The following is a 61,299-nucleotide window of genomic DNA, read 5'->3' on the forward strand; positions in this document are numbered from 1 at the left end:
AGAGATACAAAAGGATCCAGAAAGGCAATTTTTTCACAGAGGATGGTGAGTGTCTGGAACAAGCTGCCAGAGGTAGTAGTAGAGGCGGGGACAATTTTGTCTTTTAAAAAGCATGTTGACAGTTACATGGTTAAGATGGGTATACAGGGATATGGGCCAAATGCGGGCAATTGGGACTAGCTTAATGGTAAAAACTGAGCGGCATGGACAAGTTGGGTCGAAGGGCCTATTTCCATGATGTAAACCTCTATGACTCTATGACTCATTCAGCTCATCACGTGGCTGTGGCAGCATCTTTGAAAAGGCCATCCAGATCCCTGCAAACATTTCCCTCAAACATGGACCCAATTTCCTCTTGGGAAAGCACATATTAAAGATCTCAGCATATCCCTCCCGAGTTTAATTGCTGTTTATCTCTGCTGAGTCCAAATAAGCTAATTGGATCAGTGTGTGCCGAGGCAAACAGGACTAATTCCAGCTCTGAAACAGCAGACAATGCTTCTTAAATGTTGTGAGGGTTCCTACATCCACCACTCTTTCAAGTCCCAGATTCCCACCACCCTCTAAGTGAAAAAATGTTTCCTCAAATCCTCTCTAAATCTCCTGCCCCTTACGTTAAGTCTCTCTGCCTGGTTATTGACCTCTCCACTAAGGGGAATGTTTTTATTCCTATCTACCCTATCTAAGTCCCTCATGATCTTACACACATCAATCATGTCCCCCCTCAGCCTTCTCTGCTCTGAGGAAAACAGCCCCAGCCTAACCAGCCTCTCTTCATAGCTGGAACGCTCCAGCCCAGGCAACATCCTGGTGAATCTCCTCTGCTCCCTCTCCAGTGCAATCACATCCTTCCTATAGTGTGGTGACCAGAACTGCACACAGTACTCCAGCTGTGGCCTAAGCAGCGTTTTATACAGCTCCATCTTAACCTCCCTGCGCTTATATTCTAAACCTTGATTAATAAAAGCCAGTATCCCATATGCCTTCCGAACCACCTTATCTACCTGCCCTGCTGCCTTCAGGGCCTGTGATCCTCTGTACTTCCCAGCATCCTACAATTCATGGTGTATTCCCTTGCCTTGTTAGTCCTCCTGAAATGCATCGCCTCACGCTTTTCAGGGTGCAATTCCATTTGCCACTATCCTACCCATCTGAGCAGCCCATCTATATCGTCCTGTAAAACTGACATTCTAAATTGTGAAGGTCTGGATTGAGAGGGGGAGATGATCCATCAGGGCTGAGAGAAAATGAACAAATGGTCCTGGGGAACTGAGGTCTGTTTGTGATTGTGCTGCCTGGACACCCTCCCCACCCCTGAGGGAAGGGGTTAGGAACACCACCCTTATTCTCCACTCTTGCTCTGTTCCCATCCTCCCTGGCAGCGCCCAGCCAGCCTGTCATGGAGCACGTTTTCCACTGGCTGCCTAGGTCGGGAAGTGGGGGTGCGGTGGGGCGGGGTGGGGGGGAGGGCGGGATGTTGGGAAAGAGGGCAGAAGAGTGGAATTGCGAGTTGAGCGAGGATTCAATCAGGCTTTATAGTGATTGGACAAGTTGAGTGAGTGGGCAACCACATGGCTGATTCAGTACAACGAAGATCCAAGAAGATCACGCATATCGAAAAGACTCGCATTCCAACCATTATCTTGCAATTGAGTCTGTGTCTATATATGCCGTATTTGTGGAAGCTACCTCTCCACTCACCTGATGAAGCAGCAGCGCTCCGAAAGCTCATGATTCCAAATAAACCTGTTGGACTTTAACCTGGTGTTGTGAGACTTCTTACTCAGTACAACATGGCTATGTTTGAACTTATCCACTTTGGTGTGAAAAAACAGAAAGGAAGAGGTATCATTTAAATGGGGATATATTGGGAAGTGTGGATGTACAAAGGGCTCTGGATGTCCTTGTAAACCAATCAATGAAAGTGGAGAGGGTGATCCAGCAAGCAATTAGGAAAGCAAATGGTAGCTTGGCCTTCATTGCAAGAGAATTTGAGTTCAGAAGTAGGGATGTCTTGCTGCAGTTACACGGGGCCTTGGTGAGACCACACCTGGAGTATTCCATGCAGTTTTGGTCCCCCTACCTAAGAAAGGATATACTTGTCATTGAGGGAGTGCAGCAGAGGTTCACTAGGCTGATACTGGGGTTGGCGGCACTGTCCTATGAGGAGAGATTGGTTTAACCGGGCCTGTATTCACTAGAATTCAGAAGGATGAGAGGAGATCTGATTGAAACGTAGAAATTTCTAACAGGGCTGGACACACTAGATGCTGGAAGGATGTTTTCCCTGGTTGGGGAATCTAGAACCTGGGGTCACAGTCTCAGGATACGTGGTAGACCATTTAGGATTGAGATAAGGAGAAATGTCTTCACTCAGAGGACAGTGAACCTGTGGAATTCTCTGCCACGGAAGGCTGCGGAGGCCAAGTCACTGAATGTATTCAAGAAAGAGATAGATAATTTTTAGATTTTAATGGCATCAAGGGATATGGGCAAAATATGGCATTGAGACTGAGGATCAGCCATGATCATACTGAAAGGTGGAGCAGGCTCAAAGGGCCGAATGGTCTTCTCCTGCCCCTAGTTTCTATGTTCACATGACAGGAAAGAGCCGTCAGAGTGAGAAAGAGTCAGCAAGGAGATTCCACAAGTGGGGGATTACGGACAAAGCACTTTCCCCTGAGAGAGCGAAGAGCATGTGGAAGCCGTAACCACAGGGTGTGTCTGAAGCGGGCAGCTGAGACGTTTAATCAAAAGCAGAAGTGCGGATCCGCAGACAGCAGGGAAAACAACCGGTGCCGCCATGGACTTTGCCAGAAGGCTGACCATAATTGGACTGATTAGGCATCCAGAGCCATTTTGGATGGTGTCGGGGAGGGGAGGGAGTTTGGTGACGGATTGGGGAGCCATAACAAGATGCAAAAACATTGCTTCCTGGAGGAAGGGAGTTGCAAAGTAGAGAAACTCCACACGCTATGTGATTCACTGGATCAGCAAGTTTGCAAATAGGGCCCTGTGCCAATTGTTTAACTTTAATTTTGTTTGTGGCTGAGGGCAGCTGAGAGTCAACAACGCACCACAGCGAAGAACCGCACCGACCTCCTGAGAAGACAAACACGGGACACGGCGGACAGAGTTAGAACCATAGAAAATTACAGCTCAGAAACAGGCCTTTTGGCCCTTCTTGTCTGTGCCGAACCATTTTATGCCTAGTCCCACTGACCTGCACTTGGACCATATCCCTCCACACCCCTCTCATCCATGAACCCGTCCAAGTTTTTCTTAAATGTTAAAAGTGACCCCGCATTTACCACTTTATCCGGCAGCTCATTCCACACTCCCGCCACTCTCTGCGTGAAGAAGCCCCCCCTAATATTCCCTTTAAACTTTTCTCCTTTCACCTTTAACCCATGCCCTCTGGTTTTTTTCTCCCCTAGCCTCAGCGGAAAAAGCCTGCTTGCATTCACTCTATCTATACCAATCAAAATCTTATACACCTCTATCAAATCTCCCCTCAATCTTCTACGCTCCAGGGAATAAAGTCCCAACCTATTCAATCTCTCTCTGTAACTCAGCTTCTCAAGTCCCGGCAACATCCTTGTGAACCTTCTCTGCACTCTTTCAACCTTATTTACATCCTTCCTGTAACTAGGTGACCAAAACTGTACACAATACTCCAAATTCGGCCTCACCAATGCCTTATATAACCTTACCATAACACTCCAACTTTTATACTCGATACTCCGATTTATAAAGGCCAATGTACCAAAGGCACTCTTTACGACCCTATCCACCTGTGACGTCACTTTTAGGGAATTCTGTACCTGTATTCCCAGATCCCTCTGTTCAACTGCACTCTTCAGAGTCCCACCATTTACCCTGTACGTTCTACTTTGGTTTGTCCTTCCAATGTGCAATATCTCACACTTGTCTGCGTTAAATTCCATTTGCCATTTTTGAGCCCATTTTTCTAGTTGGTCCAAATCCCTCTGCAAGCTTTGAAAACCTTCCTCACTGTCCACTACACTTCCAATCTTTGTGTCATCAGCAAACTTGCTGATCCAATTTACTGCATTATCATCCAGATCATTGATATAGATGACAAACAACAATGGACCCAACACCGATCCCTGCAGCACATCACTAGTCACAGGCCTCCACTCAGAGAAGCAATCCTCCACAACCACTCTCTGGCTTCTTCCATTGAGCCAGTGTCTAATCCAATTTACTACCTCCCCATGTATACCTAGCAACTGAACCTTCCTAACTAACCTCCCATGAGGGACCTTGTCAAAGGCCTTGCTGAAATCCAGGTAGACAACATCCACCGCCTTCCCTTCATCCACTTTCCTGGTAACCTCCTCGAAAAACTCTAATAGATTGTTCAAACATGACCTACCACGCACAAAGCCACGTTGACTCTCCCTAATAAGTCCCTGTCTATCCAAATAGACAAAGTTCTGTGCTCAGTTCTGGTTGCCTCATTACAGGAAGGATGTGGAAAAGATTGAAAGGGTGCAGAGGAGATTTACAAGGATGTTGCCTGGATTGAGTGGCATGCCTTATGAGGATAGGCTGAGGGAGCTCGGTCTTTTCTCCTTGGAGAAACGTAGGATGAAAGGAGACCTAACAGAGGTGTATAAGATGTTGAGAGGCATAGATCGGGTGGACTCTCAGAGGCTTTTTCCCAGGGTGGAAATGGCTGCTACGAGAGGACACAGGTTTAAGGTGCTGGGGGGTAGGTACAGGGGAAATGTTAGGGGGAAGTTTTTCACACTGAGGGTGGTGGGCGAGTGGAATCGGCTGCCGTCAGTGGTGGTGGAGGCAAACTCAATAGGGTCTTTTAAGAGACTCCTGGATAAGTACATGGGACTTAATAGGATGGATGGTTATAGGTAGGTCTAGAAGATAGGGATATGTTCGGCACAACTTGTGGGGCCGAAAGACCTGTTTTGTGCTGTAGTTTTTCTATGTTTCTATGTTTCTAAGTGCCCTTCGTCGTCCAGTACTTCCCTGGAGCGGAGAAGCTACGACATCTTCTCCGGAGCCTTCAACGTGTCATTGATGAAGACGAACATCTCGTCAAGGCCATCCCCACACCCCCACTTCTTGCCTTCAAACAACTGCACAACCTCAAACAGGCCATTGTCCGCAGCAAACTACCAGCCTTCAGGAGAACAGTGACCACGACACCACACAACCCTGCCACAGCAATCTCTGCAAGACGTGCCGGATCATCACTATTAGTCTCGTGAACCTTCTCTGAACTGCTTCCAACACATTTACAGATTTCCTTAAATAAGGAGACCAATACTGTGCACAATATTCCAGATGTGGTCTCACCAATAATATCGCGATATGAGCAAGAAGCGGAAGTGACCCTGCTCCGCTATTTAATAAGTCCACAGCTATCATTAATCTCCAGAAAGCTATCAATTTCTTTCTTGAACATACCCAGTGATTGACCTTCTACAGCCCTCTGGACTAGAAGATTCTGAGAATTCACCACCCTCTGAGTGTGAGCTAATGCATTTTGGGAGGACTAACAAGGCTGGGGAATACACAATGAATGGTGGGAGCCTTGGAAGTACAGAGGACCAGAGGGACCTTGGGATGCATGTTCATAGATCACTGAAGGCAGCAGGACAGGTAGATAAGGTGGTTAAGGAGGCATGTGGGATGCTTGCCTTTAAAGTCGAGGCATAGTGGGATGACAGTAGTTATGATATAAATAGTATTATTTTTTATCTGTTTCAGTAAACTGCTTTAAAATTTTGTTTTTTTTCTACAGGTAGTCGGTATGTTGGAAAGAATACAGCTCAGATGCTGAGAAAGCAGGATAATTACTCATTTTATCCATGCAGTGTTTACTGAGGATTGAGATAATGGATTTTTGTTTACAAAAAGAAAAGTTCCCCTGGGGTTTTTGATTAAAGGAGTGGAATGTAGTTTTAGATTGGCAGGGTCACATGATGATGTGGTTAATGGCGAGGCTAGGTCTAGAAGAGAGAAATAATTTTCTGGGAATTGTTGAAAGATAGAGGTCTGCAAGCTGCTCTGAAAATCAAAACCTCTCTGAAAGCTTCAAGACTGTCTACACTGAGTAAAGCAAGTATATTTATAGTTGCTAACTGTATTTAAAATGGTTTTTTAGTCTGGAAGAAGAATGTTACTTATTTGGAACTGAAACAGTGATAAGTTAGAAATTAAAGTTGTTCCTTTTCACTTTTGAATATTGTTCAATTGTTAATAGTTGTATCATTTGTTGGAATTATATTTGAACTGTTATTAAATAAAGTTTGTTTTACTATAAATAATCTCTATCTTGTCTGTGGAATTACTCCTGGAGAAAAGCATTCTACCCTCACAATTATGCCAAAATAAAAAAATTATTGGGGTCGAATCCAGCTTCTAAATGTAATTTTGGGTTTTGTCCAGGGCCCCAACAATCGAATATCAGAGCAGGGAGGTCATGATGGAGATGTATAAAACACTGGTTAGGCCACAGCTAGAGTACTGTGTGCAGTTCTGGCCGCAACACTATAGGAAGGATGTGGTTGCACTGGAGACGGTGCTGAGGAGATTCACCAGGATGTTGCCTGGGCTGAAGAGTTTCAGCTATGAAGAGAAGCTGCTTAGGCTGGGGATGTTTTCCTCAGAGCAGAGAAAGCTGAGGGGGAACCTCACTGAAATGCACAAAATTATGTGGCACAGAGATAGGGTAGATAGGGAGAAAGTCTTCCCCTTAGTAGAGGGGTCAATAATCAGGGGGTGTAGATTTAAGGTCAGGGGCGGGAGATTTAGAGGGGATTTGGAGAAAAGCCTTTTCATTCAGAGGGTGGTCTGAAAGGGTGGTAGAGGCGGGAATACCTACAGCATTTAAGAAACATTTAGATGGGCACTTGAAACGCTATAGCACACAGCGATATGGACAAAGTGCTGGAAAATGGGATTACAATAGATAGGTGCTTAATGGTGCTTTGTGTTTGACCTGATGAGTGCAAGATGAAAAGATTCAGCAAAATATCTCTGCCTTCAAAAGTACCGCAAATCGATGTTCAATTGCTTCAAAACTTGTTCAGACCACATTTGGATCACTGTGTACAGTTTTAATCAGCGCACTGTCAGAGGGTCAGTACTGAGGGAGTGTTGCACTGTCAGAGGGTCAGTACTGAGGGAGCGCTGCACTGTCAGAGGGTCAGTACTGAGGGAGTGTTGCACTGTCAGAGGGTCAGTACTGAGGGAGTGCTGCACTGTCAGAGGGTCAGTACTGAGGGAGCGCTGCATTGTCAGAGGGTCAGTACTGAGGGAATGTTGCACTCACAGAGAGTCAGTACTGAGGGAGTGCTGCACTGTCAGAAGGTCAGTACTGAGGGAGTGCTACACTGTCAGAGGATCAGTATTGAGGGAGCGCTGCACTGTCAGAAGGTCAGTATTGAGGGAGTGCTGCACTGTCAGAGGGTCAGTACTGAGGGAGTGCAGCACTGTCAGAGGGTCAGTACTGAGGGACCGCTGCACTGTCAGAGGGTCAGTGCTGAGGGAGTGCTGCACTGTCAGAGGATCAGTACTGAGGGAGTGCTGCACTGTCAGAGGGTCAGTACTGAGGGACCGCTGCACTGTCAGAGGGTCAGTGCTGAGGGAGTGCTGCACTGTCAGAGGATCAGTACTGAGGGAGTGCTGCACTGTCAGAGGGTTAGTACTGAGGGAGTGATGCACTGTCAGAGGGTCAGTACTGAGGGACCGCTGCACTGTCAGAGGGTCAGTACTGAGGGAGCGCTGCTCTGTCAGAGGGTCAGTACTGAGGGAGTGATGCACTGTCAGATGGTCAGTACTGAGGGAGCGCTGCACTGTCAGAGGGTCAGTACTGAGGGAGCGCTGCACTGTCAGAGGGTCAGTACTGAGGGAGTGATGCACTGTCAGAGGGTCAGTACTGAGGGACCGCTGCACTGTCAGAGGGTCAGTACTGAGGGAGCGCTGCACTGTCAGATGGTCAGTACTGAGGGAGTGCTGCACTGTCAGAGGTAAAGCGATGGTGGGACTCTGCGGAGTTGTTTTAAGTAGAGCAAGGAGGGATATGGACTGGCAGACAGACCCATTGTGATGAATGTTCTCCTGCCTCTATAGCATTGGGGTGGGGGGAGGGCATTGATGTCTGAGGGGTGGCATCTCAGTTAGGCATTGTTTATTTTTTTCAAGATGGACTAAACGTCTCCCGAAACATTCCGGAATGAGAGATCTCTCTGGATCGCCCATCAGTCATTCCCAGATCCTAGGACAGCAATGGGCAGCGGCGGACCAGTCTTGGCTCGAGCACAGTTTGGGAATTGCCATTTTCAAGGAGGTCATTAACAAAAGTGAATATTTTCCATAATGGCATAGAATTTAGTGTCAGAAAATAGATTTAACACACAACCAGAAAATGCAAATTGTTATACTTGACACGAGATCCTCGCATAGCTCATCAGCTCACTCACTCTCCACATTGAGAAGACGTGAGTAAAACTTTTCTGACCCTCTGACAGTGCAGCACTCCCTCAGCACTGACCCTCTGACAGTGCAGCACTCCCTCAGTACTGACCCTCTGACAGTGCAGCACTCCCTCAGTACTGACCCTCTGACAGTGCAGCACTCTCTCAGTACTGACCCTCTGACAGTGCAGCACTCCCTCAGCACTGACCCTCTGACAGTGCAGCACTCCCTCAGCACTGACCTTCTGACAGTGCAGCGCTCCCTCAGCACTGACCCTCTGACAGTGCAGCACTCCCTCAGTACTGACCCTCTGACAGTGCAGCGCTCCCTCAGTACTGACCCTCTGACAGTGCAGCACTCCCTCAGCACTGACCTTCTGACAGTGCAGCGCTCCCTCAGCACTGACCCTCTGACAGTACAGCACTCCCTCAGTACTGACCCTCTGACAGTGCAGCACAACCTCAGCACTGACCCTCTGACAGTGCAGCACTCCCTCAGTACTGACCCTGACAGTGCAGCATTCCCTCAGTACTGACCCTCTGACAGTGCAGCACTCCCTCAGTACTGACCCTCTGACAGTGCAGCACTCCCTCAGTACTGACCCTCTGACAGTGCAGCACTCCCTCAGTACTGACCCTCTGACAGTGCAGCACTCCCTCAGTACTGACCCTCTGACAGTGCAGCACTCCCTCAGTACTGACCCTCTGACAGTGCAGCACTCCCTCAGTACTGACCCTCTGACAGTGCAGCACTCCCTCAGTACTGACCCTCTGACAGTGCAGCGCTCCCTCAGTACTGACCCTCTGACAGTGCAGCGCTCCCTCAGTACTGACCCTCTGACAGTGCAGCGCTCCCTCAGTACTGACCCTCTGACAGTGCAGCACTCCCTCAGTACTGACCCTCTGACAGTGCAGCGCTCCCTCAGTACTGACCCTCTGACAGTGCAGCACTCCCTCAGTACTGACCCTCTGACAGTGCAGCGCTCCCTCAGTACTGACCCTCTGACAGTGCAGCACCCCCTCAGTACTGACCCTCTGACAGTGCAGCACTCCCTCGGTACTGACCCTCTGACAGTGCAGCGCTCCCTCAGTACTGACCCTCTGACAGTGCAGCACTCCCTCAGTACTGACCCTCTGACAGTGCCGCACTCCCTCGGTACTGACCCTCTGACAGTGCAGCACTCCCTCAGTACTGACCCTCTGACAGTGCAGCACTCCCTCAGTACTGACCCTCTGACAGTGCCGCACTCCCTCGGTACTGACCCTCTGACAGTGCAGCGCTCCCTCAGTACTGACCCTCTGATAGTGCAGCACTCCCTCAGTACTGACCCTCTGACAGTGCAGCACTCCCTCAGTACTGACCCTCTGACAGTGCAGCGCTCCCTCAGTACTGACCCTCTGACAGTGCAGCACTCCCTCAGTACTGACCCTCTGACAGTGCAGCACTCCCTCAGTACTGACCCTCTGACAGTGCAGCACTCCCTCAGTACTGACCCTCTGACAGTGCAGCGCTCCCTCAGTACTGACCCTCTGACAGTGCAGCACTCCCTCAGTACTGACCCTCTGACAGTGCAGCACTCCCTCAGTACTGACCCTCTGACAGTGCAGCACTCCCTCAGTACTGACCCTCTGACAACGCAGCGCTCCCTCAGTACTGACCCTCTGACAGTGCAGCACTCCCTCAGTACTGACCCTCTGACAGTGCAGCACTCCCTCAGTACTGACCCTCTGACAGTGCAGCACTCCCTCAGTACTGACCCTCTGACAGTGCAGCACTCCCTCAGTACTGACCCTCTGACAGTGCAGCACTCCCTCAGTACTGACCCTCTGACAGTGCGGCACTCCCTCAGTACTGACCCTCTGACAGTGCAGCACTCCCTCAGTACTGACCCTCTGACAGTGCAGCACTCCCTCAGTACTGACCCTCTGACAGTGCAGCACTCCCTCAGTACTGACCCTCTGACAGTGCAGCACTCCCTCAGTACTGACCTTCTGACAGTGCAGCACTCCCTCAGTACTGACCCTCTGACAGTGCAGCACTCCCTCAGTACTGACCCTCTGACAGTGCAGCACTCCCTCAGTACTGACCCTCTGACAGTGCGGCACTCCCTCAGTACTGACCCTCTGACAGTGCAGCACTCCCTCAGTACTGACCCTCTGACAGTGCAGCACTCCCTCAGTACTGACCCTCTGACAGTGCAGCACTCCCTCAGTACTGACCCTCTGACAGTGCAGCACTCCCTCAGTACTGACCCTCTGACAGTGCAGCACTCCCTCAGTACTGACCCTCTGACAGTGCAGCACTCCCTCAGTACTGACCCTCTGACAGTGCGGCACTCCCTCAGTACTGACCCTCTGACAGTGCAGCACTCCCTCAGTACTGACCCTCTGACAGTGCAGCACTCCCTCAGTACTGACCCTCTGACAGTGCAGCACTCCCTCAGTACTGACCCTCTGACAGTGCGGCACTCCCTCAGTACTGACCCTCTGACAGTGCAGCACTCCCTCAGTACTGACCCTCTGACAGTGCAGCACTCCCTCAGTACTGACCCTCTGACAGTGCAGCACTCCCTCAGTACTGACCCTCTGACAGTGCAGCACTCCCTCAGTACTGACCCTCTGACAGTGCAGCACTCCCTCAGTACTGACCCTCTGACAGTGCAGCACTCCCTCAGTACTGACCCTCTGACAGTGCAGCACTCCCTCAGTACTGACCCTCTGACAGTGCGGCACTCCCTCAGTACTGACCCTCTGACAGTGCAGCACTCCCTCAGTACTGACCCTCTGACAGTGCAGCACTCCCTCAGTACTGACCCTCTGACAGTGCGGCACTCCCTCAGTACTGACCCTCTGACAGTGCAGCACTCCCTCAGTACTGACCCTCTGACAGTGCAGCACTCCCTCAGTACTGACCCTCTGACAGTGCAGCACTCCCTCAGTACTGACCCTCTGACAGTGCGGCACTCCCTCAGTACTGACCCTCTGACAGTGCAGCACTCCCTCAGTACTGACCCTCTGACAGTGCAGCACTCCCTCAGTACTGACCCTCTGACAGTGCAGCACTCCCTCAGTACTGACCCTCTGACAGTGCAGCACTCCCTCAGTATTGACCCTCTGACAGTGCAGCACTCCCTCAGTACTGACCCTCTGACAGTGCAGCACTCCCTCAGTACTGACCCTCTGACAGTGCAGCACTCCCTCAGTACTGACCCTCTGACAGTGCGGCACTCCCTCAGTACTGACCCTCTGACAGTGCAGCACTCCCTCAGTACTGACCCTCTGACAGTGCAGCACTCCCTCAGTACTGACCCTCTGACAGTGCAGCACTCCCTCAGTACTGACCCTCTGACAGTGCAGCACTCCCTCAGTACTGACCCTCTGACAGTGCAGCACTCCCTCAGTACTGACCCTCTGACAGTGCGGCACTCCCTCAGTACTGACCCTCTGACAGTGCAGCACTCCCTCAGTACTGACCCTCTGACAGTGCAGCACTCCCTCAGTACTGACCCTCTGACAGTGCAGCACTCCCTCAGTACTGACCCTCTGACAGTGCAGCACTCCCTCAGTACTGACCCTCTGACAGTGCAGCACTCCCTCAGTACTGACCCTCTGACAGTGCAGCACTCCCTCAGTACTGACCCTCTGACAGTGCAGCACTCCCTCAGTACTGACCCTCTGACAGTGCAGCACATCTCGCCAGACCACACCGAAACCCATGTGATTTTAGTTTTTGTACCAGTCTGCCATGTGGGACCTTTTCAAACACCTTACTAAAGTCCATATAAACTACACCCACAGCCCTTCCCTCATCAATTATATCTGGCACCTCTTCAAAAAACTCAATCAAGTTGGTGAGACGTGACCTTCCCTCTACAAAACCATGCTGCTTGTCACTAACTAGTCCATTTTCCTCCAAATGTGTATATATCCTGTCCCTCAGTATTTTCGCCAAAAGCTTCCCCACCACTGATGTCAGACTCCCCGGCCTATAATTTCCTGGATTATCCCAGCTTCCTTTCTTAAACAAGGGAACAACATTGGCTATTCTCCAGTCCTCTGGAACCTTGCCTGTGGTCAAAGAGGATGTGAAGATATCTGTTAAGGCCCCAGCTATTTCTCCCCTTGCCTTCCGCAGAAACCTGGGATTGATCCCATCTGACCCTGGAGACTTATCTACATTAATGCAATGTCGGATACTCAATACCTTCTCCTTCGATATATTGACAATATATATTCATTCCAGGGATCATTCTTGTGAAACTCCTCTGGACCCTCTTCAAGGCCAGCACATCCTTCCTTAGATACAGTGCTCAAAATTGCCCACAACATTCCAAATGTGGTCTGAGCTTTATAAAGCCTCAGCAGTACATCCCTGCTTTTGTATTCTAGATCTCTCAAAATAAATGCTAACATTGCATTTGCCTTCCTCACTACCAACTCAAGCTGCAAGTCAAACTTTAAGAGAATCCAGAACCAAAACTCCCAGGTCCCTTTGTGCTTCTGATTTCTGAACCTGCTCCATTTAGAAAATAGTCTATGCCTCTACTCTTCCTCCCAAAGTGCATAACCTCACACTTTTCTACATTGTATTCCATCTGCCACTTCTTTGCCCACTCTCCTAACCTGTCCAAGTCCTTCTGCAGCCTCCCCGCCTCTTCAACACTACCTGTCCCTCCACCTATCTTTGTATCATCTGCAAACTTAGTCACAATGCCCTCAGTTCCTTCATCTAGATCACTGATATATAAAGTGAAGAGTTAAGGTCCCAACATGGACCCCTGCAGAACTCCACTAGTCACCAGCTGCCACCCTGAAAAGGACTCTTTTATTCCCACTCTCTGCCTTCTGTCAGTTAATCTGTTATCCATGCTCGCACCTCACCTCTAACACCATGGCTTCTTAGTTTACTCAGCAGCGTGACACCTTGTCAAAGGCCATCTGAAAATCCAAGTCAATAACATCCACTGGCTCCCCTTTGTTTAACCTGCTCCTTACCTCCTCAAAGAATTCTAACAGATTTGTCAGGCATAATCTCCCCTTAATGAAACCATGCTGAGTTCGCCCTATTTGACCATGCACTTCCAAGTACTCTGAAATGTCATTCTTAATAATAGGAACTTGGGAACATAGGAATATTGGAGGGAGAGTAGGTAATTCAGCCCTCCAAGCCCATTCCACCATTCTATAAGATCATGACTGATCTTCATCTCATCCTAACTCCACTTCCCGCTTTTGATCAAATGTTTCTCTATCTCTTTCTTGAATCCATTGATTGATTCTGTATCCACTGTACTCTGGGGCAGTGAGTTCCATAGATTCACAACCTCTAGAAGTAGCTGCTCCTTATTTCTGTCTTGAACCTGCCCCCTCTTGCTCTACAACTATGACCTCTTGTCCTAGACTGTTCTAGAAGGGGGAACATTTAATTAACATTTACTTCATCAAACTCGTCTTTTTACCTTTGCGGTTTCATCCACACAGAGTCTACATCTTCAGGCCCCGTGCTGGATAGGTGGATTGGCCGTGCTAAATTCACCCTCAGTGAACCCAAACAGGAGCCGGAGCGTGACAACGAGGGGATTTTCATAGAAACTTCATTGCGGTATTAATGTAAGCCTACTTGTGACTAATAACTTTACAACATTATTTCTTGTTATCGATTTAATTTCATTTCTTACAAGGCATCCCTGCCCCCTTTGCCCACCTGCCTGTCATAAAATCTTAGCATCCCTACAGTGCAGAAGGAGGCCATTCGGCCCATCGTGTCAGCACCGACCACAATCCCACCCAGGCCCTATTCCTGTAACCTCTCATACTTACGCTGTTAATCCCCCTGACACTAGGGTCAATTTAGCATGGCCAATCAACCTAACCCACACATCTTTGGAGTGTGGGAGGAAACTGGAGCACCCGGAGGAAACCCATGCAGACACGGGGAGAATGTACAGACTCCGCACAGACAGTGACCCGAGGCCAGAATTGAACCCGGGTCCCTGGCACTGTGAGGCAGCAGTGCTCACGACTGTACCACTGTGCCACTCTTCTGTTTTTGCGATGGGATGTGTATCCTTGGATATTTAGCTCCCAGCCCTGTTGCCCTTGCAGCCACGACTCTGTGATGTCTACAACATCGTACCCACCAATTTCAATCTGCGCTACAAGTTCATTTACTTTATTCCGTATGCTGTGCACATTCAGATACAACACCCTCCATCCTGCATTAACCATCCCCTTCTCATTGTCATCCCCTTATCTGCTGTACCGGAAGTTAGATCCCTAACCCTTTCCAAACAGTCCATCCTATTATTTGCTCCAGAGACTTCAATAACCTCACCTGAGCTCTCCTTCCCTTTTAGTTTTCCCTGCAGCTGAACCTTGCAGGGAGAGAGACAGACAGACACTGAGGGGAGGAAGAAAAGAGTTGAGGGGAAGGAGGTGATAGAGAGAGACAGAGAAACAGAGAGAGGGAGAGAGAGCTGTGGAGAAAGAGAGGTGATGTGGAAATGCCAGCGTTGGACTGGGGTAAGCATAGTAAGAAGTCTCACAACACCAGATTAAAGTCTAACAGGTTTATTTGGTAGCACAAGCTACAAGCTTTCGGAGCACTGCCCCTTCATCAGGTGAGAGGGAGTTGTGTTGACAAAGAGGGCATATAAAGACACCAACTCAATTTACAAGATAATGATTGGAATGCGAGTCTTTACAGGTAATCAAGTCTTAAAGGTAAAGACAATGTGAGTGGAGACAGGGTTAAGCACAGGTTAAAGAGATGTGTATTGTCTCCAGCCAGGACAGTTAGTGAGGTTTTGCAAGCTCAGGCAAGTCGTGGGGGTTACAGATAGTGTGACATGAACCCAAGATCCCGGTTGAGGCCGTCCTCATGAGTGCGGAACTTGGCTATCAGTTTCTGCTCAGTGATTTTGCGTTGTTGTGTGTCGTGAAGGCCGCCTTGGAGAACGCTTACTCGAAGATCAGAGGCTGAATGCCCGTGACTGCTGAAGTGTTCCCCGATTGGAAGGGAACACTCCTGCCTGGTGATTGTCGAGCGGTGTTCATTCATCCGTTGTCGTAGCGTCTGCATGGTTTCCCCAATGTACCATGCCTCGGGACATCCTTTCCTGCAGAGTATCAGGTAGACAACATTGGCCGAGTCGCAAGAGTATGCTGAAAGACTCATCGATCAACAGTTCCGACATGCCACAGCGAAGAACCGCACCGACCTCCACAGAAGACAAACACGGGACACGGCGGACAGAGTACCCTTCGTCGTCCAGTACTTCCCCGGAGCAGAGAAGCTACGACATCTTCTCCGGAGCCTTCAACATGTCATCGATGAAGACAAACATCTCGCCAAGGCCATCCCCACACCCCCACTTCTTGCCTTCAAACAACCGCACAACCTCAAACAGACCATTGTCCGCAGCAAACTACCCAGCCTTCAGGAGAACAGTGACCACGACACCACACAACCCTGCCACAGCAACCTCTGCAAGACGTGCCGGATCATCGACACAGATGCCATCATCTCACGTGAGAACACCATCCACCAGGTACACGGTACATACTCTTGCAACTCGGCCAACATATGCTGCAGGAAAGGATGTCCCGAGGCATGGTACATTGGGGAAACCATGCAGACGCTACGACAACGGATGAATGAACACCGCTCGACAATCACCAGGCAGGAGTGTTCCCTTCCAATCGGGGAACACTTCAGCAGTCACGGGCATTCGGCCTCTGATCTTCGGGTAAGCGTTCTCCAAGGCGGCCTTCACAACACACGACAACACAGAGTCGCTGAGCAGAAACTGATAGCCAAGTTCCGCATACATGAGGACGGCCTCAACCGGGATATTGGGTTCATGTCACACTATCTGTAACCCTCACGACTTGCCCGGGCTTGCAAAATCTCACTAACTGTCCTGGCTGGAGACAATACACATCTCTTTAACCTGTGCTTAACCCTCTCTCCACTCACATTGTCTGTACCTTTAAGACTTGATTACCTGTAAAGACTCGCATTCCAACCATTATTTTGTAAATTGAGTTTGTGTCTTTATATGTCCCGTTTGTGATCAGAACTCCCACTTACCCGATGAAGGAGCAGCGCTCCGAAAGCTAATGGCTTTTGCTACCAAATAAACCTGTTGGACTTTAACCTGGTGTTGTGAGAAAGGGAGAGGCAGAGGCACAGAACGAGCGAGGGACATGGCGAGAGACAGAGACACAGATAATGAGATAACCACACTCAGTGATAGATACTGAGAGAATGAAAAACAGCCCCACCACCAGTCCGCAGTAGGTACTGCAGCTTAAGTGTTGGGCCAGAAATAACTTCACTGAGAAATCATAACATTTTAAGCAATAAGACTTTAAATGCATGACTAGATTTAAAATGATCAGAGACAGACAGATTGTTCTGGAGTGACCTGTTAATCTGATAATGGGGCCTGTAATCATCACAATAGGTGATTGGTGGCATTTACACAATGTCCCCTATCCAGAATGTAGAGGGAGCTTTACTCTGTATCTAACCCCCTGCTGTACCTGTCCTGGGAGTGTTTGATGGGGACAGTGTAGAGGGAGCTTTACTCTGTATCTAACCCCGTGCTGTCCCTGTCCTGGGAGTGTTTGATGGGGGCAGTGTAGAGGGGGTTTACTCTGTATCTAACCTCATGCTGTACCTGTTCTGGGAGTGTTTGATGGGGACAGTGTAGAGGGAGCTTTACTCTGTATCTAACCCCGTGCTGTACCTGTCCTGGGAGTGTTTGATGGGGGCAGGGTAGAGGGAGCTTTACTCTGTATCTAACCCCGTGCTGTCCCTGTCCTGGGAGTGTTTGATGGGGACAGTGTAGAGGGAGATTTACTCTGTATCTAACCCCGTGCTGTCCCTGTCCTGGGAGTGTTTGATGGGGACAGTGTCGAGGGAGCTTCACTCTAGATCGCTGGCAGTAACCAAATTCTTCACTTCTGATCCTCCATGTGGTGAGAGAGGTCACTAATCTCTGTCCCACACTCTTCTGGTGTAACCCCAAGTGTATAAAAGAATCTTAGAATAGAATCTCACTGTTGTCTACGAGGATCAGGCTCCATCTCATGTTCTTTCTTATTAGGCATAGTCCTTTCTGAAACGTTGTCTTTGCCAGGAAGTTGTCATATTGTTACTGGCCTGTTGCCTGTTGCATACTAAATCCAACATTGGGTTGTTTACTGCCTGGAAACATTCATGCCACAAGTCAGTGCGTGCCAGGCAATGACCAAGGCCAACAGGGGAGGATCTAACCATCGCCCCTTGACATTCGATGGCATTACCATCGCTCAGTCCCCCACTATCAACATCCTGGAGCATAGCTCAAGAGATAGATTATAAAACAGGGAGTAGCGATTGTATCGAACTTTGGTGAGGCCACAGTTGGAGTACTGTGTGCAGTTCTGGTCATCACATAATAGGAAGGATGTGATTGCACTGGAGGGGGTGCAGAGGAGATTCACCAGGATGTTGCCTGGGATGGAACATTTAAGTTACAAAGAGAGGTTGCGTAAGCTTAGGTTGTTTTTGTTGAGCGGAGAAGCTACGACATCTTCTCCGGAGCCTTCAACATGTCATTGATGAAAACAAACATCTCGCCAAGGCCATCCCCACACCCCCACTTCTTGCCTTCAAACAACCGCACAACCACAAACAGACCATTGTCCGCAGCAAACTACCCAGCCTTCAGGAGAACAGTGACCATGACACCACACAACCCTGCCACAGCAACCTCTGCAAGACGTGCCGGATCATCGACACAGATGCCATCATCTCACGTGAGAACATCATCCACCAGTTACACGGTACATACTCTTGCAACTCGGCCAACATTGTCTACCTGATACGCTGCAGGAAAGGATGTCCCGAGGCATGGTACATTGGGGAAACCATGCAGACGCTGTGACAACGGATGAATGAACACCACTCGACACTTACCAGGCAAGAGTGATCTCTTCCTGTTGGGGAACACTTCAGCGGTCATGGGCATTCGGCCTCTGATCTTCGGGTAAGCGTTCTCCAAGGCGGCCTTCACAACACACGACAACACAGAGTCGCTGAGCAGAGACTGATAGCCAAGTTCCGCAAACATGAGGACGGCCTCAACCGGGATCTTGGGTTCATGTCACACTATCTGTAACCCCCACGACTTGCCTGGGCTTGCAAAATCTCACTAACTGTCCTGGCTGGAGACAATTCACATCTCTTTAACCTGCGCTTAACCCTCTCTCCACTCACATTGTCTGTACCTTTGAGACTTGATTACCTGTAAAGACTCGCATTCCAACCATTATTTTGTAAATTGAGTTTGTGTCTTTATATGTCCCGTTTGTGATCAGAACTCCCACTCACCTGATGAAGGAGCAGCGCTCCGAAAGCTAATGGCTTTTGCTACCAAATAAACCTGTTGGACTTTAACCTGGTGTTGTGAGAAAGGGAGAGGCAGAGGCACAGAACGAGCGAGGGACATGGCGAGAGACAGAGACAGAGATACTGAGATAACCACACTCAGTGATAGATACTGAGAGAATGAAAAACAGCCCCACCACCAGTCCGCAGTAGGTACTGCAGCTTAAGTGTTGGCCAGAAATAACTTCACTGAGAAATCATAAATAATAAAAATGCTGCAAAGCTCTTTGAAAGACATCATATTTCATGAAGCAACAGGCGGTTTGCGTGTCGTACTGTTTGCAGTTTGGGTGACTTTATCTGAGGAAGGATGTCCTTGCTATAGAGGGAATACAGCAAAGCTTTCCTGGGATGGCAGGTCTGTCATATCAGGACAGACTAAATCGGTTAGGATTATATTCACTGGAGTTTAGGGGAGTGAGAGGGAATCTCATAGAAACTTTATTAAATTCTCACAGAATTGGACAGGGTGGATTCAGAAAGAATCTTCCTGATGACGGGGCGTCCAGAACTAGGGGTTATAGTTTGAGGATAAGGGGTAAACCTTTTAGAACTGAGGTGAGGAGAAATTTCTTCACCCAGAGGGTGGTGAATGTGTGGAATTCACTACCACAGAAAGTAGTTGAGGCCAAAACATTGTCTGATTTCAATAAGAAATTAGATTTGGCTCTTGGGGCTAAAGGGATCAAGGGATATGGGGAGGAAGAGGGGGATCAGGATATTGAATTCGATGATCAGCCATGATCATAATGAATGGAGCAGCAGGCTCGAAGGGCCGAATGGCCTCCTCCAGCTTCTCGATTCCATTTTCTATGTAACAGGCAGCTCTTCAGATATTGACCTAACATTTTAAGCAATAAGACTTAAAATGCATGACTAGATTTAAAATGATCAGAGACAGACAGATTGTTCTGGAGTGACTTGTTAATCTGATAATGGGGCCTGTAATCATCACAATAGGTGATTGGTGGCATTTACACAATGTCCCCTATCCAGAATGTAGAGGGAGATTTACTCTGTATCTAACCCCGTGCTGTACCTGTCCTGGGAGTGTTTGATGGGGACAGTGTAGAGGGAGATTTACTCTGTATCTAACCCTGTGCTGTACCTGTCCTGGGAGTGTTTGATGGGGACAGTGTGGAGGGAGCTTTACTCTGTATCTAACCCTGTGCTGTACCTGTCCTGGGAGTGTTTGATGGGGACAGTGTAGAGGGAGCTTCACTCTGTATCTTACCCCGTGCTGTACCTGTCCTGCGAGTGTTTGATGGGAACAGTGTAGAAGGTGCTTTACTCAGTATCTAACCCCGTGCTGTCCCTGTCCTGGGAGTGTTTGATGGGGACAGTGTAGAGGGAGCTTCACTCTGTATCTTACCCCGTGCTGTACCTGTCCTGCGAGTGTTTGATGGGAACAGTGTAGAAGGTGCTTTACTCAGTATCTAACCCCATGCTGTACCTGTCCTGGGAGTGTTTGATGGGGACAGTGTAGAGGGAGATTTACTCTGTATCTAACCCCGTGCTGTACCTGTCCTGGGAGTGTTTGATGGGGACAGTGTAGAGGGAGCTTCACTCTAGATCGCTGGCAGTAACCAAATTCTTCACTTCTGATCCTCCATGTGGTGAGAGAGGTCACTAATCTCTGTCCCACACTCTTCTGGTGTAACCCCAAGTGTATAAAAGAATCTTAGAATAGAATCTCACTGTTGTCTACGAGGATCAGGCTCCATCTCATGTTCTTTCTTATTAGGCATAGTCCTTTCTGAAACGTTATCGTTGCCAGGAAGTTGTCATATTGTTACTGGCCTGTTGCCTGTTGCATACTAAATCCAACATTGGGTTGTTTACTGCCCGGAAACATTCATGCCACAAGTCAATGCGTGCCAGGCAAGGACCAAGGCCAACAGGGGAGGATCTAACCATCGCCCCTTGACATTCGATGGCATTACCATCGCTCAGTCCCCCACTATCAACATCCTGGAGCATAGCTCAAGAGATAGATTATAAAACAGGGAGTTGCGATTGTATCGAACTTTGCTAAGGCCACAGTTGGAGTACTGTGTGCAGTTCTGGTCACCACATAATAGGAAGGATGTGATTGCACTGGAGGGGGTGCAGAGGAGATTCACCAGGATGTTGCCTGGGATGGAATCTTTAAGTTACGAAGAGAGGTTGCGTAAGCTTGGGTTGTTTTCGTTGAGCAGAGAAGCTACGACATCTTCTCCGGAGTCTTCAACATGTCATTGATGAAAACAAACATCTCGCCAAGGCCATCACCACACCCCCACATCTTGCCTTCAAACAACCGCGTAACCTCAAACAGACCATTGTCCGCAGCAAACTACCCAGCCTTCAGGAGAACAGTGACCACAACAACACGCAACCCTGCCACAGCAACCTCTGCAAGACGTGCCGGATCATCGACACAGATGCCATCATCTCACGCAGCACACCATCCACCAGGTACACGGTACATACTCTTGCAACTCGGCCAACGTTGTCTACCTGATACGCTGCAGGAAAGGATGTCCCGAGGCATGGTACATTGGGGAAACCATGCAGACGCTGTGACAATGGATGAATGAACACCGCTCGACAATCACCAGGCAAGAGTGCTCTCTTCCTGTTGGGGAGGACTTCGCGGTCACGGGCATTCGGCCTCTGACCTTCGGGTAAGCGTTCTCCAAGGCGGCCTTCACAACACACGACAACACAGAGTCGCTGAGCAGAAACTGATAGCCAAGTTCCGCACACGTGAGGACGGCCTAAACCAGGATCTTGGTTTCATGTCACACTATCTGTAACCCCCACGACTTGCCTAGGCTTGCAAAATCTCACTAACTGTCCTGTCTGGAGACAATACACATCTCTTTAACCTGTGCTTAACGCTCTCTCCACTCACATTGTCTGTACCTTTAAGACTTGATTAGCTGTAAAGACTCGCATTCCAACCATTATTTTGTAAATTGAGTTTGTGTCTCTGTATGCCCTGTTTGTGAACAGGACTCCCACTTACCTGACGAGGGAGCAGCGCTCCGAAAGCTAGTGGCGTTTGCTCCCAAATAAACCTGTTGGACTTTAACCTGGTGTTGTGAGACTTCTTACTTTGTTTTCGTTGGAGCAGAGAAGAGTGAGGGGTGGCCTGATGGAGGTGTGGACGGAAAAATAACGGCTACAACAATGATTTCACAACAAGAATGGCAATAGTGGCTTTAAAATGGCTATTCTGGCTGAGAGTGAAGCATGCTGGGAATTTTGGTCAACGTATAGATTAAAACCAGATGCAGGTCGTAAAGAGGCTCTGGTCTGGGAGCTGTGATCTGAAGCTTCCTGTGTTGGTCAGATCAGGGAAGTTGTTTACATTAACTGATACATTGTGGCTCCGATTTATGGCTGCTGTGTTTGGGACATGTAAAATGAACTCAAGCATCATGGCTTCGTTCAAAAGTAATTTCACTGGATGTTCGAGCCATGTGATAAGTTTCTGGTAACACAATTAGCCGGATGATAGAGAATCTTCCGAAAGCAAGTGGAGAATTGTGGATAAAAGATATGTGAATCCTTTGTTTGACAGCTATGATTCCAAAGAGAATAACCATCGCAACAAAGCTTGTACCCTGAAGAATGCTTCAGAGAGAAGAAAATTGACTCTACAGCGAGGATATTTCTTGGCCAAGGTTTTCCTAGCTCGGTAGCATCTATTTTCAGTTCAATAGTTAAAATTGATGTTCAGTTCGAGTTTAAGTGCAGTTTAAGAGTTAAAGTTCAGTTGAAAGTTGATGTTCAGTTAGAGTCAAAATTCAGTGAAGAGTTGCAACTGATTATGTTTGAGTTGGTACTAGAAGTATTAAATAAAGGAATAATTGAATTACTGTCTTTGTTTGTCTCTTTAAACTGGAATGCTTGGAAACATGCTTGTATAACAGACTTGTACAAGATTATGAGAGACATGGACAGAGTGGATAAGGAGCAGCTGTTCCCCTTAGTTGAAGAATCAGCCACAAGGGGACATAGATTCAAGGTGAGGGACAGGAAGTTTTGGGGGATGTGAGGAAAAAGGTTTTTACCCAGAGGGTGGTGACGGTCTGGAATGCGCTGCCTGGGAGGGTGGTAGAGGCGGGATGCCTCACATCCTTTAAGAAGTATCTGGATGAGCACTCGGCACGCCATAACATTCAGGGCTATGGGCCAAATGCTGGCAGATGGGATTGGGAGGGAGTTCAGACTTCACACGTGGCAGTGTGGATCGAAGGGCCTCTTCTGCACTGTATGATTCTATGCAGGTTACCATTGACCAGAAACTGAACTGGACCAGCCATATAAATACTGTGGCTACAAGGGCAGGTTAGAGGCTGGGAATCCTGCAGTGAGTAACTCACCTCCTGACTTTCCAAAGCCTGTTCACCATCTACAAGGCACAAGTCAGGAGTATAATTGAATACTCTCCACTTGCCTGGATGAGTGCAGCTCCAACAACACTCAAGAAGCTCAATACTCAAGCAAACCCACTTGATTGGCACCCCTTCCACAAACATTCACTCCCTCCACCACCAATGCACAGTGACAGCCGTGTGTACCATCTACAAGATGCACTACAGGATCTCACCTTCAACAGCACCTTCCAAACCCATGACCATTACTATCCAGAAGAACAAGAGCAGCAGATACCAGCATACACCACCACCTGGAGATTCCCCTCCAAGTCACTCACCATCCTGACTTGGAAATATATCACCGTTCCTTCACTGTCGCTGGGTCAAAATCTTGGAAATCCCTCCGTAACAGCACTGGGGGTGTACCTACACCTCAGGGACTGCCGTGGTTCAAGAAAGCAGCTCACCACCACCTTCTCAAGGTGCAATTAGGGATGGGCAATAAATGCTGACCTAGCCCACATACTGTAAATGAATAAAAATAGATTCTCTCCTCACTCTGAAATCTAATGGTATGGCACACTCACACAGTCACATGGACAAACACTCTCAGGAAAAGTACAATTAATGAGAATAGTGCACCTTTATGGGTTATAAACAAGAAGGAATGTTTCATAATTCATTGTCCTGTGCATTTTTAGGCTTGTCGGAAAATGTCTTTGCTCCTTAAGAACATAAGAAAATAAGAACTAGGAGCAGGAGTAGGCCATCTGGCCCCTCGAGCCTGCTCCACCATTCAATAAGATCATGGTTGATCTTTTTGTGGACTCAGCTCCACTTACCCGCCCGCTCACCATAACCCTTAATTCCTTTACTGTTCAAAAATTTATCTATCCTTGCCTTAAAAACATTCCATGAGGTAGCCTCAACTGCTTCACTGGGCAGGGAATTCCACAGATTCACAACCCTTTGTGTGAAGAAGTTCCTCCTCAACTCAGTCCTAAACCTGCTCCCCCTTATTTTGAGGCTATGCCCCCTAGTTCTAGTTTCACCCGCCAGTGGAAACAACTTCCTTGCTTCTATCTTATCTATTCCCTTCATAATCTTATATGTTTCTATAAAATCTCCCCTCATTCTTCTGAATTCCAATGAGTATAGGCCCAGTCTACTCAGTCTCTCCTCATAAGCCAACCCTCTCAACTCCGGAATCAACCTGGTGAATCTCCTCTGCACCCCCTCCAGTGCCAGTATATCCTTTCTCAAGTAAGGAGACAAAAACTGTACACAGTACTCCAGGTGTGGCCTCACCAACACCTTATACAGCTGCAACATAACCTCGCTGTTTTTAAACTCCATCCCTCTCGCAATGAAGGACAATTAAGTGCAATTCAGGTCAGTGCAACAGGCCCTGGCCATATTGTGTGCTTCACCACTCGTGGGTTTTTATATGAGGTGGAGTGTGAAATGCAAAGGATATGATTCACTCCAGCTTCCCCTCTGCCCTATCCTGATTTTACACTGGGTCGGGCAAGGCCATGGATGTGAAGCCCGCCCTTGCCGCAGTTGAATCCCTGAAGTGACCAATTCTTAGCTTCTCAAGACTTGTTTCATAAAATCCCGACAGAGCAGAAGGAGGCCATTTGGCCCATCGAGTCTGCACCGACCACAATACTACCCAGGCCCTACCCCCATAACCCCATGTATTTACCCTAACTAGTCCCCCCCTGACACTAAGGGAGAATTTAGCATGTCCAATCCACCTAACCCACACATCTTTGGACTGTGGGAGGAAACCGGAGCACCCGGAGGAAACCCACGCAGACACGGGGAGAATGTGCAAACTCCACACAGACAGTGATCCAAACTGGCCAGCCAGTTTCCCGGCCAGCTTCAATGGTTAGGCTGGCGGGAGGATTGAACTCGTGTGGGGGAAGGCCGAACACCAACAGAGTTTGGTCCCGGGTGGGAATTGATAGTAGAGCCAGAGGGTGGGGGAATGCCTCATTCAGAAACCCCCTTCTCAAGTTCGGCAGCCCCATCATTCTTAAGGCTCAGTTGCTCCCTTCCCATATCCAGCCTCACCCTTGAGATCCAGATCATCCCTCCGCGCCCTCTCCTCCATCTCCCTGTGCCTTCCCTGTCCTCCCTCATCCCTGGGACTCCGTGAGCTTACCCAGGCCTCCAGTACCCAGCTGGACTTACGGATAGCGAAGAGCATTGTCGGGCAACACAGCAGGATATAGATAGGCTGGAAAATTGGGCGGAGAGGTGGCAGATGGAGTTTAATCCGGATAAATGCGAAGTGATGCATTTTGGAAGAAATAATGTAGGGAGGAGTTATACAATAAATGGCAGAGTCATCAGGAGTATAGAAACACAGAGGGACCTAGGTGTGCAAGTCCACAAATCCTTGAAGGTGGCAACACAGGTGGAGAAGGTGGTGAAGAAGGCATATGGTATGCTTGCCTTTATAGGACGGGGTATAGAGTATAAAAGCTGGAGTTTGATGATGCAGCTGTATAGAACGCTGGTTAGGCCACATTTGGAGTACTGCGTCCAGTTCTGGTCGCCGCACTACCAGAAGGACGTGGAGGCGTTAGAGAGAGTGCAGAGAAGGTTTACCAGGATGTTGCCTTGTATGGAGGGTCTTAGCTATGAGGAGAGATTGGGTAAACTGGGGTTGTTCTCCCTGGAAAGACGGAGAATGAGGGGAGATCTAATAGAGGTGTACAAGATTATGAAGGGTATAGATAGGGTGAACAGTGGGAAGCTTTTTCCCAGATCAGAAGTGACGTTCACGAGGGGTCACGGGCTCAAGATGAGAGGGGCGAAGTATAACTCAGATATTAGAGGGACGTTTTTTACACAGAGGGTGGTGGGGGCCTGGAATGCGCTGCCAAGTAGGGTGGTGGAGGCAGGCACGCTGACATCGTTTAAGACTTACCTGGATAGTCACATGAGCAGCCTGGGAATGGAGGGATACAAACGATTGGTCTAGTTGGACCAAGGAGCGGCACAGGCTTGGAGGGCCGAAGGGCCTGTTTCCTGTGCTGTACTGTTCTTTGTTCTTTGTTCTTTAACCTGAGATGACCTCCTGCAGTTCTTCCTCCGGCCACCTGCAGCGCTGTTGGGGCTGGCACCAGAGAGCTGCTGGCCAATCAGATTGGTCTCAAAGCTGGGTCCTCCTCCTGAGTGAGGGGGGAGGGGGGGGGGGGGCAGAGGACCTGCCTGCAGCCACTCGATGCTCACTCGCACATGCGCCAAAAGGCTTCGAGGCACTGGGAAGGCAGGAAGCAAGTCATGTGAAATATTCACACCAATGTGCTGAAGTGGTTTTTGGAACTCTCCCGAGGAGAAGATAAAACTGGGCAGAATTGTGAGCTGTGAGGAGGATACGGCCAGGCTTCACAGTGAGTTGGACAAGTTGAGTGAGTGGGAAAACACATGGCTGATTCAGTACAACATGGCCACATTTGAACTTATCTACTTTGGTGTGAGAAACAGAAAGGAAGAGTATCATTTAAATGGGGATATATTGGGAAGTGTGGATCATAGAATCCTACATTGGAGAAGGAGGCCATTCGGCCCATCGAATTTGCACCGACCACAATCCCACTCAGACCGTATTCCCATAACCCCACATATTTACCCTGCTCATCCTGTGACACAGTAAGAAGTCTAACAACACCAGGTTAAAGTCCAACAGCACTCAGGTTAATTTTTAGCATGGCCAATCAACCTAACCCGTACATCTTTGGAGTGTGGGGAGAAACCGGAGCACCCGGAGGAAACCCACGCAGACATGGGGAGAATGTGCAAACCCCATACAGACAGTGACCCGAGGCCGGAATTGAACCCGGGTCCCTGGTGCTGTGAGGCAGCAGCGCTCACCACTGGGACCCGGATGTCCTTGTAAACCAATGAATGAAAGTGGAGAGGGTGATCCAGCAAGCAATTAGGAAAGCAAATGGTAGCTTGGCTTTCATTGCAAGAGAATTTGAGTTCAGAAGTAGGGATGTCTTGCTGCAGTTACACGGGGCCTTGGTGAGACCACACCTGGAGTATTCCGTGCAGTTTAGGTCCCCCTACCTAAGAAAGGATATACTTGTCATTGAGGGAGTGCAGCAGAGGTTCACTAGGCTGATACTGGGGTTGGCGGCACTGTCCTATGAGGAGAGATTGGTTTAACCGGGCCTGTATTCACTAGAATTCAGAAGGATGAGAGGAGATCCGATTGAAACGTAGAAATTTCTAACAGGGCTGGACACACTAGATGCTGGAAGGATGTTTTCCCTGGTTGGGGAATCTAGAGTAAGAGGTTTAACAACACCAGGTTAAAGTAAACCTGTTGGACTTTAACCTGGTGTTGTTAAACTTCTTACTGTGTTTACCCCAGTCCAACGCTGGCATCTCCACATGGGGAATCTAGAGCCAGGGGTCACAGTCTCAGGATACAGGGTAGACCATTTAGGATTGAGCTGAGGAGAAATGTCTTCACTCAGAGGACAGTGAATGCGTGGAATTCTCTGCGGAGGCCAAGTCACTGAATGTATTCAAGAGATAATTTTTTAGATTTTAATGGCATCAAGGGTCAGTATAGAAGAGGCCCTTCATCCCATCGAGCCTGCACCAACAAAACTATACTAAATCTACACAAATCCCACTTTCCAGCACTTGGCCCATAGCCTTGTGGCTGAATGGTCTACAGAGTTTTAACTTTTAATAAGCTGAAAGAGCTTCAATCAAGCAAACCTGATTTTTGGTTAAAGTTGTTTTTTCACGATACTGGGATGTCTTGTGACCTGGAACTTGTTAGAGGACACAGGGTGTCAAGATTTAATGGCCTGTCCTTGGCAGTGAGGAGTTCTTTACAGACGCTTGGAGCCAATGTTCCTTGGCTGGGCATTGGAATGTAAACAATGTGGACTTAAGGAGCTGACAACACGTGAGGAAGTCTGGAGTGACCAACGCCACGACTCCGCCTGTATTTGATTGGCCAAATTAAACAGTGCAATTGGGGTTCTGATCAATTCATTGGCTGGTTACCAAGGGACTCTGCTGACACAAAGGAGCCTGTTTAGAAAGGCAGTGTGAAGAACCCGGGAACCAAGCTCACAAGGAGGGACAACATCCGGAAGGAGAAGAGAACACAACTGATTCCATGTGCCAACAAAATTCTGGCCAGGTTTTAATTGCAAATGGAAATCAACCTTAAATTAAACAAAGTACCAAGTAGTGAGCATTTGGTTTGTGCAAATATTTACTATTGTTTAAGTAGCTACAGAATAAAAGAAACTGTGTTTAAGTATGTAAAGTTGACTTTGTGTCTTTATTCGCTACAGAGGTTAAAACACAAAGTTTTAAACAACAGTCTTGACTGTTATGACGTTTCAAGTGCTCGTCCACGTACCTTTTAAAGGTTGTGAAGCATAACCTCGGTCTCTATTGGGTTGCACATCCCTGGACTCTCATTCCACGTTAGGCCTCAAAAGCTTAGCTGGGGCTATAACTCCCAGTTAGGCAGTAAAATATTCAAGCTCTGGTTAGGCCACAAAGCCTTAGTTCTGTGTGGATTAGGCTGCACATCCTGGGACTCCAGTTCTGGGTGAACCTGCACAGCCTGGAGCTGTCATTCTGGCTTAGGCCATAAAGTATGAAGGCTGTTGTTCTGGACCAGGCTACTTGGGGCTGTCGTTCCAGTTTCTTTTTACCAGCAAATAAACCGCGGCCTCAGGCTCTGGGTTCGACAGAACAGTCTGTGCCTCAGACTGTGGGTTAGGCTGCACATCCTGGGCCTCAGGCTCCAGGTTTGACAGCACAGCCTGAGCCTCAGGCTCCGGGTTTGACAGCACAGCCTGGGCCTCAGGCTCTGGGTTTGATGGCACAGCCTGGGCCTCAGGCTCCAGGTTTGACAGCACAGCCTGAGCCTCAGGCTCCGGGTTAGACGGCACGGTCTGGGCCTCAGGCTCCGGATTTGACGGCACGGTCTGGGCCTCAGACTCCGGGTTTGACGGCACGGTCTGGTCCTCAGGCTCTGGGTTTGACTGCACAGCCTGGGCCTCAGGCTCCGGGTTTGACTGCACAGCCTGGGCCTCAGGCTCCGGGTTTGACGGCATGGTCTGGGCCTCAGGCTCCAGGTTAGAGGGCACAGCCTGGGCCTCAGACTCCGGGTTTGACGGCACGGTCTGGGCCTCAGGCTCTGGGTTAGAGGGCACAGCCTGGGCCTCAGACTCCTGGTTTGACGGCACGGTCTGGGCCTCAGGCTCTGGGTTAGAGGGCACAGCTTGGGCCTCAGGCTCTGGGTTAGAGGGCACAGCCTGGGCCACAGGCTCCGGGATTGATGGCACAGCCTGGGCTTCAGGCTGTGGGTTAGATGGCACAGCCTGGGCCTCAGGCTCTGGGTTTGACTGCTCGGTCTGGTCCTCAGGCTCTGGGTTTGACTGCACAGCCTGGGCTTCAGGCTCCGGGTTTGACTGCACAGCCTGGGCCTCAGGCTCTGGGTTTGACTGCACAGCCTGGGCCTCGGGCTCCGGGTTTGACAGCACAGCCTGGGCCTCGGGCTCCGGGTTTGACAGCACAGCCTGGGCCTCGGGTTCCGGGTTTGACTGCACGGCCTGGGCCTCAGGCTCTGGGTTTGATGGCACGGCCTGGGCCTCAGGTTCCGGGTTTGACTGCACGGCCTGGGCCGTGGTTTGCTCTGGGTTTGACTGCAGAGAGCAGTGGAGGCTCTTGGAGGTAATTGAATACATTCAAGCCAGAATCTTATCGATAAGGGAGTTGAGGTTTATTGCGGGGGCGGAGGGGTGGGGTTTGGCGGGGGGGGCGGAGCGGTGGGGTTTGGCGGGGGGCGGGGGTGGAGTGGTGGGGTTTGGCGAGGGGGGTGGAGCGGTGGGGTTTGGCGGGGGGGACGGGGGCGGAGCGGTGGGGTTTGGCGGGAGGGTGGAGCGGTGGGGTTTGGCGGGGGGGACGGGGGCGGAGCGGTGGGGTTTGGCGGGGGGGGCGGGGGTGGAGCGGTGGGGTTTGGCGGGGGGCGGAGCGGTGGGGTTTGGCGGGGGGGACGGGGGCGGAGCGGTGGGGTTTGGCGGGGGGGGACGGGGGCGGAGCGGTGGGGTTTGGCGGGGGGGATGGGGGCGGAGCGGTGGGGTTTGGCGGGGGGCGGAGCGGTGGGGTTTGGCGGGGGGGCGGAGCGGTGGGGTTTGGCGGGGGGCGGAGCGGTGGGGTTTGGCGGGGGGGCGGAGCGGTGGGGTTTGGCGGGGAGGACGGGGGCGGAGCGGTGGGGTTTGGCGGGGGGGCGGAGCGGTGGGGTTTGGTGGGGGGGGCGGAGCGGTGGGGTTTGGGGTTTGGGGCGGGGGGGCGGTGCGGTGGGGTTTGGCGGGGGGGACGGGGGCGGGGGCGGTGGGGTTTGGGGTTTGGGGCGGGGGCAGAGCGGTGGGGTTTGGCGGGGGGACGGGGGCGGAGCGGTGGGGTTTGGGGTTTGGGGCGGGGAGGGGTGGGCAGGACTGGAAAGTGGAGTTGACTCAATCGTATCAGACCTGATCTTATTGTGCGGTGGAGCAGGATTGTGGGCCTGTGCGGCCTACTCTTGTGTATTTGAGCTGCAACATCTGGGGCTGTACTTCCACAAATCAGGCCACACAGTTAACTCACGCAATTCCAGAAGACTCTTTAACAACAGGCTCCTCTTCAACTCAGTTTATTGCAAAATTAGAATTCATGATCCAATCGGAAAGAAGTAAGGGAAACAGAAGTTTATTGAGCAGCAAGCTGTTTGACTGGGTGAGCCTCGCAGCCTGTGGCATTTTATCACCTTCCTGTACATCTTCTGTCCCCAACCACCCCCCAAATGCCCCTCACTGACTCCCCCCTCCATCCCAATGCAGCTTCCTCATATAAGGCACCCAAGAGCATCTGAAAAGCATTTTAATACAAATTAATGCCAAAGAAGTTGTCTCGAGAAGTGAATGACCTCCTCCTGTTCCTGTGTAACAGGTTCTAGAGGGGCTGAATGGCCTCCTCCTGTTCCTGTGTTACGGGCTTAAGAGGGGCTGAATGACCTCCTCCTGTTCCTGTGTAACAGTTTCTAGAGGGGCTGAATGGCCTCCTCCTGTTCCTGTGTAACAGGTTCTAGAGGGGCTGAATGGCCTCCTCCTGTTCTCAGAGAGAGGGACCTGACCCTCGGACGTGTTTTTGACATTTGACGAGATCACACATTGAAAGCGCGGCTGGATTGCTGAAACATGGATACATAGAGGTTGGTGAACCATTGCTGATGTTAGTCTGACCAGAGAGTGGCTGGCTCTGACTCACTCCCTCCTGACCCCCGACACTCCACTTCCCAATACTGGGAGGGAGGAGCCAGGGGCAGATCAGCAGCTCACTCCGGCTTGTGAAACTTCTGAGGCTGCAGAGACTCGTAGGTATCAAGCTGCCGTCCTTCCAGACCCTGCAGCAGATGGGATGAGAGAGACAGACAGACAGGTTAGAGATAATGTTTTACAGAGAGACACAGAGAGGGACAGAGAAAGAGAGGGACAGAGAAAGAGAGAGACAGAGAGAGAGACACACAGAGAGAGAGAGAGACAGGTTAGAGATAATGTTTTACAGAGAGACAGAGACAGAAAGGGAGAGAGACAGAGAGAAGGACAGAGAGAGAGAGAGAGACAGAGAGAGGGAGGGAGAAGAGAGAGGGACAGAGACATAGAGAGAGTGAGACAGAGAGAGAGATAAAGACAGGGACAGAGAGAGAGAGAGACAGAGAGACGAGACTAGGGGAGACAGAGAGAGAGAGATAGACAGGTTAGAGATAATGTTTTACAGAGAGAGACAGACAGAGAGAGAGGGAGAGAGACAGAGAGACAGAGACAGAGAGAGGGACAGAGAGAAGGACAGAGAGGGGGACAGATGGACAGAGAGAGAGAGACAGACAGACAGGTTAGAGATAATGTTTTACAGAGAGACAGAGACAGAGGGACAGAGAGAGAGAGTGAGACAGGTTAGAGATAATGTTTTACAGAGAGACAGAGAGACAGAAACAGAGAGGGAGGGAGAAGAGAGAGCGACAGAGACATAGAGAGAGAGAGACAGAGAGAGAGATAAAGACAGGGACAGAGACAGAGAGACAAGACGAGGAGAGACAAAGAGAGAGAGAGAGAGAGACAGACAGGTTAGAGATAATGTTTTACAGAGAGAGAGACAGACAGGGAGAGAGAGAGACAGAGATGGAGAGAGACACAGACAGAGAGAAGAGAGACAGAGAGAGGGAGAGAGACACAGAGAGAGAGAGACAGAGACAGAGAGAGACAGATAGAAGGACAGAGAGGGGGACAGATGGACAGAGAGAGAGAGAGAGACAGACAGGTTAGAGATAATGTTACACACAAGTGACAGAGGGGCAGAGAGAGAGAATGAATGTTCTCACCGTGTAGATTCCTTCTTCTTTCTGTATGAGGGAGGAGAGGAGGAGACAGATTAAATTTTGGTAAATGCCACCAACACATCTCACACATTCCAATCAATATATTGATCGAGTGGCCAGAGATCATTCAGTACAAGTCTCCAGTAACTGCGGAAAATGAAAGCTCCCTCTACACTGTCCACATCAAACACTCCCAGGACAGGTACAGCACGGGGTTAGATACAGAGTAAAGCTCCCTCTACACTGTCCCCAACAAACACTCCCAGGACAGGTACAGTACGGGGTTAGATACAGAGTAAATCTCCCTCTACACTGTCCCCATCAAACACTCCCAGGACAGGTACAGCACGGGGTTAGATACAGAGTAAAGCTCCCTCTACACTGCCCCCATCAAACACTCCCAGGACAGGTACAGCAGGGGGTTAGATACAGAGTAAAGCTCCCTCTACACTGTCCCCATCAAACACTCCCAGGACAGGTACAGCACGGGGTTAGATACAGAATAAATCTCCCTCTACATTGTCCCCATCAAACACTCCCAGGACAGCTACAGCACGGGGTTAGATAGAGAGTAAAGCTCCCTCAACACTGTCCCCATCAAACACTCCCAGGACAGGTACAGCACGGGGTTAGATACAGAGTAAAGCTCCCTCAACACTGTCCCCATCAAACACTCCCAGGACAGGTACAGCACGGGGTTAGATACAGAGTAAAGCTCCCTCAACACTGTCCACATCAAACACTCCCAGGACAGGTACAGCAGGGGGTTAGATACAGAGTAAACCTCCCTCTACACTGTCCCCATCAAACACGATGTGGAGATGCCGGCGTTGGACTGGGGTAAACACAGTAAGAAGTCTCACAACACCAGGTTAAAGTCCAACAGGTTTATTTGGTAGCAAACACCACAAGCTTTCGGAGCGCTGCTCCTTCATCAGGTGAGTGGGAATTCTGTTCACAAATAGGGCATATAAAGACACAAACTCAATTTACAGAATAATGATTGGAATGCGAGTCTTTACAGCTAAACAAGTCTTAAAGGTACAGACAATGTGAGTGGAGAGAGGGTTAAGCACAGGTTAAAGAGATGTGTATTGTCTCCAAACAGGACAGATAGTGAGATTTTGCAAGTCCAGGCAAGTCATGGGGGTTACAGTTAGTGTGACATGAACCCAATATCCCGGTTGAGGCCGTCCTCATGTGTGCGGAACTTGGCTATCAGTTTCTGCTCAGCGACTTTGCGCTGTCGTGTGTCGTGAAGGGCACCTTGGAGAACGCTTACCCGAAGATCAGAGGCCGAATGCCCGTGACTGCTGAAGTGCTCCCCAACAGGAAGAGAACAGTCTTGCCTGGTGATTGTCGAGTGATGTTCATAGAATCATAGAAACCCTACAGTGCAGAAAGAGGCCGTTCGGCCCATCGAGTCTGCACCGACCACAATCTCACCCAGGCCCTACCCCCATATCACTACATATTTTACCCGCTAATCCCTCTAACCTACACATCTCAGGACACTAAGGGGCAATTTTAGCATGGCCAATCAACCTAATCGCACATCTTTGGACTGTGGGGGGAAACCGGAGCACCCGGAGGAAACCAACGCAGACACGAGGAGAATGTGCAAACTCCACACAGACAGTGACCCAAGCCAGGAATCGAACTCGGGACCCTGGAGCTGTGAAGCAGCAGTGCTAACCACTGCTACCGTGCCGCCGTGCTACCGTTCATTCATCCGTTGTCGCAGCGTCTGCATGGTTTCCCCAGTGTACCATGCCTCGGGATATCCTTTCCTGCAGCGTATCAGCTAGACAACGTTGGCCGAGTTGCAAGAGTATGTACCGTGTACCTGGTGGATGGTGTTCTCACGTGAGATGATGGCATCCGTGTCGATGGTCCAGCACGTCTTGCAGAGGTTGCTGTGGCAGGGTTGTGTGGTGCCGTGGTCACTGTTCTCCTGAAGGCTGGGTAGTTTGCTGCGGACAATGGTCTGTTTGAGGTTGTGCGGTTATTTGATGGCAAGAGGTGGGGGTGTGGGGATGGCCTTGGCGACATGTTCGTCTTCATCAATGACATGTTGAAGGCTCTGGAGGAGATGTCGTAGCTTCTCCAGTCCGGGGAAGGGTACTCTGTCCACTGTGTCCCGTGTTTGTCTTCTGAGGAGTTCGGTGTGGTTTTTCACTGTGGCGCGTCGGAACTGTCGATCGATGAGTCGACCGTCCTTAATGGAGACGCTTGTGTCCAAGAATGCAACCGATTCCGGAGAGTAGCCCATGGTGAGTCTGATGGTGGGCTATAAACTAGATACATCGATGACATTTTCTTCCTTTAGACTCATGGTGAACAATCACTGAAACAACTCTATGATCACATCAACAAGTTCCATCCCACCATCAGACTCACCATGGACTACTCTCCGGAATCAGTTGCATTCTTGGACACACGCATCTCCATTAAGGACGGTCACCTCAGCACCTCACTGTACCGCAAGCCCACGGATAACCTCACGATGCTCCACTTCTCCAGCTTCCACCCTAAACACGTTAAAGAAGCCATCCACTACGGACAAGCCCTCCGAATACACAGGATCTGCTCGGATGAGGAGGATCGCAACAGACACCTCCAGACACTGAAAGATGCCCTCATAAGAACAGGATATGGCGCTCGACTCATCGATCGATAGTTCTGACAGCCACAGTGAAAAACCGCACCGACCTCCTCAGAAGACGGGACATGGTGGACAGAGTATCCTTCGTCGTCCAGTACTTCCCCGGAGCGGAGAAGCTACGACATCTCCTCCGGAGCCTTCAACATGTCATTGATGAAGATGAACATCTCGCCAAGGCCATCCCCACACCCCCACTTCTTGCCTTCAAACAACCACGCAACCTCAAACAGACCATTGTCCGCAGCAAACTACCCAGCCTTCAGGAGAACAGTGACCACGACACCACACAACCCTGCCACAGCAACCTCTGCAAGACGTGCCGGATCATCGACACGGATGCCATCATCTCACGTGAGAACACCATCCACCAGGTACACGGAACATACTCTTGCAACTCGACCAACATGTCTACCTGATACGCTGCAGGAAAGGATGTCCCGAGGCATGGTACATTGGGGAAACCATGCAGACGCTACGACAACGGATGAATGAACACCGCTCGACAATCACCAGGCAAGACTGTTCTCTTCCTGTTGGGGAACACTTCAGTGGTCACGGGCATTCGGCCTCTGACCTTCAGGTAAGCGTTCTCCAAGGCGGCCTTCACGACACACGACAACGCAGAGTCGCTGAGCAGAAACTGATAGCCAAGTTCCGCACACATGAGGACGGCCTCAACCGGGATCTTGGGTTCATGTCACACTATCTGTAACCCCCCACGACTTGCCTGGACTTGCAAAATCTCACTACCTGTCCTGTCTGGAGACAACACACATCTCTTCAACCTGTGCTTAATGCTCTCTCCACTCACATTGTCTGTACCTTTAAGACTTGATTAGCTGTAAAGACTCGCATTCCAATCATTATTCTGTAAATTGAGTTTGTGTCTTTATATGCCCTGTTTGTGAACAGAACTCCCACTTACCTGACGAAGGAGCAGCGCTCCGAAAGCTAGTGGCTTGTGCTACCAAATAAACCTTGGACTTTAAACTGGTGTTGTGAGACTTCTTACCACATCAAAAACTCCCAGGACAGGTACAGCACGGGGTTAGATACAGAGTAAACCTCCCTCTACACTGTCCCCATCAAACACTCTCAGGACAGGTACAGCACGGGGTTAGATACAGAGTAAACCTCCCTCTACACTGTCCCCATCAAACACTCTCAGGACAGGTACAGCACGGGGTTAGATACCGAATAAATCTCTCTCGACACTGTCCCCATCAAACGCAGAAAGCAGATTTAAAACTATTTCTGAGAGTTTTGAGAAAGTAATGGAATTTAAATTACTACTCACTGGCATTTCCTTACGAGATTCCACTTTTCCTCTGTTCAGTCCAAGATAAACATCTTTCTGGTGGGCTCGTATTTCCTGTCAAATATATAACTCGCAGATATTAACCCTCTCACCCACCTCTCCCCATTCACACACACCGGACAGCCTGTTCCCTATCGGAGGGGGATTAACCCTCTCACCCACCTCTCCCCATTCACACACACCGGGCAGCCTGTTCCCCTATCAGAGGGGGATGAACCCCCTCACCCACCTCTCCCCATCGACTCACACCGGGCAGCCTGTTCCCCTATCGGAGGGGGATTCACCTCTCACTCACCTCTCCCCCAGTTATAGGTTGAGGTCTCTCGAGAGGTACAACAGTTTTCAGGGATTCGGCAGACAGCAGGAATTGTGTCTGCTCTTCCTGGAGTTCAGTGAAGATGAAGTGGAGATTTAATCAAGTCGTCTAATATCATAAATGTGGTAACACTCGCTGTTTCCAGTGACAGGAGGGTCAGTGCCCAGAGAGACACTGATCGCAGAGTATCGATTGGAGAACCAGAGGGAGAGATGAGGAGAAATGACTGTAACACTCCATTCTGCAATCTCTCCCATCCTCCTCTATGTACCGTATGCTTTGTCTGTACAGCGTGCAAACAACAATACTTTTCACTGGATACTAATACATGTGACAATAATAAATCAAATATTTTTACATGGTATGTTGTGGTGGAGTTGTCGAAGGAGATGCAAAAGTATAACTTTCAGAGGCAATTAGCCAAACACTTGAAGTGGAACAGTGGCTGATATATTTGAAAGAATGCAGACTGGAACTAACTCAATGAATGGATAGCTGTAAGATGTTGCATTGCAAGAAAGGTATGGTTTTGAATTGAATGGAAGAATGTTTGTATCTGGATTGTGTCGAGTGAAGTTGAATATGAATTTTGGAAAGAAGATTTCACCTGTAAATTGTGTGCAAATTGTTTTGGAATAGAGTGGAGTGAGGAGTGTATTTGAATGGAGTGGAGTGAGGATTGTATTGGAATGGAGTGGAGTGAGGATTGTACTGGGATGGAGTGGAGTAGGGATTGTATTTGAATGGAGTGGAGTGAGGATTGTATTGGAATGGAGTGGAGTGAGGATTGTATTGGAATGGAGTGGAGTGAGGGTTGTATTGGAATGGAGTGGAGTGAGGATTGTATTTGAATGGAGTGGAGTGAGGATTGTATTGGAATGGTGTGGAGTGAGGATTGTACTGGGATGGAGTGGAGTAGGGATTGTATTTGAATGGAGTGGAGTGAGGATTGTATTGGAATGGAGTGGAGTGAGGATTGTATTGGAATGGAGTGGAGTGAGGGTTGTATTGGAATGGAGTGGAGTGAGGATTGTATTTGAATGGAGTGGAGTGAGGATTGTATTTGAATGGAGTGGAGTGAGGATTGTATCTGAATGGAGTGGAGTGAGGATTGTATCTGAATGGAGTGGTGAGGATTGTATTGGAATGGAGTGGAGTGAGGATTGTATTTGAATGGAGTGGAGTGAGGATTGTATTTGAATGGAGTGGAGTGATGATTGTATTGGAATGGAGTGGAGTGAGGATTGTATTTGAATGGAGTGGAGTGAGGATTGTATTGGAATGGAGTGGAGTGAGGATTGTATTGGAATGGAGTGGAGTGAGGATTGTATTGGAATGAAGTGGAGTGAGGATTGTATTGGAATGGAGTGGAGTGAGGGTTGTATTTGAATGGAGTGGAGTGAGGATTGTATTGGAATGGAGTGGAGTGAGGATTGTATTTGAATGGAGTGGAGTGAGGATTGTATTTGAATGGAGTGGAGTGAGGATTGTATTTGAATGGAGTGGAGTGATGATTGTATTGGAATGGAGTGGAGTAAGGATTGTATTGCAATGGAGTGGAGTGAGGATTGTATTTGAATGGAGTGGAGTGAGGATTGGTTTGGAATGGAGTGGAGTGAGGATTGTATCTGAATGGAGCGGAGTGAGGACTGGATTGGAATGGAGTGGAGTGAGGATTGTATTGGAATGGAGTGGAGTGAGGATTGTATTTGAATGGAGTGGAGTGGGGATTGTATTGGAATGGAGTGGAGTGAGGGTTGTATTTGAATGGAGTGGAGTGAGGATTGTATTGGAATGGAGTTGAGTGAGGATTGTATTTGAATGGAGTGGAGTGAGGATTGTATTTGAATGGAGTGGAGTGAGGATTGTATTTGAATGGAGTGGAGTGAGGATTGTATTTGAATGGAGTGGAGTGATGATTGTATTGGAATGGAGTGGAGTGAGGATTGGATTGGAATGGAGTGGAGTGAGGATTGTATTTGAATGGAGTGGAGTGAGGATTGTATTTGAATGGAGTGGAGTGAGGATTGTATTTGAATGGAGTGGAGTGAGGATTGTATTGGAATGGTGTGGAGTGAGGATTGTATTTGAATGGAGTGGAGTGAGGATTGGAATAGAATGGAGTGGAGTGAGGATTGTATTTGAATAGAGTGGAGTGAGGATTGTATTTGAATGGAGTGGAGTGAGGATTGTATTTGAATGGAGCGGAGTGAGGATTGGATTGGAACGGAGTGGAGTGAGGATTGTATTGGAATGGAGTGGAGTGAGGATTGTATTGGAATGGAGTGGAGTGAGGATTGTATTGGAATGGAGTGGAGTGAGGGTTGTATTTGAATGGAGTGGAGTGAGGATTGTATTTGAATGGAGTGGAGTGAGGGTTGTATTTGAATGGAGTGGAGTGAGGGTTGTATTTGAATGGAGTGGAGTGAGGATTGTATTGGAATGGAGTGGAGTGAGGATTGTATTGGAATGGAGTGGAGTGAGGACTGTATTTGAAGTGAGCAGGGTGGTATTATTGCTTCCATTGAGCTTCTCTCCTGTGTAATGCTGCTGTTCCTGGTTCATTTGGCCACTGAGAAAGCAGCCCCACCGTCCCCCCGCGCCCCCCCACCCGCCCGCCCCCCACAGCAGCAGTTCGCAGGTGCCTCCATGTTCTTTACCTCGTATTCCGAGCCCTGAGCAGGTGCCTTTGCTTTCTTGTTCATCTGGAGCTGAGTGAATAGGAGAAGAGAATCAATTCACCTTTCAGAGCGAGGCTCAGACTTTGTCTCCTCCTCCATCCTCTCCTCTGCTGCTTTCTAAAAGACAAGCTACCCCTCCCCACATCCTCCATTCATCAAACTGAATATCCGCAGACAAGCATTGACCTCATTCCAAAATTGTAGAGGTTTCTCACTCCCAAATAGTGCAACTCACCGATTGAAACCTTCTGATGTTAATCCAGCTCCCTCACACTGTCACTCAGTAACCCCTCTCCCCCAGCACCCTGTGTTACTGACTGTAAATCCACTGATGTTAATCCAGCTCCCTCACACTGTCACTCAGTAACCCCTCTCCCCCCCGCAGCACCCTGTGTTACTGTCTGTATCTCTACTGATGTTAATCCAGTTCCCTCACACTGTCACTCAGTAACCCCTCTCCCCAGCACCCTGTGTTACTGTCTGTATCTGTACTGATGTTAATCCAGCTCCCTCACACTGTCACTCAGTAACCCTCTCCCCCCCGCAGCACCCTGTGTTACTGTCTGTATCTCTACTGATGTTAATACAGTTCCCTCACACTGTCACTCAGTAACCCCTCTCCCCAGCACCCTGTGTTACTGACTGTATCTCTACTGATGTTTATCCAGCTCCCTCACACTGTCACTCAGTAACCCCTCTCCCTCAGCACCCTGTGTTACTGACTGTATCTCTACTGATGTTTATCCAGCTCCCTCACACTGTCACTCAGTAACCCCTCTCCCTCAGCACCCTGTGTTACTGACTGTATCTCTACTGATGTTAATCCAGCTCCCTCACACTGTCACTCAGTAACCCCTCTCCCCCAGCACCCTGTGTTACTGACTGTATCTCTACTGATGTTTATCCAGATCCCTCACCCTGTCACTCAGTAACCCCTCTCCCCCAGCACCCTGTGTTACTGACTGTATCTCTACTGATGTTTATCCAGATCCCTCACCCTGTCACTCAGTAACCCCTCTCCCCCAGCACCCTGTGTAACTGACTGTATCTCTACTGATGTTAATCCAGCTCCCTCACACTGTCACTCAATAACCCCTCTCCCCCAGCACCCTGTGTTACTGACTGTACCTCTACTGATGTTAATCCAGCTCCCTCACACTGTCATTCAGTAACCCCTCTCCCCCAACACCCTGTGTTACTGACTGTATCTCTACTGATGTTAATCCAGCTCCCTCACACTGTCACTCAGTAACCCCTCTCCCCCAACACCCTGTGTTACTGTCTGTATCTCTACTGATGTTCATCCAGCTCCCTCACACTGTCACTCAGTAACCCCTCTCCCCCAGCACCCTGTGTTACGGACTGTATCTCTACTGATGTTCATCCAGCTCCCTCACACTGTCACTCAGTAACCCCTCTCCCCCAGCACCCTGTGTTACTGACTGTATCTCAACTGATGTTAATCCAGCTCCCTCACACTGTCACTCAGTAACCCCTCTCCCCCAACACCCTGTGTTACTGACTGTATCTCTACTGATGTTAATCCAGCTCCCTCACACTGTCACTCAGTAACCCCCCTCCCCCAGCACCCTGTGTTACTGACTGTATCTCTACTGATGTTTATCCAGCTCCCTCACACTGTCACTCAGTAACCCCTCTCCCTCAGCACCCTGTGTTACTGACTGTATCTCTACTGATGTTAATCCAGCTCCCTCACACTGTCACTCAGTAACCCCTCTCCCCCAGCACCCTGTGTTACTGACTGTATCTCTACTGATGTTTATCCAGATCCCTCACCCTGTCACTCAGTAACCCCTCTCCCCCAGCACCCTGTGTTACTGACTGTATCTCTACTGATGTTTATCCAGATCCCTCACCCTGTCACTCAGTAACCCCTCTCCCCCAGCACCCTGTGTAACTGACTGTATCTCTACTGATGTTAATCCAGCTCCCTCACACTGTCACTCAATAACCCCTCTCCCCCAGCACCCTGTGTTACTGACTGTACCTCTACTGATGTTAATCCAGCTCCCTCACACTGTCATTCAGTAACCCCTCTCCCCCAACACCCTGTGTTACTGACTGTATCTCTACTGATGTTAATCCAGCTCCCTCACACTGTCACTCAGTAACCCCTCTCCCCCAACACCCTGTGTTACTGTCTGTATCTCTACTGATGTTCATCCAGCTCCCTCACACTGTCACTCAGTAACCCCTCTCCCCCAGCACCCTGTGTTACGGACTGTATCTCTACTGATGTTCATCCAGCTCCCTCACACTGTCACTCAGTAACCCCTCTCCCCCAGCACCCTGTGTTACTGACTGTATCTCAACTGATGTTAATCCAGCTCCCTCACACTGTCACTCAGTAACCCCTCTCCCCCAACACCCTGTGTTACTGACTGTATCTCTACTGATGTTAATCCAGCTCCCTCACACTGTCACTCAGTAACCCCCCTCCCCCAGCACCCTGTGTTACTGACTGTATCTCTACTGATGTTAATCCAGCTCCCTCACACTGTCACTCAGTAACCCCTCTCCCCCAGCACCCTGTGTTACTGACTGTATCTCTACTGATGTTGATCCAGCTCCCTCACACTGTCACTCAGTAACCCCTCTCCCCCAGCACCCTGTGTTACTGACTGTATCTCTCCTGATGTTAATCCTGCTCCCTCACACCGTCACTCGTAACCCCTCTCCCCCAGCACCGTGTGTTACTGACTATATCTACTGATGTTAATCCAGCTCCCTTACAATGTCTCTCAGTAACCCCTCTCCCCCAGCACCCTGTGTTACTGACTATATCTACAGATGTTAATCCAGATCCCTCACACTGTCACTCAGTAACCCCTCTCCCCCAGCACCCTGTGTTACTGACTGTATATCTACTGATGTCAACCCAGCTCCCACACACTGTCACTCAGTAACCCCTCTCTCCCAGCACCCTGTGTTACTGTCTGTATCTGTACTGATGTTAATCCAGTTCCCTCACACTGTCACTCAGTAACCCCTCTCCCCCAGCACCCTGTGTTACTGACTGTATCTCTACTGATGTTAATCCAGCTCCCTCACACTGTCACTCAGTAACCCCTATCCCCAGCACCCTGTGTTACTGTCTGTATCTCTACTGATGTTAATCCAGCTCCCTCACACTGTCACTCAGTAACCCCTCTCCCCCAGCACCTTGTTACTGACTGTATCTCTACTGATGTTAATCCAGCTCCCTCACACTGTCACTCAGTAACCCCTCTCCCCCAGCACCCTGTGTTACTGACTGTATCTCTACTGATGTTAATCCAGCTCCCTCACACTGTCACTCATCCATGCCCTGCTTAAACTTACCTTCAGACGGCAATAGAGGGCAGTTAACACAATCCCGTAGACGAAGAGGACAGCATCCAACACGTAACAGATCTCGGGCGGCTGCAGTGCCTCTGTGTAAAAGGAGAGGGGAGATATTAGGACACGTTCCACTGTCAGACCAGCCATAGGGACAGAGCTCACAACACTGACTCCCCCCCCACCCCCACCCCACCCCCCCACCCCAGGACAGAGCACCCAGCACTGACCCCACTCCCGGGACAGAGCACCCAGCACTGACCCCACTCCCGGGACGTTTACCCAGCACTGACCCCACTCCCGGGACGGTTACCCAGCACTGACGCCCCCTCCCAGGACACAACAGCCAGCATGACCCCCCACCCCCTCCCGGGAGAGAGCATCCGGCACTGACCCCCCCTACCGGGACGGAGCCTCAGCACTGACCCCCTCCCCGCCCCCCCCCAACCCTCGCCACCCCCACCCACCCAACTGCCCACCCCTCCAGGGACTGAGCACCCAGTGCATCGCGAAGATAAAAGTGAATTACTGCAGGTGCCATAATCTGAAGCAGAAAATTCTGGAACTGAGAATTACGGAGACATGGTTAAAGGAGGGACAGGGACTGGCAGCTTAACATCCCGGGATATCGTAGTTTTAGACGGGACGGAAGGGGAAACAAAAGGGGTGGGAGAGTTACATTGCTGATTCGGGAGCACATCACTGCTGTGTGAGGGAGGACACATCGGAGGGATCTCACAGTGAGGCATTATGGGTGGAGCTCAGGAATAGGAAGGGTGAATCACAATGTTGGGAGTGTACTATAGACCTCCCAGCATCCCGCAGGAGACAGAGGAGCAGATGTGGAATCAGCTACTGGAAAGGTGTGAAATAAGCAGGGTATTTGTGATGGCTGACTTTAACTTCCCCCATATTGACTGCGACCCCCTTACAGCCAGGGGCTCAGATGGAGAGCAATTTGTTAGATGTGTCCAGGAGGGCTTTTTGATGCAGTACGTTGCCAATCCAACCAGGGAGGGGGTCAAACCAGACTTGGTATTGGGGAATGAGCCGGGCCAGGAGATCGATGTTTCAGTGGGGGAGCATTCTGGGCTTAGCAACCGTAATTCCATAAGATTTCGGGTAGCCATGGACAAGGACAAGAGTCCCCCCTCAGTGAGGGAGCTTAACTGGGCAACGGCCAAATACATCCAAATTAAACAGAAACGGGAATGTGGATTGGGAGCGGCTATTTGAGGGCAAATCCATGTCTGGCATGGAGGAGGCTTTTAAAGGCCAGTTGATTGAAGTGCAGGACAGCTATGTCCCTGCAAAAAATGAAGGATAGAAATGGCAGGATTCAGGAACCATGGATGATGAGGGAAATTGTAAGCTTAGACCAAAGGAAAAAGGAAGCACACGATTAGTCTACGCGACTAAAAACTGACAAAGCCCTTGTGGAGTTTAGAGAAAGTCGGAAGGAACTTAAACATGGAATTAGGAGGGCTAAAAGGGGCCACGAAATATCTTTAGCACACAGGGTCAAGGAGAATCCCAAGGCTTTTTATGCATATGTTAGGAGTAAGAGGGTAGCAAGAGAAAGAGTAGGCCCACTCAAGGACAATGGAGGGAAGTTGTGTGTAGATCCTTAATGAATACTTTGTATCAGTATTCACCAAGGAGAAGGACATGACTGATGTTGAGGTCAGGGATAGGTGTGTGAGCGCTCTAGAGAATGTCAATAAATCGAAGGAGGAAGTGGTGAGTATCCTAAATTGCATTAAGGTAGACAAGTCCAAAGATGTGCGGGTTAGGTTGATTGGCCATGCTAAAATTGCCCCTTAGTGTCCTGAGATGCGTAGGGTAGACGGATTAGCAGGTAAATGTGTAGGGATATGGGAGTGGGGCCTGGGTGGGATTGTGGTCGGTGCAGACTCGATGGGCCGAATGGCCTGTTTCTGCACTGTAGGGTTTCTATGTTTCTAAGTCCCCGGGGCTGGGTGGATCTATCCCAGGTTACTGTGGGAGGCAAGGGGAGAAATAGCTGGGGCCTTAACAAATATCTTCATATCCTCTTTGACCACAGGCAAGGTTTCAAAGGACTGGAAAATAACCAATGTTTCTCACTTGTTTATGAAAGGAAGCAGGGATAATCCAGGAAATTCTGGGCCAGGGGGCCTAATGTCAGTGGTGGGGAAGCTTTTGGAGAAGATACTGAGGGACAGGATAGATGCACATTTGGAAGAAAATGGACTAGTTAGTGATAGGTAGCATGGTTTTGTACAGGGAAGGTCATGTCTCACCAAATTGATTGAGGTTTTTGAAAAGATGACGAAGATAATTGATGAGGGGAGGGCTGTGATGTAGTTTATATGGAGATGGATACAAATACTAAGGGATTCGGAGTGGGCTGGCCAGGTGGATACAGAACTGGCTTGGTTATAGGCACGGGGCACGGCGGACAGAGTACTCTTCGTCATCCAGTACTTCCCCAGAGCAGAGAAGCTACAACATCTTCTCCAGAGCCTTCAACATGTCATTGATGAAGATGAACATCTCGCCAAGGCCATCCCCACACCCCCACTTCTTGCCTTCAAACAACTGCACAACCTCAAACAGACCATTGTCCGCAGCAAACTACCCAGCCTTCAGGAGAACAGTGACCACGACACCACACAACCCTGCCACAGCAACCTCTGCAAGATGTGCCGGATCATCGACACGGATGCCATCATCTCACGTGAGAACACCATCCACCAGGTACACGGTACCTACTCTTGCAACTCAGCCAAACATTGTCTACCTGATACGCCGCAGGAAAGGATGTCCCGAGGCATGGTACATTGGGGAGACCATGCAGACGCTGCGACAACGGATGAATGAACACTGCTCGACAATCACCAGGCAAGACTGTTCTCTTCCTGTGGGGGAGCACTTCAGCAGTCACGGGCATTCAGCCTCTGATCTTTGGGTAAGCGTTCTCCAAGGCGGCCTTCACAACACACGACAAAGCAGAGTCACTGAGCAGAGACTGATAGCCAAGTTCCGCACACATGAGGACGGCCTCAACCGGGATCTTGGGTTCATGTCACACTATCTGTCACCCCCATGACTTGCCTGGGCTTGCAAAATCTCACTAACTGTCATGGCTGGAGACAATACACATCTCTTTAACCTGTGCTTAACCCTCTCTCCACCCACATTGTCTGTACCTTTAAGACTTGATTACCTGTAAAGACTCGCATTCCAACCATTATTTTGTAAATTGAGTTTGTGTCTTTATATGCCCTGTTTGTGAACAGAATTCCCACTTACCTGACGAAGGAGCAGTGCTCCGAAAGCTAGTGGCTTTTGCTACCAAATAAACCTGTTGGACTTTAACCTGGTGTTGTGAGACTTCTTACTTGGTCATAGAAGACAGAGAGTAGTGTTTTTCAGAATGGAGATCTGTAGCTAGTGGGATCAGTGCTGGGACCTCTAACCAAAAGAGAAAATGCTGGAAAATCTCAGCAGGTCTGACAGCATCTGTAAGGAGAGAAAAAAGTTGATGTTTCTGGGTCATCTGGACTTGAAACATCAGTTCTTTTCTCTCCTTACAGATGCTGCCAGACCTCCTGAGATTTTCCAGCATTTTCTCTTTTGGTTTCAGATTCCAGCATCCGCAGTAATTTGCTTTTATCCTGGGACCTCTGTTGTTTGTATTATATATAAATGATCTGGAGGAAAATGTGGATGGTCTGATTAGTAAATTAGTAAACTAATGGATGACATGAAGATTGGTGGATTTGCTGATAGTGCCAAGGATTGTCAGAGGATATAACAGGAGGGAGATAGATTTAAGACTTGAGCTCAGAAATGGCCGATGAAGTTAAATCCAGACAAATGCGAAGTGATGCATTTTGGAGGATCAAATGTAGGTATGAATTATACAGTGAATGGCAGAACCCTTAGAAACATTAACATAGAGAGGGATCTGGGCATGCAGGTCCACACTTCCCTAAAAGTGGCAACAGAGGTGGCCTAGGTGATTAAGCATACGGCATTCTTGCCTTCATTGGCTTGGGCATTGAGTACAAGAGTTGGGAAATCATGTTGCAGGTGTATAAAACTTTGATGAGGCCACATTTGGAGTACTGCGTGCAGTTCTGGCCACTACACCACCAGATAGACATGGAAGCTTTGGAGAGACTGCAAAAAAGGTTCACCAGGATGTTGCCTGGTCTCGAGGGTTCTGGCTATGAGGAGAGGTTGAATAAACTAGGATTGTTTTCACTGGAAAGACAGAGGCTGAGGGGAGACCTGATAAGAGGTCTACAAAATTATGAGAGACATAGGCAAGGTCGATAGTCAGAGGCTTTTTCCCAGGGTGGAAGTGTCAATTAAAAGGTGGCTCAGGTTCAAGGTGAAACGGGGAAAGTTTAAGGGAGATGTGCAGGGGAGGTTTTTCACACAGAGAGGGGTGTGTGCCTGGAACGCGCTGCCAGAGGAGGTGGTGGAAGCAGGCACATTAGCAATGTTTAGGAGGCATTTAGATGGGTGCATGAATAGGGAGGGAATAGAGGGATACGGACCAACTAAGGACAGAGGGGTTATTTTTAGTTTAGTTAGAGCATCATGGTCATGACCTGTTCCTGTGCTGTACTTTTCTTTGTTCTATCTCATCAGATCTGATAGCCTCTGTGGAGAAAGACTAGAGCTAACATTTCAAATCTGGACAACTCCAGTTAGCAGCTCTGATGAAGGGTCATCGGGACTTTTATCATTGGCCCAATCTCTCTCCACGGATGCTGATAGACCTGCTGAGATTTTCCAGAAATTTGATTTTATTATCGTCACATGTATTAACCTACAGTGAAAAGTATTGTTTCTTGCGCGCTATACAGACAGAGCATACCGTTCATAGAGAAGGAAAGGAGAGAGTGCAGAATGTAGTGTTACAGTCAAAGCTAGGGTGTAGAGAAAGATCAACTTAATGCAAGGTAAGTCCATTGTAAAGTCTGACAGCAGCAGGGAAGATGCTGTTCTTGAGTCGGTTGGTACGTGACCTCAGACTTTTGTATCTTTTTCCGGATGGAAGAAGGTGGAAGAGAGAATGTCCGGGGTGCGTGGGGTCCTTAATTATGCTGGCTGCTTTGCTGAGGCAGCAGGAAGTGTAGACAGAGTCAATGGATGGGAGGCTGGTTTGTGTGATGGATTGGGCTACATTCACAACCTATTGTAGTTCCTTGCGGTCTTGGGCAGAGCAGGAGCCATACCAAGCTGTGATACAACCAGAAAGAATGCTTTCTATGGTGCATCTGTAAAGGTTGCTGAGAGTCATAGCTGACATGCCAAATTTCCTTAGTCTTCTGAGAAAGTAGAGGCGTTGGTGGACTTTCCCATTTTTGTCTCTTGCTATTACATTATGTCTCGTGCTTTATTCCGTTCGCTCTCTATATGTCTATCTTTTTCTCTATGTGTGTCTCTCTCTCTCACTCCCCGTCTCTCAGACTCTCCCTGTCCCCTACACACTCACTTTCTATCTCTCTCTCAACCTTTCTGCCTCCCTCCCCGTCTCTGCCTTCATCTGTCTGTTCTTCACTCTTTGTCCCTATCTCTTCTCTCGGTTTCTCTTTCACATTGTATCTCTCGCTCTCCCTGATTCTTTCTCTCCTGCTCTCTTTTTTTCACTGTCTCTCTCTCTCTCTGTCATGCTCCCTCTCTCTCTTTCTGCCTGTCCCCCTCGCTGTCGTGTTCTGTCCCCCACTCTCACTGTGCCTGTTTCTCTCTCTGTGTCTCTGTCTCTCTCTAGGGTGGTACGGTGGCTCAGTGATTTAGCACTGCTGCCTCATAGCACTAGGGACCTGGGTTTGATTCCCGGCTCGGGTCACTGTCTGTGTGGAGTTTGTACATTCTCCCCGTGTCTGCGTGGGTTTCCTCCGCGTGCTCCGGTTTCCTCCCACAGTCTGAAAGATGTGCTGGTTAGGTGCATTGACCCGAACAGGTGCTGGAGTGTGGCGACTAGGGGAATTTCACAGTAACTTCATTGCAGTGTTAATGTAAACCTTATTTGTGACAAATAAATAAACCACTTTTTCTCTCTGTGTCGCTCTCTCTCTGTCTGTCTGTCTTTCTCTCTGGTGTTGGTGATTTCATTTTCGGATACTGACACTTCTTGGACTGAAGGAGGAAATTTAACAAGGTTACACAAGCACATTGTGAAAAGCCACATGAAACGGCGAGTGAGTGTGGCTGGTCTATTATAGGCTCTGTCTCCTTTGCAAAATTAACTTTAACACCAAGGCGCGACTTGCCAATCCAATCGCTCTGACCTCGAGAGGACTGCTGTGGACCCACCTCTCATCCCTGAGGAGGCAGGAGTTCCTCAGGGTCACATCGGAGGGTGCAGCCATCTTCAGCGACCTCATCAATATCTTCCCTCCATCATAACGTGAGGAGGAAGTTCCAGTAATTCTGGACCAGGTCCAGCTTCAAATGGGGAAATGAGAACTGGTCAGAACTGGTTTCCCAGTAGAAACTGCCCGTTAATACTGCTAATGATAGCAGCCACACGGGCAGGCGAGGAGGAATGCCAGTAATACTGGTGATGTGTCCAGTACTGGTCAAAACTAGTCATTTTCCAGTTTATCTGCAGTTCCTTATAATCTTTTATATTTAACTTTTTTATATTTATTTCTTATGCATTTATCTTTCACACTTATTGCTGTTGCAGACTCAACCATCAACTGATGTCAATAATTCACTCTTCCAATGTGTATTTTTGTGCAAGTTCATTGATGATTGCATAATGTTAGCACCATAGAATCATAGAAACCCTACAGTGCAGAAGGAGGCCACTCGGCCCATCGAGTCTGCACCGACCACAATCCCACCCAGGCCCTACTCCCACATATTTTACCCGCTAATCCCTCTAACCGACGCATCCCAGGACTCTAAGGGACAATTTCTTTTTTTTAACCTGGCCAATCAACCTAAACCCGCACATCTTTGGACTGTGGGAGGAAACTGGAGCACCCGGAGGAAACCCACGCAGACACGAGGAGAATGTGCAAACTCCACACAGACAGTGACCCGAGCCGGGAATCATTCGCGACTCCTCAGATTCTGAAGCAGTCCATGTAGAACTGGACAATATCCAGGCCTGGGCTGACAAATGGCAAATAGCACTCACGCCACACAAGTGCCAGGAGATGAGCATCCTTGACATTCAATGGTATTACCACCACTGAATTCCCCATCCTGGGGGTTACCACTGACCAGAAAATGAATTGGATTAGCCATACAAATACTGTAGTTACCAGAGCAGGTCAGAGGCTGGGAATCCAGCAGCGAGTAACTCACCTCCTGACTCCCCAAAGCCTATCCACCATCTACAAGGCACAAGTCAAGGGTGTGCTGGAATACTCCCCACTTGCCTGGGTGGGTGCAGCTCCAACAACACTCAAGAAGCTCAACACCATCCAGGACAAAGCAGCCCCCTTGATTGCAACCCCTTCCACTAACATTCACTCCCTCCACCACTGACGCTCAGTGGCAGCCGTGTGTACCATCTACAAGATGCACTGCAGCCACTCACCAAGGTTCCTGAGGCAGCACCTTCCAAACCTACAACCACTACCATCTAGAAGGACAAGAGCAGCAGATACCTGGGAACACCACCACCTGGAGGTTCCCCTCCAAGTCACACCATCCTGACTGGGAAATGTATCACTGTTCCTTCACTGCCGCGGGGTCAAAATGCTGGAACTCCCTCCCTAACAGCACTGTGGGTGTACCTACACCACAGGGACTGCAGCAGTTCGAGGCGGCACCTCACCACCACCTTCAAGGGCAATTAGGGATGGGCAATAAATGCTGGTCTGGCCAGTGACACCCACATACAGAGAGTCAGTACTGAGGGAATGCTGCACTGTCAGAGGGTCAGGACTCTGTATCTAACCCCTTGCTGTTCCTGTCCTGGGAGTGTTTGATGGGGACAGTGTAGAGGGAGCTTTATTCTGTATCTAACCCCGTGCTGTACCTGTCCTGGGAGTGTTTGATGGGGACAGTGTAGAGGGAGCTTTACTCTGTATCTAACCCCTTGCTGTACCTGTCCTGGAGTGTTTGATGGGGACAGCGTAGAGGGAGCTTTACTCTGTATCTAACCCCGTGCTGTACCTGTCCTGGGAGTGTTTGATGGGGGACAGTGTGGAGAGAGCTTTACTCTGTATCTAACCCCGTGCTGTCCCTGTACTGGGAGTGTTTGATGGGGACAGTGTAGAGGGAGCTTTACTCTGTATCTAACCCCGTGCTGTACCTGTCCTGGGAGTGTTTGATGGGGACAGTGTCGAGGAAGATTTACTCTGTATCTAACCCCGTGCTGTACCTGTCCTGGGAGTGTTTGATGGGGACAGTGTCGAGGGAGATTTACTCTGTATCTAACCCCGTGCTGTACCTGTCCTGGGAGTGTTTGATGGGGACAGTGTAGAGGGAGATTTACTCTGTATCTAACCCCGTGCTGTACCTGTCCTGGGAGTGTTTGATGGGGCCAGTGTAGAGGGAGCTTTACTCTGTATCTAACCCCGTGCTGTACCTGTCCTGGGAGTGTTTGATGGGGACAGTGTAGAGGGAGATTTACTCTGTATCTAACCCCGTGCTGTACCTGTCCTGGGAGTGTTTGATGGGGACAGTGTAGAGGGAGATTTACTCTGTACCTAACCCCGTGCTGTACCTGTCCTGGGAGTGTTTGATGGGGACAGTGTAGAGGGAGATTTACTCTGTATCTAACCCCGTGCTGTACCTGTCCTGGGAGTGTTTGATGTGGACAGTGTAGAGGGAGATTTACTCTGTATCTAACCCCGTGCTGTACCTGTCCTGGGAGTGTTTGATGGGGATGGTGTGATGGAGAATACTGTGTATATAACACGCTCTGTCCCAGTTAATTTGTGTTGTGAGTTAAGCATTTCCGTTCGTTCTCACTCTGTTCTGGACACAGCTCTGTCAGTGGAAATGGCGGTGCCCGCCTTGTGGTGAGAGGTAGAGAGTTGGGGAAGATTGTGATCTGAATGGTCACTTCCTCTCCACCCCCGTTACCCTCTCCTGCCTGCAGCTTCTAATAAACAGGCTCCTCTATGCTGCTGCGGGTGACGCCTCACACATTTCACCCTCTCATCATCACCCCAGTCATCTCATCCACTCTGATCCTCTCTCAGCCACTTCACTGCCTCCGATCTCCACCAGGTCCTCACATTCCCTCGCTCCTCTCTGACCTCCTGTCCTCTCTCTTTCCAGCCTCTCTGCCTCTGTCTGCACCACATATCCCCACTCAGTATCCCCCTCTCCCCCTGTGGGCTCTCTCATTCCCTTTCCCCCTCCCCATTCACACACACTAAGTTCCCATGAGCAGTGATGTCCCAGTGCGATTTTTGCAATTTTGTCAGTACTCGGGTAGGTATTGATTCCAGCAGTCAGGAGATTACCTCCAACCCCAATTACCCCTCACCTATCCAATTTTGGAAGGGTAATTCATTACACCCACCTCAGAAAGCAGACCAGGCCTCCGTTTAACATCTATACCTCATGTTACAGTGCAGCACTCCCTCAGTACTGATCCTCTGACAGTGCAGCACTCCCTCAGTACTGACCCTCTGACAGTGCAGCACTCCCTCAGTACTGACCCTCTGACAGTGCAGCACTCCCTCAGTACTGACCCTCTGACAGTGCAGCACTCCCTCAGTACTGACCCTCTGACAGTGCAGCACTCCGTCAGTACTGACCCTCTGACAGTGCAGCACTTCCTCAGTACTGACCCTCTGACAGTGCAGCACTCCCTCAGTACTGACCCTCTGACAGTGCAGCACTCCGTCAGTACTGACCCTCTGACAGTGCAGCACTCCCTCAGTACTGACCCTCTGACAGTGCAGCGCTCCCTCAGTACTGATCCTCTGACAGTGCAGCGCTCCCTCAGTACTGACCCTCTGACAGTGCAGCACTCCCTCAATACTGACCCTCTGACAGTGCAGCACTCCCTCAATACTGACCCTCTGACAGTGCAGCACTCCCTCAATACTGACCCTCTGACAGTGCAGCACTCCCTCAGTACTGACCCTCTGACATTGCAGCACTCCCTCAGTACTGACCCTCTGACAGTGCAGCACTCCCTCAGTACTGACCCTCTGACATTGCAGCACTCCCTCAATACTGACCCTCTGACAGTGCAGCACTCCCTCAATACTGACCCTCTGACAGTGCAGCACTCCCTCAATACTGACCCTCTGACAGTGCAGCACTCCCTCAATACTGACCCTCTGACAGTGCAGCACTCCCTCAGTACTGACCCTCTGACATTGCAGCACTCCCTCAGTACTGACCCTCTGACAGTGCAGCACTCCCTCAGTACTGACCCTCTGACAGTGCAGCGCTCCCTCAGTACTGACCCTCTGACAGTGCAGCGCTCCCTCAGGACTGACCCTCTTATAGTGCACTTCATAAATGCTTAAATTTGGGGGAGAGGAGGTTCAAAGGGGTGCAAGTAAATTAATCTGCTGTAATTTCTATTGGTTTGTGTGATTTCTCACATGTATTTATTCCCCATCCCTAATTATCCCTGGAGGCGGTGATAGAGAGCCTCGGCGTTGCCCGCTGGCTGCATTCCTGTAGAAGTACTATACACTAACCGAGTGCACCATTGGAACACACCAAAGTTGGCTGTTTTCATTTCAGTATATTTGTCACTGAATATTTGCATTCAATATGATTTATTGCTAACGGACTGAAAGGTTCCTCATAAAATCCCAGTGTGAATTCCACACACGAGGGGGCACATTAGACAAGATCATCGCGGTCCTGGACATGTAGGTACACCCACCATGCTGTTAGGGTGGACGTTCTAGAATTGTGACCCAGCGACAGTGACGGAATGGTGATATTTCCAAGTCTGATGGTGAGTGACTTGGACGGGAATTTCCAGGTGGTGGTGTTCCCAGGTATCTGCTGCCCTTGTAGATGGTGGTGGGTTTGGAAGGTGCTGCCTCAGGAACCTTGGTGAGTTGCTGCAGTGCATCTTGTAGATGGTACACACGGCTGCCACTGAGTGTCGGTGGTGGAGGGAGTGAATGTTTGTGGAAGGGGTGCCAATCAAGCGGGTTGCTTTATCCTGGATGGTGTCGAGCTTCTTGTTGGAGCTGCACTCATCCAGGCAAGTGGGGAGTATTCCATCACTCTCCTGCCTGTGCCCTGTAGATGGTGGACAGGCTTTGGAGAGTCAGGAGGTGAGTTACTCGCCGCAGGATTCCCAGCCTCTGACCTGCTCTGTAGCCACTGTGTTTATATGGTTAGTCCAGTTCAGTTTCTGGTCAATGGTAACCCCCAGTATGTTGATAGTGGGCGATTCAGTGATGATAATGCCTTTGAATGTCATTGAGTGATGGTCAGATTCTCTCTTGTTGGAGATGGTTATTGTCTGGCACTTGTTTGGTGTGAATGTTACTTGCCACGTATCAGCCCAAGCCTGAATATTGTCCTGGTCTTTAATTTGGCAGACATTTTTGGATTTGAGTTGTTAAATGATGAATGGAGAGGGGGCCACTTTAAAGTTTACATATTAGTATCACAAGTAGGTTTACATGAAGTGACCGTGAAAATCCCCTAGTCTCCACACTCGGGCACCCGCCTGTGTTTGGGTACACTGAGGGAGAATTTAGCATGGCCAATGCACCTAACTATCACGTCTTTCAGAGTGTGGGAGGAAACCGGAGCACCCAGAGGAAACCCATGCAGACATGGGGAGAATGCGCAGACTCCACACAGACAGTGACCCAAGCCAGGAATTGAACCCAGGTCCTCAGCGCTGTGAGGCAGCAATGCTAACCAGTGTGCCACCATGCCACCCATGGGGTGGGGTAAAATATGGTGTTGGCAAACGAGAAAATGGCTGAGACTTTAGCTAAGTTGTGTGTGTCGGTCTTCACGGTGGAAGACACAAATAGTTTACCGAATATTAGAGATCGAGAGTTGGTGGGAGGTGAGGTCCTTAATACAATTACTGTTAAAGAGGTAGTGCTTGGTAGACCAATGGGACTGAAGGTAGACAAGTCCCCGGGCCCGGATGGAATGCATCCCAGGGTACTGAAAGAAATGGCTGAGGTAATAGCAGATGCGTTAGTAGTTATTTATCAAAATTCACTGGAATCTGGGGTAGTGCCGGTTGATTGGAAAACAGCTACTGTTATGCTGCTGTTTAAAAAAGGAAGTAGACAAAAGGCGGGTAACTACAGGCCGGTTAGCTTAACGTCCGTAGTTGGGAAGATGCTGGAGTCCATCATTAAAGAGGAAATAGCAGAGCACCTGGATAAGAATGGTTCGATCAAGCAGACGCAGCATGGATTCATGAAGGGAAAGTCGTGTTTGACGAATTTACTGGATTTTTATGAAGATGTGACGAGTGCGGTTGACAGAGGGGAACCGGTGGATGTGGTGTTTTTAGATTTCTAGAAGACATTCGATAAGGTGCCTCATAAAAGGTTACTGCAGAAGATTGGGGTATCATAGAATCCTACAGTGCAGAAAGAGGCCATTCGGCCCATCGAGTCTGCACCAACCACAATCCCACCTAGGCCCTATCCACATATCTCTACATATTTACCCACTAACCCCTCTAACCTATGCATCCCGGGACACTAAGGGGCAATTTAGGATGGCCAATCAACCTAGCCCGCACATCTTTGGACTGTGGGAGGAAACCGGAGCACCCGGAGGAAACCCACGCAGACACAGGGAGAATGTGCAAATTCCACACAGACAGCGACCCGAGCCAGGATTCGAACCCAGGTCCCTGGAGCTGTGAAGCAGCAGTGCTAACCACTGTGCTACCGTGCTGTCCACGGGTACACGGAGTTGGGGGTAAGGTGTTGGCGTGGATTGGGGATTGGCTATCTAACAGGAAGCAGAGACTTGGGATAAATGGGTGCTTTTCTGGTTGGCAGTTGGTGACCAGTGCCATGCCGCAGGGATCGGTGCTGGGGCCTCAATTGTTTACCATTTACATAGATGATTTGGAGGAGTGTAGGGTATCAAAGTTTGCTGATGACATGAAGATGAATGGGAAAGCGAATTGCATGGAGGACGTGGAAAGTCTGCAGAGAGATTTGGATAGGCTGAGCGAGTGGGCGAGGATCTGGCAGATGGAATATAACGTTGGCAAATGTGAGGTTATCCACTTTGGAAGAAATAATAGTAAATTGGAATATTATTTAAATGGAGAAAAATTACATCGTGCGACTGTGCAGAGGGACCTGGGGGTCCTTGTGCACGAATCGCAAAAACTCAGTCTGCAGGTGCAGCAGGTGATCAAGAAGGCAAATGGAATGTTGGCCTTTATCGCAAAGGGGATGGAGTATAAAAGCCGGGAGGTCTTGCTGCAACTGTACAAGGCACTGGTGAGGCCGCAACTGGAATACTGTGTGCACTTTTGGTCCTCGTATTTGCGAAAGGATATATTGGCCTTGGAGGGAGTGCAGAGAAGGTTCACCAGGTTGATACCGGAGATGAGGGGTGTAGATTATGAGGAGAGATTGAACAGATTGGGTCTGTACTCATTAGAGTTTAGAAGGCTGAGGGGTGATCTTATAGAGACATATAAGATAATGAAGGGGCTGGATAGGGTAGAGGTAGAGAGATTCTTTCCACTTAGAAGGGAAACCAGAACTAGGGGGCGCAGCCTCAAAATAAGTGGGGGCCGGTTCAGAACAGAGTTGAGGGGGAACTTCTTCTCTCAGAGGGTAGTGAATCACTGGAATTCTCTGCCCATTGAAGTGGTGGAGGCTACCTCGTTGAATATGTTTAAATCATGGATAGATAGATTTCTGATCGATAAGGAAATTAAGGGATATGGGGAGCAGGCGGGTAAGTGGAACTGATTCGATTCAGATCAGCCATGATCTTGTTGAATGGCGGGGCAGGCCCGAGGGGCGAGATGGCCTACTCCTGCTCTTATTTCTTATGTTATGTTCTTATGAGGTACAGTAGCCTCCCCCCACTTATATGGAGAGAGGCTACTTCCCCCTCCCCCACCCAACCACCCCACAGTTCTCCAACCGCATTGACAAACAGATTTCCGCTTCTCACATGTACCATTTCGCAATGGCGGAGCAGTTAAAAACAAAGAGAAGCAGCCATTTTGATGAGCTAACCCCAGTCACCACATCTCAAAATAAAAAAGTGTCAACTTCCTTATTGAAGCTTGACTCTCGCCTGCATTACCTTCTCTGAGTTTACAACATGCCCGCTTTTTAAAAATGCATCATCGTGATTCACAATATCTTGCAACCGAGAAAGAGGGCCTGGTTTTTTTACTTCTCTCTCTCGTTGACAGAGCTACCTCTAGCTCCCGTTCCTCCATTCGGCCCATCATGCCTATGCTGGCTCTGAGTTCTCTAATTAATCCAACTCCCCCTCGCTCTTTCTCCCATCTCCCTGCCAGTTCTCCCCTTCATGTCTTTCTCCAACTCCCCTATTTGCAAGTTGCTGTTGAATCTGCTTCCACCGCCCTTTCAGGCGGCACCTTCCAGATCACAACAACTTGCTGTGTAAAAACATTCCTCCTCACCCTCCTCTCTGGTTCTTTACCGATTCTCTTCTTTCTGTGTCCATCTGGTAACCCACCCTCCTGTCACTGGAAACTTTTTCCTCATCCACTCCATCCAACACTTCCTGATTTTGAACACCTCAATTCAATGCCCCCCTTAAACTTCCAAGGAGAACAATCCGAGCTTTTCCCGGTCAAAAATGTACATTTATTTAGTTCCTTTCTGGGCTTTTCATGGAAGGAATTTGGCAAACAAAGTTTGACACAGAACTACCTCAGAAAACATGGTGACCATGGGCTTGGGCAAAGGAGGAGGGTTTTAAGGAGCGTTTTGGAGGAAACAGAAAGTGAGAGGCCGAGAGGTTTAGGGAGAGAATTTCAGAGGTCAGGTCCCAGGTAGCTGAAGGCACAGCCGCCAAGGGTGGAACGATGGGAATCGGGCGATGCTCAAGAGACTGGAATTGGAGGAGCGCAGACATCCCACAGGGCTGTCGGCGGTTACAGAGATAGGGAGGGCTGTAGGAGGTTACAGAGATAGCGAGTGTTGTAGGGACTGGAGGAGGTTACAGCGATAGGGAGGGTTGTAGGGGCTGAAGGAGGTTAGAGATAGGGAGGATTGTAGAGGATGGAGTATGTTAGAGATACTGAGGGTTGCAGGGACTGGAGGTTACAGATAGGGAGTGTTGTAGGGGCTGGAGGAGGTTATAGAGATAGGGAAGGTAGTAGGGGCTTGGAGGAGGTTACAGTGATAGGGATGGGTTGTAGGGACTGGAGGTTAGAGATAGTGAGGGTTGTAGGGACTGGAGGTTACAGATAGGGAGTGTTGTAGAAGCTGGAGGAGGTTACAGAGATAGGGAAGGTAGTAGGGGCTGGAGGAGGTTACAGTGATAGGGAGGGTTGTAGGGACTGGAGGTTACAGAAATAGGGAGGGTTGCTGAGGCTTGAGGAGGTTACAGAGATAGGGAGGGTTGTCAGGGCTGGAGGAGGTTACAGAGTTGGGAGGGTTGTCAGGGCTGGAGGAGGTTACAGAGTTGGGAGGGTGAAAGGGCCGTGGATGGATTTGAAAACTGAGGTGTTGCCGGATGATGAGCCAATAGAGATAAAGGGTGTGGGCACCAGACACTCCAAACCAAAACTGTAACATAACTGGTGCCTCTTGTGACTGGCACCAACCCAATTAAAACCCCCTTACGAGGGGATAAATTAGCAGGTTCATTTGGAGGGGATGGGCTGGTGAGATCTGAAAGGAATTTAGCAGGAGAGGCACAGACCACAGTGGGGGATGAAGAAATAGAAATTAAAGAGGAGGAAATGTGTTACCCACCTGCTGGCATGGCCTGAAGCAGGAAGAGCAGGGCAAGGAGGGACTGCATCGCTGGCTGCTCAGTGACCTGTCCGAGAGGATATATCACACACACTGCACACTGTCAGCTACAGCCTGCCTTATGTGAGCGCAGGAGGAAGTGCTTACACACTGGACCTTACTAACCGAGAGTGTGGTCAGAGACGCAGGAAGTAGAGGGAGAGACAGAGACAGAGAGAGACACTGAGTGGGATCGGGGATGGGAAGGGGGGGAGGGGCAATGAGAAGGGACGGGGGTCCAAAGAGCGGGGAGGGGGTCCAAAGAGCGGGGAGGGGGCCCAAAGTGCGGGGAGGGGGCCCAAAGAGCGGGGAGGGGGTCCAAAGAGTGGAAGGGAGAGAGCGAGAGAGAAAATGGGGGGGGGGGAGGGAGTGTGGAGGGAGGGAGTGTGGAGGGAGGGAGTGTGGAGGGAGGGAGTGTGGAGGGAGGGAGAAGGAGTGTGGGAGGAGGGAGACGGAGTGTGGAGGGAGGGAGACGGAGTGTGGAGGGAGGGAGACGGAGTGTGGAGGGAGGGAGACGGAGTGTGGAGGGAGGGAGACGGAGTGTGGAGGGAGGGAGACGGAGTGTGGAGGGAGGGAGACGGAGTGTGGAGGGAGGGAGACGGAGTGTGGAGGGAGGGAGACGGAGTGTGGAGGGAGGGAGACGGAGTGTGGAGGGAGGGAGACGGAGTGTGGAGGGAGGGAGACGGAGTGTGGAGGGAGGGAGACGGAGTGTGGAGGGAGGGAGACGGAGTGTGGAGGGAGGGAGACGGAGTGTGGAGGGAGGGAGACGGAGGGTGGAGGGAGGGAGACGGAGGGGGGAGGGAGGGAGACGGAGGGTGGAGGGAGGGAGACGGAGGGGGGAGGGGGAGGGAGACGGAGTGGGGAGGGAGGGAGACGGAGGGGGGAGGGAGGGAGACGGAGGGGGGAGGGAGGGAGACGGAGGGGGAGGGAGGGAGACGGAGGGTGGAGGGAGGGAGACGGAGGGGGGAGGGAGGGAGACGGAGGGGGGAGGGAGGGAGACGGAGGGTGGAGGGAGGGAGACGGAGGGGGGAGGGAGGGAGACGGAGGGGGGAGGGAGGGAGACGGAGGGGGGAGGGAGGGAGACGGAGGGGGGAGGGAGGGAGACGGAGGGGGGGAGGGAGGGAGACGGAGGGGGGGAGGGAGGGAGACGGAGGAGGGGGGAGGGAGGGAGACGGAGGGGGGGAGGGAGGGAGACGGAGGGGGGAGGGAGGGAGACGGAGGAGGGGGGAGGGAGGGAGACGGAGGAGGGGGGAGGGAGGGAGACGGAGGAGGGGGGAGGGAGGGAGACGGAGGAGGGGGGAGGGAGGGAGACGGAGGAGGGGGGAGGGAGGGAGACGGAGGAGGGGGAGGGAGGGAGACGGAGGAGGGGGGAGGGAGGGAGACGGAGGAGGGGGAGGGAGGGAGACGGAGGAGGGGGGAGGGAGGGAGACGGAGGAGGGGGGAGGGAGGGAGACGGAGGAGGGGGGAGGGAGGGAGACGGAGGAGGGGGGAGGGAGGGAGACGGAGGAGGGGGGAGGGAGGGAGACGGAGGAGGGGGGAGGGAGGGAGACGGAGGAGGGGGGAGGGAGGGAGACGGAGGAGGGGGGAGGGAGGGAGACGGAGGAGGGGGGAGGGAGGGAGACGGAGGAGGGGGGAGGGAGGGAGACGGAGGAGGGGGGAGGGAGGGAGACGGAGGAGGGGGGAGGGAGGGAGACGGAGGAGGGGGGAGGGAGGGAGACGGAGGAGGGGGGAGGGAGGGAGACGGAGGAGGGGGGAGGGAGGGAGACGGAGGAGGGGGGAGGGAGGGAGACGGAGGAGGGGGGAGGGAGGGAGACGGAGGAGGGGGGAGGGAGGGAGACGGAGGAGGGGGGAGGGAGGGAGACGGAGGAGGGGGGAGGGAGGGAGACGGAGGAGGGGGGAGGGAGGGAGACGGAGGAGGGGGGAGGGAGGGAGACGGAGGAGGGGGGAGGGAGGGAGACGGAGGAGGGGGGAGGGAGGGAGACGGAGGAGGGGGGAGGGAGGGAGACGGAGGAGGGGGGAGGGAGGAGACGGAGGAGGGGGGAGGGAGGGAGACGGAGGAGGGGGGAGGGAGGGAGACGGAGGAGGGGGGAGGGAGGGAGACGGAGGAGGGGGAGGGAGGGAGACGGAGGAGGGGGAGGGAGGGAGACGGAGGAGGGGGAGGGAGGGAGACGGAGGAGGGGGGAGGGAGGGAGACGGAGGAGGGGGAGGGAGGGAGACGGAGGAGGGGGGAGGGAGGGAGACGGAGGAGGGGGAGGGAGGGAGACGGAGGAGGGGGGAGGGAGGAGACGGAGGAGGGGGAGGGAGGGAGACGGAGGAGGGGGGAGGGAGGGAGACGGAGGAGGGGGGAGGGAGGAGACGGAGGAGGGGGAGGGAATACTCACCACGGC

General features: G+C 50.3%; 1 protein-coding gene across 1 annotated transcript; it reads right to left on the reverse strand.

Moving 5' to 3' along the window:
- Positions 1 to 30,951: 30,951 nt before the first annotated feature.
- fcer1g (Fc epsilon receptor IgFc epsilon receptor Ig) lies at positions 30,952 to 59,048 on the reverse strand. The gene is made up of 6 exons (XM_078204494.1): positions 58,874 to 59,048; positions 43,011 to 43,102; positions 39,648 to 39,698; positions 36,651 to 36,725; positions 32,692 to 32,712; positions 30,952 to 31,716 (listed from the first exon to the last, which is right to left on the reverse strand). The coding sequence occupies exons 1-6, from the start codon at positions 58,920 to 58,922 to the stop codon at positions 31,648 to 31,650; spliced, it is 357 nt and encodes a 118-aa protein (XP_078060620.1). The 5' UTR covers positions 58,923 to 59,048; the 3' UTR covers positions 30,952 to 31,647.
- Between the last annotated feature and the right edge of the window lie 2,251 nt (positions 59,049 to 61,299).

This window comes from Mustelus asterias, unplaced genomic scaffold (genome assembly GCF_964213995.1).
Source record: "Mustelus asterias unplaced genomic scaffold, sMusAst1.hap1.1 HAP1_SCAFFOLD_348, whole genome shotgun sequence".
Lineage (NCBI taxonomy): Eukaryota > Metazoa > Chordata > Chondrichthyes > Carcharhiniformes > Triakidae > Mustelus > Mustelus asterias.

What these genes read in the sequence shown, in the direction of transcription:
- fcer1g (XM_078204494.1), bottom strand. Translation starts at nt 58,922, where the DNA reads ATGCAGTCCCTCCTTGCCCTGCTCTTCCTGCTTCAGGCCATGCCAGCA. An exon ending in CCCTCTATTGCCGTCTGAAG is followed by an intron (nt 39,699 to 43,010) that starts GTAAGTTTAAGC and finishes CTATTCACTCAG; the next exon opens with CTCCAGATGAACAAGAAAGC. An exon ending in CTCAGGGCTCGGAATACGAG is followed by an intron (nt 36,726 to 39,647) that starts GTAAAGAACATG and finishes TATATTTGACAG; the next exon opens with GAAATACGAGCCCACCAGAA.